Source organism: Scophthalmus maximus, chromosome 3 (assembly GCF_022379125.1).
Source record: "Scophthalmus maximus strain ysfricsl-2021 chromosome 3, ASM2237912v1, whole genome shotgun sequence".
Taxonomy (NCBI): Eukaryota; Metazoa; Chordata; class Actinopteri; order Pleuronectiformes; family Scophthalmidae; genus Scophthalmus; species Scophthalmus maximus.
In genome coordinates, this window is record NC_061517.1 from 27,588,473 (window position 1) to 27,655,000 (window position 66,528).

At 41.2% G+C, this 66,528-nt stretch overlaps 2 protein-coding genes across 5 annotated transcripts; both read left to right on the forward strand.

Moving 5' to 3' along the window:
• The first annotated feature begins 14,370 nt into the window (after window positions 1-14,370).
• On the forward strand, window positions 14,371-36,792 carry LOC118316788 (coiled-coil domain-containing protein 22). Of its 4 annotated transcripts, XM_035644975.2 has the most exons (17): window positions 14,371-14,794; window positions 15,366-15,510; window positions 15,603-15,675; window positions 18,907-19,084; window positions 20,758-20,890; window positions 22,915-23,021; window positions 24,943-25,027; window positions 25,575-25,741; window positions 29,209-29,679; window positions 31,333-31,452; window positions 31,549-31,665; window positions 31,749-31,850; window positions 32,008-32,115; window positions 32,320-32,415; window positions 32,962-33,021; window positions 33,125-33,199; window positions 35,768-36,792. In XM_035644975.2, exons 3-17 carry the CDS (start codon window positions 15,641-15,643, stop codon window positions 35,879-35,881), a joined length of 1,968 nt encoding a protein of 655 aa, XP_035500868.1. In that variant the 5' UTR covers window positions 14,371-14,794; window positions 15,366-15,510; window positions 15,603-15,640; the 3' UTR covers window positions 35,882-36,792. The 4 variants fall into 4 exon arrangements, with proteins under 4 accessions (XP_035500868.1, XP_035500867.1, XP_035500866.1 ...); XM_035644974.2 differs by having other exon boundaries at window positions 15,366-15,675; XM_035644976.2 differs by lacking the exons at window positions 15,366-15,510; window positions 15,603-15,675 and having other exon boundaries at window positions 14,379-14,794; window positions 29,209-29,424; window positions 29,509-29,679.
• A 4,283-nt stretch (window positions 36,793-41,075) lies between these two features.
• On the forward strand, window positions 41,076-55,466 carry LOC118317336 (troponin C, slow skeletal and cardiac muscles). Its single transcript, XM_035645944.2, has 7 exons — window positions 41,076-41,201; window positions 42,258-42,420; window positions 43,577-43,607; window positions 50,656-50,802; window positions 51,003-51,117; window positions 51,475-51,611; window positions 55,252-55,466. Exons 2-7 carry the CDS (start codon window positions 42,397-42,399, stop codon window positions 55,281-55,283), a joined length of 486 nt encoding a protein of 161 aa, XP_035501837.1. The 5' UTR covers window positions 41,076-41,201; window positions 42,258-42,396; the 3' UTR covers window positions 55,284-55,466.
• Window positions 55,467-66,528: the final 11,062 nt, after the last annotated feature.

The following is a 66,528-nucleotide window of genomic DNA, read 5'->3' on the forward strand; positions in this document are numbered from 1 at the left end:
GCCCAAACTTAGGGTCAAGATCAGGGTAGGGAATGTGGTTAGGGTTAGGGCCCAAAATGAGGGTTAGGTCTGTGGATTGGGGACCGAAGTGACGGGGTCTCTGGGTGGAGGACCTGGCCGGGTTAGGTGAGAGGGACTGAGTCCATCTCCCGGAGGAGACGGAAATGGCACTCTCCACCCCTAACCACATTCCCTACCCTGATCTTGACCCTAAGTTTGGGCTGGGCTACTGCATCCATTGGGTATTGGGGATTATGGGGGTTAACAGGCTTTACGAAAGAAGACTAAATAGAGTTAAGAGGAGGAGCTTCTCAGAGAGTGTATATAAGGAGGAGAGCCCCAGGAAGGGAGCCCATTTCATACACGCACATCGAGCAGACAGGATCGCTCAAGCTGTACCTGAGTCCTATGAATTGACTCTAATATATGATTGTTAATGTGTCCCGCTGGCCTGATGAAAGACCAAGTAGGTCGAAACGTTGCCAAAGAGAGCCGGACACCAATTTTTAAAAAGATTTTTTCGATTAAGGCACAGTTTTGCCTAACTTATTTATACTTACCTCAATTTCAATGCACTTTGCTCCGTCCTGGGATCGAGGTGATGGGACTGGGTGGGTGGAGAGTGCCTTTCCGTCTCCTCCGGGAGACGGACTCACTCCCTACTCACCTAACCCTAACCCTTCAACCCTAACCCTAAACCCTAATTTAGGGACCCTAACCCTAACCATGATCCCAACCCTATCTGACCCTAAGTATGGCTGTTTAATGGACTTGAGGATCATGGGGTTAATGGAAAAAAACAAGTAGAGTTGAGGGAGGAGCTTAATTGAGAGTATAAAAGGAGGAGCCCCAGTTAGGGAGCCCATTTCACACACGCACATCGAGCTGACAGGATCGCTCAAGCTGTACCTGAGTCCTATGAATTGACTCTAATTATATGATATTAATGTGTCCCGCTGGCCTGATGAAGACCAAGTCGGTCGAAACGTTGCCAAGAGAGCCGGCACCATCTTTTGAAAAAGATCTTTTTATTCACAGTGATGATTTTTCGTAAGGCACAGTCTTGCCTATTTTTCATATGGTACATTTATTCCTTTATACTTACCTCAATTTCAATGCACTTTGCTCCGTCTTGGTCGAGGTATAATCAACATTCAATCATTCTATTTTTTGGTTCAGTAATTGGATTTGTTCTTATTTTTAAAATTTTTGTATGAGTAACACCTCTCTTATTTACTTTTGGTTTTAATAGTTGAAGTAGTCGGGGGGAGGCACAGTTTCTATTGGATGTTGTGGGGGTGACTGCTATAATAGGTCCCAACTCTGGACTATCACTGGTTTGAACGTCTAGGTAACTGAGTCGGGTTTCTAAAAAGAGAGAGACAAACATGAGCAGTGGATAAAAACAAGTTTCACCAGCAACCAGAAATGAAACAATACGTTATCTCAGCACGTTTGAACCCTTCCCTCTACCTGAGAGGTCAGAGACGCCTCCATCACAGAGAGAAACAAACGTAACACAATGGCTCCACAAAAACTGCATGCCCAACTCACCCATCAGCATGCTCTAACTGTCGTAATTAAACTCTGGTTTCATTACAGGTGAGACTCCCTTGGGTTTTCTGCATCCTCCTGAGCCTTCGTGTCACCCTGTCCCTGGATATGGTCGAGCCCGGCCCACCGACAGGTATTGTCCTACAAGTAATACATGGACTCTTAATCACGCATTGCGACTTGTACACCCAGAAAATCCATGTACGCCTGGATCTCTGAGTATTGTATCGCAAACATATCTGCCAATCCCCACTGTTAACCGAGGGCAGGCTAAGCAGAACTCAAATACAGGACACCAAGGAATATGCCAGGCAAATGAACATCCACACTCTGGGGCAGTTGCAGTTTCTGGTCTTTGAGGAAAACCTCAGCCGAAAGAGACGACCAAAACAATTCCTGGGTAGACTGCTTGTTGCAGCATCTGCCTTCGGTCCCTGTTCTCTATTGGGCTCTCAGCCAGCAACTCCGTTAGTATCGAATTGCTCCAAAGACACGGGTGGACTTGATGAGGAAATTACGGAAATCCAACAGAGACTTCTCCAACAAGAATATTTACAGGGCATGAGTAAAACCTTTCAGGGTACCATAGCCACTGTTAACTTTCATCCTGCTCAACCTTAATAACACTTTGCATGCTCTCGGGAACCCGCCAGATGTTGTTCAGGAAGATATAACATACTTGCAAATAATTAGAGATCTGATGAAGGAACTTCTCAGGGAATTCAGCTCCTCAATTAACTGCCTGAGCAGTGGACAGATCCCTGCATACCTGGTGTGCTACTACCACAGTACAACCTGGCGTTGGCAGTGCCAATGCTTCACACACAAGTCTGTCTATCCCAGTGGCTAGCTCCAAACCTTGCAAGAGCAAAGCCGCAAACCTTAACACCCATATCTTTTGTTTGCCTCCTTTCTCTTTTTTTTAATACGTGTTGTCAGGAACGATCAAATAAGTTAAGGTGAAAGATAATGTTGAACATGATTTGAGGTATCATGTCTTTGATGTGTGACGTTTTGATTGTGACTAGGTAGTTAGAAATCATCTGCCCAGATGTTGCCTCAGGTAAATGTGCTAGACTGTGTACAGACTATAACCAGAGAAAGCCTAGTCTCTGATGATGCACACACCAACACCTGAAACCAGAGAGAGGACTCCATTACCCATAACACCCTGCTTTAGCCCACCTGCAGTGTTACCGCAAAACCTCAACTCCCATTGGGCAGGATCTTTCAAATGCGGGTGTAAGAAAAAATCGATTCACTAGAGTATCGCAATATCATGTTTTGTGATACTGTATCGATTCTCAAAAACACTATCGATTTTGAATTTTTTATTCATGTGCAAAGATTCGTGGCAAGCAGTGGTTCATTTTGTGTTGTTTATCTCCGATCGTTAGATGGCAGTGTGCAGCCATTTCACTCCAACGCAACAATGTGAACTGGGACCGGAAGTAACAAAAAAAAACACTGCGGCCATTTGACCATGGCTACTTTCGTTAGACCTGCGTACAGAACTGAAGAGCCATGCCGTTTGCAAAATGTGCCTTGCCAAAGTAAAACACTCGGGGAACACAACTAATCGGAGGGCACACTTAGCAAGACACTACCACTAGCGGAACAGCAAACGGCCAACGTTAAACGAGGCTATCCGTCTCAACCTGACTCACTCTAGACCAAATTCATTCACCGAAGTTACCACCAAACTCAACTCGAGCAACCAAAATAACTCGGTCAATACTATTTAATTTGTGCCCTCTCAGAGTTTTGGAGAACGAAGGCTTCCGTATTATGATGCATGCACTTTACCCTCCCGGCAACATATCACTGACTTGGTAGGAGCGAGGAGTGGGGCACGCGCACACACACACACACACACACACACACACCGGAATTTCCCAGCTTAGGAACAATAAAGAACCTATCTATCTACATAACGGATGAGTGGAGTGGACCTTTATTATCACGAGTGTTGTTGATTGTTAACTAATGTTTTTGATTCTCCTTTTCCTAGCCTATTTGCCAATCCAGCCGTAAGATTGCTACAAAAGGAATTTTCCAAATGCTTCCCTTCCATGCCTTATAACAGACACTCCATTGTCTCTTCTCTATTCCAGTGTCCCACCCTAACTACTAAAATATATTCCTTAAACATTCTAAAGCAAAGGCTTCTTGTTCCATTATCACTGCCTGCATCAATTTCCCCTTTGTCCTCTTAAAGCCATGGTAAAATACATTTGCCTTTTGAAACCAGGCAATAATCCTACATCGAAGATCAGGTTTAACCATCACCAAAAGTGCTACTCAGGCCACTGGTCTTCTTCTGCTTAATCCTCCTAAATACAGTATACATCCAGACCCTCTTCAGCACAAAGCTGCTCATAAACCATGATTGTTATGCATATAACAAATTGTTGTGACTTTCGTTTCATCCTTATCCTTTACTCCTGCATCATTTCAGAGACTCTCATTAACTTTCATTCCCCTTTTTGTATGATTGTGGTTCCTGCAACCTTCATGGCAATTCCCCTACATCTGTTAGCCATTTCCCCAGCATCATTACTAGCAAAATCCCCCTGCATTTTAATATCAATTTCTCCTCCACCATTATTAGCATTTCCCCTCCATCATTACTTCTGTCTTCTCTTTTATCAATTGGCTGCTGTCAGCAGCATCATGTAGAAAGTATCCTGCATATTTCCTCTGCATCATTTGGCAATTTTACCCTTCATCATGTCGGCCATTCTCCCAGCATTGTTTGGCATTTCCCTTGTATTGTTTGGTAAGTTTCCATTGCATTGTTTGGCAATTTTCCCTTCCATCAAAATGTCTCTCCCTACATCTTTGCTTCATTTCCCCTGCATTGTATTAGCAATTACTCCTGCATCATGATGGATTTCCCTACATAATAGCTAATAAATAATTAGCAGTTGCATTATAATGGTTTTCCTTACATAATTGCTGATCATTTCCCCTTGCATTTTCCTCGCTAGATGTCCTATATTATCACCAGCTTTTCCCCTTCCATATTTAGCCTTAATTACTGCATTTACTACTCTCCTTATTTCAATGTTTTATACTATGTCGAAGCTCTTCATTATGTTGTCCTCATTTTCTGCTCTTTCCTTCCCTCTGTTGGTTCAGAGCTGCAGGGCCAGGTATGGTATAAGTCTGTTCCTCCTGTTCTCAATAAAGGTAATTTTATATTTGTATAATTTTTCATCTGTTTCTCTGTAAGTCTCTCCTGATGGAAATATAGATTAGACTGAAAGTAACCATAACAACATGATGATAATTCTATGTTTTTCTATCTTGTAGCACTATAATCAACTATAACAGCATAAGCATTATTATTCATAATAAAATATCTAAGAACACCTTTACACTATGCATCATATTAATCTTCACTACTGTCATTTTGTCACATTGGATCATCATTATTTTGGTTTTGTTTACCAATCAAGCAACAATGCCACTTGGTATGGCAACGTTCTGGTGGGGAAGTGATGGTCCCACTGGCACTTAAGTACTGAGGCAGGTGAGTAGAGGATTGTAGTGATGAGAAATCGGTTTGTGGAATGACTAGCAGAAAGCATCAGGAAACGGAGGGCATACCCAGCCAGCAGCACACACTGTCAGGGAAGAGAGCAGAGGGGAACACACACAAGCCATCTGAGCAGCAACCAGTGAACCAGAACAAAGCCAAAATCCATAATCCCAACAATAAAATAATGACTTATCAAATCGTTCCTTCACAACAATCCAGTTATTTTGATTTGATTAATCATTAATTTATACCAGCTGTTGGAGTGGCAGAGCGTTGTGGCCCTTGCTAAGCAGGTGACTGCAGCAGTCAAGTTGTGTTCATCTGGAGCTGGGCGCTGATCCCAAACTGGGAAATTCATCAGCAGGTATCACGACCCCCCCCTACAGAATATAAAATATAAGTAATACCAATGCAAAAAAAGGTATATAAATATATAGAATGTACATACAATAGTGCAAGTATGTGCAATTTGTTACCAGTAATGTGCAGAGGAACATGGCAACATGAAGGTGCAAATGTGCTGGGATTTGTTTGATTTTGTTACGGCCGGCGCCGACCTCTGCCCCCATTTTGTATGCATAACCTTTTTGGCCTGTTAAGCAGGGTGCCCCTCCCACTTCTGGCCGGCGTCCTGGAGGATCCGGATTGGAGCGGCACCTGAAACAGTCCACCAATCACCAAGGAGCAATTTGTGGAGGACGCTACAAATCTCCCCACAGCTTGTCAGTCGGGGCGGCTGTGATTTCACTTGACCAGCACGCCACTGTGTCTCTCGAATTGATGAAACTGTGAAACGAGGCACATGAAACTTGTCTGAGGACTGGCCCAGGTTTTAGATCAGACCACTCACACCTTCAGAATCCCTTTGTTATCCTTCATTAGGTGAAGGAGTGCTGCTCTTGACTGTGTTTTGTTTGATAGTAATAAAGGGGTTTTAGTTTCATTTTGGTTTTCTGTTAGTGGTAACAGGGACTCACTGTTATGAGTCCTCCTTTTGTTGAAGTTGTTTGTTTGATTTGAGCAGCACTCACAGGCCCATTTTCAGTTCCAGTTTGTCTCTTTTGTTCTGGTTTTGATAAGAATCCCGTTTTCATACAAATAAATAACAAATTTACCAAATACACCTGGTTTTATGTTGCTTCCCTTTCCCCTACCTAGCCGGGTCATAACAGATTTGTTAATATTAAAAATATTAATATTAAATAATAACCTTAACAAATATCAGCTACCACAGGGCACCACCCTTCAAAGGAATGGAAATAATGGCAAATTTACTGATTCGGTCTCAGTTAATACTAACTGTCAGTTTGGAGTTCAGATTAATAATGAAATGAATTATTACAACCACCTTGGTAGTTGACAGAGGATAGAGTCCTACCGGTCAGCGGTTGGCAATAATTTCTCCTATGCAATATTAAATAGACCAGGCTGTATATTTAATAAATATTTATCTCAAAGATAACACGTTGAAAACAACAATATCTAATCTAACAAATGAAAATATATAGAAGTATGTGTGTGTGTGTGTGTGTGTGTGTGCGTGTGCGGCACCAACTAGAAGTTCTCCAACAAGAAACTCCAACAAAATCAAAGGTGTGGGCTCGACCACATGCTGTGCTTCTTTGATAAGGTCACGTGTTGTAGGACAAAGGTGCCAATTTAAAAAGAGGGTTAGCTATAGGATACTAACATTAAATAAACACATTAACATCAAGTGAAGACATTGAAACGTTTCAACACAGCGCACTACCATAATTAAACATTCCTATGTTTAGCTGTGCTGCTTCATGCTATGCCTAGGTTACATTACCGAGTCCATGGAAACAGAAGAAGGGTCCTTTGATTTGGTGTTTGTGTGTCCAGGAGGTGCAGTTGTGCTGCCTTTTGGAAGTGACGCAATGTGATTCCACACACTTTTGGGATAGTCATTGACTGGAATACTTGGTATCAATAATCTGAGCAGTACTATACATCTTGACTGTTTTGAGGTGTTATTATTATCATTATTTTTCTTCATTTATCCTTTTTTCTGTCAAATTATATGTAGTTCTTGGTACTCATGTATTTCTGTTTTGTAGTGTACTCATATAGCACTTAATCTTCTTTTCATTTTTACAATATGATTTTGTTTTAGTTTGAATTGGCAAGTGGAGAAGTGGGGAGTGTAGCAGGGATAATGATTTATGTGGCATTATCTACGTTTACTTTACTCATATTGTTCATAATGTATTGTTAGGACAGTAAGTGTAACAGGAGCTTGTGACTAAAAGGATTTATTGTAGAGTGAATTGTTGAGTAAACCACATCACATTTGCTTTGATTATAATTTTGTGAGAAATCTCCATGCTGTAACCTGCTGACCAACATAAGCTCAAATTTTTTCTCTCTATGTTTAAGCAAGTTTCTGAAGTTTATTATTTATTATTATTATTATTATTATTATTATTAGAAGTTGGATGTTAAAGACCACATAAGCATTTCTCATTAACCCCGCTCATTTTTTATTTTATTTACTCTGTAACGAGCCTGCTGTATTCTGTCCCTGTGCGAATTCTGAGGCTTATTACTGTGAAGTTGGCTGTGAAAGACCTCATATTATCCATTTCTCACTAACCAGAAATACACAGCAAGTTGAAGCCAACAGTTCTGGTTTGAGCCTGTTTCATCACACAACACGAGAGATTACACGCCTGAGACTTCTGCAAGGTCATGACTATACTTGATAGGAGGGTTTCAATTCATGCTGTCTGTCTGTCTTTCTACGTCACACATCAACGTACCGGCGCCTGTGTTTTGATACAAGCGTGTGATTGGCATGCATGTTAACGTCCGAGCTACAGAGTAAAACATAGGCCGCGGTGAACGGTCAAAAGTCTTGCTGTGCATTAACCGAGGAAGCGAGGACAAGGGAAACTGTCCCCGCTGCTGAAAACACTCCCAGAGGAAACACTGATCACTGTGCCCACACAACAAAATACTCACATTCTGAGGAGCATTGATTACACCGGTGTTGTAGCCAAACTGGAGCGAACCAATCACAGCTGTCCCTACGGCCATCATCAGCTGAGGGGTCACCTGTTTTTATACCAGAGACACAGAGAAAGGTCTGCATCGGCCAAGACAATCTACCATGCATGTGACAAAGTTCTCCAAGTTGAAATAAATGGTTTAGTATTTCACTAATGCTCGATAAGATATGTCGAAATACAGTGTGTGAATTGTGTCACCACTCTTTAAAGGAGTGGGTTCTACAATTCAAATACTGATAAACACTGGAACAAAAGGACGAATCAGGTCTTCATTTTTGGCACAAGATTGTGTTTGGGTGACAAGTGGACGACCATCTCTACCTCCTGAGCCACAGCCGTCCTTGCTTTACATATTAAAACATATTAGCTGTGTAGCTTTAGTGAGCAATGTGCTGTCCAGTGCTCTGGCAAATGGGCATGTAGGGAAAAATGATAAGCAGAGATGATGGAAGTCAGTCAGAGATGGGGCTGCAGAGAAAGTATTAATAATAAATGCAGAGCAAACCTCCGGCATTTTGTATTAATTTGAATGGAAAACTTCCTTCTACACGAGTTTGACACAGCATGTCACCATATTTAGCTATTGTTCATCAAAAGTCCAGCCTAACTTTGTCTACTTCACAAACTACATTTTTGTATCAGATAAGCTACACAGCAAATGCAAGTACATTTACCAGAGTACTTATGTACAATCTTAAATTTTAATTAACTTTACTTCTAATTCACCACATTTCAGGGGAAATATTGTACTTTTTTTACTCCATTTCATTTATCTCTTGTATCTACCAGTTGCTTTGCAGATTACAATTTCACATTCAAAATATATTTGCGAATTTATGAATTATGATGTTGATAATTCATCATGGTGTTGTCATAGGTTAAAAATGTACTTCAAATTAGCTAAAAGGATTAAATCTCTCACAATCCACAAAGCAAAGAAAAAGATACTCGCACGAGCCAAAGAAAAGAAAAGAAAAGTGAGGAGAAGAAAATGCTGCTGCTGAAGTGACACACTAAGGACCTATGTTGGAAAACAATGACATACGTCATCACTAAATCTTTAGAAACAAATTCAAATACTTTTCTTGTAATTGACAGTGGTGGTCTAAGGTCAATTTAGGATGTCTGATGGCGAATGTATCATCTTGTATTAAACAGAGAACTTGATTCATTTCACAGAGCTCGCCTACAAAACACGATTATATGAATTACAATAAGAATTGTCTCTTAGAGATGTCTCTTTTCATTACTAGTCACGTTATAAAATACGATATTGATCAGTTACCTTGCCGCTGCACTCCATGTCGGCTGCTAGGACTACTCCCAAACGTAAGATTTCACTTCTTCACAGTCAGTAATCCGTCAATGTACGTCTACTTTCTACGAAAACATGCAGTCGTGATTCTGTATGTCTGTAGTAATTGAGTCCAACATCCGTGTAAACAAATCTTATCTTTGTGTTTCTCCCTGGCCTCACCTGCGGCAGTAAGCAGCTTATGACGTCTGCACTAAGTTGATCTTAATGGGCTTCCGTGCCTCAAGAGGAGGAGGACGGTCACTGCCAGATTGGCTGAGAGGAAAACATGTATGAGTAACTTTAACAGTGTTAGATCTTCTCACTTCCGTGAATTTCATATCCAACTTTTGGCCCACAGTAGCACTTGACTTGTGGTTTTGTCACGATCCACATGTGTGCTGTCATTGTAGTTCTCTTGTTTTCTTTTTATAGTCATATTGTTTTGCTGCTATAACATGATGATGCTGTCAAGACATGACTTACTAAGGACGATTTTATGAATTACATCTAAATAATTGTAACTTTAATGCTGTTAGTTTGGTAAATGGACTATTTATATAGCACTTTTCCAGTCTTATCGACCACTCAAAGAGCTTTACAGCACAAGTCACATCCACCCATCCACCCACGCTTCAGGTTCACCTCTGCCTGTTTGCCTGTGTTACTTGTCTTGTTTTTTGTACGACATCCAGTCTAAGACCCTGTACCCAGCCAGCCTGAGTCTGACATCAAGTTATCCCTGTACCTGTATATGGTGTTCTCTCCAGGAATGCCAACCCAGTCCTGACCAAACCCCCGCTCAGCTTTACGCACCACTCTGCAAGAACCCCACCCTCAAACCATTGTCTTTAAATGTTACAATAAACTGCTTTTTTTACACTGGTCATCTTTCTCTGAGTTGACGTCTTTATTTCTTCAAGTAGAATTCAATATTTATGGTTGTTGTGTCTCACAAAATGGAGGGCATGAACATGTGTCCTTGGAAAACTCTGACTCCTAGTGTCCTTCACCTTACCGCACCTTGGGTGGGAAATCTGCCCCCAAACTCTGGCTACTATTGGTTACTTTGTGTCCCAGACACCAGGGGATCACTAGGCCAATAAATCCCAGTCCGAAAAGAATCTCCACCTTAAAGTTTTAAAATATATAAAAAGAATCTGCTATGCCTAATATTTTGTTTAACATTGTTTACCCCCCATAAATTTTTAAAAAACCCTCTTAAATGGGACTGGAAACAATCCACTCTCTCTCCCTCACTGAGGAATTCTGAAGACTATTAATATTCCTGAGAACACAGGCTGACAGCACATTAATAATAATAATAATATTAATAATAATAGCAAGAACCCTAAAATATCAATTTTTTCACCGCTTCTGATGCTTGTGCAAATTTTTCGGGCAGGTTTGGCCACGTTTAGTGCCTCAAATTAGCAACTTATTTGCATAAGAATAAATAATTCCTTCGATTCCAATAGGTCCTCGCTCTGACTTTGTCAGTGGAGCTCTGGCCCTGATAATAATAATGACGGATTTGGATCCTGCAGCTAATCCTAATCATTTATCTTCGAATCTGGAAAAGATCAACTTAAAATCAAATGACACCAAGAGGAAATAAAGAAGTCAGTTATTTTAAATTCCTGGGTGTCATTTTTGGACTCCAAACTCAAATTTGATACGTTAAAAAGTTATGGAAGACAGTAAAGACGAATCTGAACTGCTTTAGACTGATAATACATCACATACTGTACAGGTTGAGGCAGCTCAGCTCAACTGTTCATGCATACTATGATATTTTCACATTAAACTTATTGTGCTCACTTATCACAACCCCATCAGGCCTCTCAGGTCATCAGGCAGAGTTCTATTCGCTGTACCCAGGATAAGATCCAGGTCAGGTGAGGGTCCTTCAGTTACTGTGGTCCTTCTCTCTGGAACAACCTGAGGACCATCACAACTGTACCCACATTCAAAAGCAAACTCTGAACGTTCTTATTTCTCAGGCACTTGTTTAATTACAGTGTGTGTGTGTGTGTGTGTGTGTGTGTGTGTGTGTGTGCGGTCGCACTTTTGTGTTTTTGTTTGTTTTTGTTGATTGTCTTGTTGTGTTGATGCTTGTACTGTATAATTATTTCTATTCATGATTTTTTTTTAAAGTGTATGGTGTTTTTAATGTAAAGCACTTTGGGTTTAGTTGTAATGAAAGGTGCTACATAAATAAAATTGACATTGACATTGACGTATTGTGTCATTGTATGGAGCCAGGCTTCGCAGTCACCTGTCAAACCAGATCACTTGGGCGGCTCTCCCTGTGTTTCTGTCTCTCTTTCCTCGGCTTTGTGATACAAATTAGCCCAGGCTAGAAACCCTATATCCAACACATCTGTATCATTTTATTATAACCTGCTACAATGCTTTTTGCATTGTCCCTGACAAATAAATGAATAAATAAAAATAAATATTTACTTTCTAAAGCAGTGTGTAAGTAGGAGTCCCTCATGTTGGTGTCAGTGAGAGGCGGTTGCTCTCTATCACTAATCCTCTTGAGTACACCAACTATTTATATATCCACTGAGACTGTCTCACTGAAGTCAATATGCTTGGCATGCGATCTGATGTTGCTTGTCAACAAAGGTTATACAAGAAGGTTGTCCTTGATTTCACCGCAATGTTGCAACATATCTTGAGCTTAGTCTTTCTCTTCCAATCTTTCCAATCCAATCCCCGGAAATAATGAATCGAAGGAAGAAAAAGAGTAAAGAGAAAATAAATTAATTTAAATAAATAAATTTAAAATTGTAATAAATATTTTAGTTTAAAAAAACCTCCTGAGCCACAGCCGCCCTAGTACATCAGATTAGTACTAGATGTGTTAGATTATGGTGACAGGATTGAGGATGATGGTCTCATTTTTTTTTTTTAAAGACTTTGACAAACTTGAACACCCTTTTTATTTTGGATACATTGGAACACTTTGGTTTTGGGAAATGTTTCCGTGAGGTGATTGGGATGTTTTATAGTGATCTGTGCTACTAACCTCAGGTACCTGTAGAAGATTTGAGGTGAAGAGGGGTATCTGCTTTGGTGGACATCTGAAATAAAGATTGTAGATGCAATTCTTTGTCTTTAAGTATTTTACTATAAGTGAACAAACCTTTGCAAAGGGATCAGATCATTGAGAGAGACTCTGCAAGTGTGATGGAGAAGCTCTGTCCGATTCCATTCTCATAGTGATGAACAGTGTTAAAGCAAAACAAAAGCACAAAGATTGACAGTTAAGGGCATTGGTTAAGAGTATAGGAAGGATAGGTACTGGTGAGATCTCATCCCAAGGTCGCATAGGCCACAAAGGTCAGGTCACACATTCGCAGAGAAATACATTTTACAATGAACAGAGTATATCGTACAAGTGTCAGAATAATCTGCATAGTGAAATTAATATTGAACTGCCAAGGTTGTCTGGCTTCACCTCTGCTTTTTATCATGGTTGGGGAGAAGTTGGCAATGATGATTTAGAATAGTGATGATATTATTCTTATTCCACAAAAATGAGGCACAAATTCCAAAAGTTCGAAAAATCGTCTCCCTCTTTTCAAAAGCCTCAGGACTTTACTTGAACTTAAATAAATGTGAATTGATGGCAATCCACGATCAACCTCTAACTACTATTCAAGGTACAGTATACCAATTAAATATGAAGTCAAATACCTTGGGATTACTATATTCAAGCATTTAGAAAAAAGAGAGAAAACTAACTTTGAAAATTTCTTGAAGAAGAGTAAAACAATTTTTAACATTTTGTTACAAAAGGATATTCAGAAGAATTCTTCTCTCAAAAGTGGAAAGCCTGTCAAGACTCATTTACCCGTCTTACTCTCTAGATATCCCCTCATAATATAATTAAAACGATCAACCAAAATAATTGTTATTTTGTTTGGAAAAACAGAATCAGATTGAGTTTGATTCCATGAATGATTCCCTAAAGTTAAAATTGTTACAAAACTTAAAAATGAACATGAAAGCTTTTGGTTCAGTCTTCCTTCAAAACAAGTCCTTTTCTCAGCTAAGAAATGTAATAATATGTTTTAAGATTTGTTCTTTCAAAGGAATGTTTTCCGTCATACTTATTGGTGGATAACTCTACTATGGCCTCTAAAATAATTAGATGTAGATATATTAAATTCCCTCTACCACCCAAAGCCAAAGAAGTGCACTTTATATTTAGGAATGATATTCATCCATGCAAGGAGTTTTTGCGATTGAGGTTTAACATTGACCTTAATGAATGCACATTCTGTAATTCAGGAACATCTATTCTTTTCTTGTAATACATCTCATTCATTCTGGGAGGATTTCTACAATTGGATTTTGGTTAAAATCTGGATATGCCAGCACTGATTTATAGAAATATTAAATGTGGTTTGATTATGGAGGACAAAAAAATGAATTTCTGTATAATAATTTGATAATACTTGCCAAATATTTTATACACAAATGCAAATTCCATCACGTTATCCCACATTTCACAACTTTTATGAAAGAGCTGTCTTTTCTTAGATACCTTCAAAAGTATTCGATCTAAAAGTACTCTTCATCTTTATTAGTGCTTATCAGGCCTTTCATTTAATCTGACCATCATTTGATTTGATTTGATTGTATTTCATTTATTTATTCCTGTTTCGTTATGGCTTTCATTGTGTCTTCTGCTCTTTTGTTTGTGTTGCACTCAACTACTGACTTTTCTGCTCAGTTTTCAAATGGTACTTCTGGGAGAAATGTTTTATGTTTAGAAGATTTGTATTTGTGAAATCGCACCGAACACCGGCCGGCGTAATTGTACGTCACAATCCTGCGACAATGACGCAATTACAGAATCGACCACGTTTCCGGTCACGAGACGGGCTTTTCCGGTTCATGCCGGGAAGTGTAGTTCTTAACCACTCGTGTGCCGTGGTTCGCCACGACAGGAGGGCGTGAGGAAACTCCACTTCCCAGAACCGTTGGTGTCCACACCGACCAGGACCCACAAGACCGTTTGTTCACTGGGCAGCAGACGGTCCGTCCCGGGTGCAGCTGTGCGGGGACAGGCAACAAGTGTCTGATCGAATCAAACGATTTCATGTCGCACAGGGCTTCCAACGCGTCGGACAGTTTGAGCGCAGTGTCTGGGGAGTGAGCAGAGCTGCCCTGCTAACTGACCGGGAGCTAGTTCCTGGCTAACAACAGATGCCACCGTCGCTGGGATATCCACGCTCTGTCGGACAACTTAGTCTCCCCGAATCACCGCGTGTGTCGCCCAGTGGCGTCCAGAGAAGCGCCTGCGATGGAGGAAGTGGACACGATTCTGATTCACGCTCTCAAACAAGTCGGCACGTAAGTATGAGTCGCTTCGCGTGAGTGTAACGGAACCACCGGTGGAACGACAGGCCAGCTGACGGGCAGCCGCCTCTGTCAGGAACCATTCGTGTCATGATCTCCAGCCCGTCATGGGACCCGAGAGGCGTGTGGCTGTTCGTCAGCTGGTGTGTTTAAGATCAAAAGGTGAACCCACATGAGACGAGAGCTCAGGGTTTCCGCTTTTACTTCCTGGTATTTGCATCTACACGTTTCAGACCCTTGTAGGTAAACCTGCAGCTTAAAGGAAACAACAATTCATATCTGATTGCAATAACTGTGTCAGGCCTACGATCCGCTGGCATCACACAACTGTTACATTCTTAATTTGAGAAACGATTCCATCTTTCCGTTCTCGTCTGGTCCTGGGGGTGTCTCCCGTCAGTCTCCCGTTGAAGAGATGGAATACTCTTCTGTTGGCCACTATTGTCTGCACTGTTAGGGTTGTCATAGATACGGTGCTAATTGATCTAGCCTAATTTTTACGGCGGGTATCTTGATAATGGTAAATGGACCACATTTATATCAGTCATTTCATTTGCTCTGCCAGAATCGGTCTGGATCTACTCCATAGGGAAGTGATGTCCCTCGGCAGAAAACCTGCCAGCTCCAATCACGAGCGATTATCTGACAATGGGCGGGGCTTATACCACGACGCGGACGGAAGCCACTTTTGTAAACAACCGAGGCTGCAGGTGATGAACGAGCATTTGACTAAAAGTACCCGATACTGTTGTAAATTCCCCTTTATTTTGATTAACGTTGTCATCATTTACCTTTTTGGCAGCCGGTGTAGGTCCTGACCTTGGTTTACATTTTACAGGCATGTTTAAACATGTTACAGGGCGTTCGCGAAGAGAGTGAGTATTGTTGTATTTCTGTGATATATAACACACACATATATATATATATATAGTGTTTAACCTCTGTTATGCCCCGTCATCATCACATCATCTCCTCTCCACTCTAGTCTGTTGACATTTTCGCGTCGCTCGACAGACGTCACATGATTCGTTGCAATCCAATTACGGCCGGAGGCATTTTGCTCTGCATCCGTTGATAACACCTCTTGGAAATCGAAAAGGAAGCGAGCGGTCCCAGACTTATAAGCATTTGAGTATTAGTCTGACTACGCCAGGCTACATTTATATAGTGCTTGTCTTGATGACCAGTGAAAGTGCTTTACTCTACTAGTCCCATTCACACGCATTCATACAGAACTTCACTTTTTTCATTCACACTATTGACTGAGCTGCAGGGGCAATCTAGGGTTCAGTGTCTTGCCTGTGGAAACTTTGACATGTGGACTGAAGGAGCTGGATGACCCTCTCCATCTTAAACGCCAATTAATTGATTATAATTGGACCAAAATAGTCACATTATGCATTCAGTTGTGAGACAATAAAATAGGTGTAATGTTTATTATTCCCAAAGCTTGATTTAGTGTGATTCAATCTGCCAGTAAACAATTTGCTCAATCCTTTCCACACCTCTGACAGTGTGATGTGTCTGTCTGCAAAAGGGGTTCTGGTAAATTATATTCACATGTAAGTTTACGATTAAGCGAATATTAAGCCATTATGTGATGTCATTTGTTTTGCGTTAGCACAGTGGATAAATGAACTGCGGCCTGCATGTCATCTCAGAACCCTGAGTGAACGCATGGACAAAGAAGCTGAACAAAGAAAAGAGCTCCAAGACTTTTGGACTCCCACAGGGACCCGCATCTCCCATCTCGGGGTGTGATTTGGACACAGCCCAACTCTCGTCCCTATTGGCAGAGACCCGCAACGCACCGCACCGCGAGTGGTCCCGTGACGCCAAAGACACTAAATAGAACGCGACGCTAACCGCTCGTCGCTTCCGGGAACAAGACTCGCCCTGATCAGGTGGGTTCTCTGCCCTACCAAGGAAGGTAACCACTTCCACCGTGATTATTACTCTAGAAACCAGAAGAAGTGACCGTGCACGCAGCTGAACCAGGCCTCAGGATTTCCAACTTTGCCGGATGAACCAAAAAACGCCCCCTTTTTTCTTTTTCTTTGTGTGTGTGGAAGCACTGGTACTGAGACAGAGCTTTTAATTGATCCCTGCAGAAGGAAAACCTGAACCACCAGACTTTTACCCGAGTTGACCGCCGTCCATCCGAACCAGGAGGACCGCGCACCGCCTCACACATCACCGCATCCCAGGACGGACTGCACAGGCCTGTTCCCCCGCCAAGGAGTACAGTCAGAGGCTTTAGCTCTGGGTAGAACGTAGGCTATTTTTGTGTTTACTTACTGTGTATTGTTGTGCAGTTGTACCATCGTGTCTGAGCCCAGTACGCTGTCGTCGGTTTAGAGACCAGAGATGTCCCTGCGTCACACAGACCAGGTGCTGGATCTCAGTCATCATCCATGAGCCTTACTGCTGCTTTGATTACTTTCCCTTTGCTTTCTTACTAACAAACATTTACACACACTCGTGGGTGCTTGAGAGATTCTGGTTGGAAGTTAACTTCGTCCCCGATCTTTCCTTTGTTAGAGCCACATGTTTAAAAGTAGCCGCCGTTTAACTTGAGGTCTCATGCCCCACCTTTTGCCACTTCCCAGGTCATGTCCGCCATCTTGTTCCACACACACACACACACACACACACACACACTCTCACACTCTCTCTAATGCTTGTTGCTGTCTTTTCATATGATATAGGGTTATATGATAGACATTTATTAATAAAAGTTGTATTGATTGTTCATTGATGTTGCTAAAGTTAATAAATGCTGTTATCTTTTAAAGAGAAGTTTTTTTGTGTTATTTGCATGTAGATTGTGATAAAGGCTGGTTGACAGTCAGCGATCAGATTCAGACCTTCAGCTCACTCCATATGCTCATATCTACCAGATATGAAACATTTTGAGTGAACACCTTTAATTTTAGAGACTGAATTGACTATTTGGTTACTGGTCCCGGTTTCCGGGTGGTGCCCCGTTGCTATTAACATTGATTAATAAGCTCTATTGATTTTAATTAGCTGATAACCAATTTAGCCCCAACCTATTCACAACATATTCAAACTAAATTGTTAATTTATGAAAAATATTGATCAGTGTGTGGATCATACGTTCTAATAATGATCCTATTTATTGTCACAGTCTACTCATGTTTTTTTGAGCTGCTGTGATAGAAAAACAAAAGATAAAACTTTTAGGAATTCTGTCGGGAATCAAATAATCCTCATTGATTTCAAATGAAGCTCTAATATTAATGAGTCTACGTATTTAATTTAGCGTGATAAACACTCCCTCTGTTTATTAGAAACTCTAAAAAACAGCGACATGATTCCACTCATCTATAAATAACAGCAGCGCTTTATATTTGTCATGTTACTGTAAACCAGGGGTCACTAATAGGCGGACTGTGGTCCGCATCCGAAAAAGTTTCACTTTCTCCAGGGCTGAAGTTCCGTCTCGCTCTTGGACCAACTCCCTTACTGGGAGATAGACAAATGCTGCGTTCCAGTTTACCTCGGAGCTCCGAAGTCAGGTTTATCGTTCCAGTATGATCTCGGAACTTGGAATTACGACCTCCGAGTCGGAAATTGCAAATGGAACGCCCCTGCGACTAACTTGAGGTGCTGCGACATTTAGTATATTAAGACAGACCGTAGAGACCGCGTGCGTCGTGTTTATGTTGTAAGCTACATGTGAGCATGGCTGAACAACTTGTTTCCTCCAGTTTTCAAGTTGGCCAAGCGCCACAGGGGGCTAAAGGGGGCTTTGGCTTCTGAGGATGCTGGTTCCTTGTCCATCAGCTTGTCAACAAATTCACATGTGCACCCTGATCCAATGGGGAAGCTCAAACTGCGACTTGTATTTACTACAATGATGAATTACGTCTCCCACCTGAAGGGAGACCCTGAGTATACCTAAAAGCAATTCTTACATTATGTTAATTCAATACCAGTAAATAAAATCTGAAATCCTGAATGTGTTCTTGATCTTAATCCCAAATATCTTTGGTGTAGAACAACAACAACGGAATGTAATTCTTGATGCTGATTGTGAAATGATTATGTGATAACCTTAAAATTTGATTTGTGACCCACAGGGAGGTGAGTGAGGAGATTGACAGTGTCAAACAGTTCAGCAGTGAGCTGATAGTGAAGGCGGTGGTCAGATGTATCCAGGTGATCGATCCAGGGCTGGGCAGCGGGCTGCCCACATCCCTTCCTCCGGGCATGTCTGCTCGTTTCAGAGTGGGCATGAGCCTGGCACAAGCCTGTCAGGTAACATCTCTCTGACTTATTTAGGAGCATATTTGCTGCAGATTAAAATGACCAACAAAATACATCATATTTGTCAACAGTTGAAAGTTTAGTGTACAATTTTTAAAATGTTTTTTCTAAGTCTGCTTCAACAAATTGTGACAATATGTAATCAACTGGCCTACAGGAAACTTTGACTACAGGGTGGTTGTAGTCTGAGCCAGCCAGTAAGATTCTGGCTTCATAGACTGAAGGCCTGATGCTGAAGCGCTTGCTGGCATACAGTAGATCAGGATGTGATTATAGAAGGACTCCAGCTCTGCAGTTGACCTGCAAATTCAGAGGAAACTCTTATAACACTTTTTATTAAAAATAATGGGGCACGAGGTCAGAAGTTTTTTGATAATCTGTAGTCCCTGAGCAACTTTGTTCCATAAATGAACATTGAAAATTGCCACGTCAGCAGAGAAATGCCATTCAATTAAAAACTTTAGATCACCCCTAGCCTTTCAGAAATGCTTGAGTTTATTAGGAGGCTCTTTTGAGCACAGTACATATTAGTTTTATCATTGGTTCAAATGTTGGGCATTCTCAAAACCTTAAGAAATAAGGTGGAAAAATATATAGTTTGTTGTGAATGATGTGAGTAATGATCCAACTGAATTTCATTAACATCCTAATAAATGATGACATCCTGAAACCCCTTACCATGCCCAAGCCCAATTACTGCAGAACTTTTTGCCAGGTCTGGTGTGTGTGCCTGTTTTGGTGAAGCATCCCAAAGTCTCCAAAAATGCATTTTCGTTCCAAAATATAATAACATTATGAATAATAATGTTGGGGGCTGCACGGTGGTGTAGTGGTTAGCACTGTCGCTTCACAGCAAGACGGTTGTTGGTTCAAATCCTAGTTCGAACCAACCAGGACCTTTCTGTGTGGAGTTTGCATGTTCTCCCCATGTGTGCGTGGGTTCTCTGCGGGTATCCAGCTTCCTCCCACAGTCCAAACACTTGCAGATTGGGGTTAGTGTAACTGAAGACTCTAAATTGACCGTATATGTGAGTGTGATGAATGGTTGTCTGTCTCTGTATGTGGCCCTGCGATAGGCTGGCAACCTGTCCAGGGTGTACCCGGCTTCTCGCCCTATGTCAGCTGGGATTGGCCCCAGCCCCCCAGCGACCCTTAGAAGGATAAAGCGGAAGATGATGGATGGATGGATGGACAATAGGTCATGCACGTCGGACCCACTTTTTAAGACCGATAATATCGAACCAAACCACTTTTACCGTCTCTTATTCAGCGCATCTGTCTCTTCACTCAGTGGTACTTTGAGAGCTTTTAAAGGCATCGTGTTAATATCAAATGCTGTCATGTTAATTTTTGGGAAACCATATCAGGAATGTGGTAATTGTTTTGTGCTATAAAATAAATTTCTTTTGTAATGAGGGTGAGTCGAAATCACGACCTCCGGCATGAGAGACGGCTGCTTTATCAAAAGAGTTAAAGTCCTGGGAGTTTCAGTGACGGGGAGTGAGTTTTACACACACTGCACAGCATTCGACTGGCTGGCCTCTGTTACACTTAATTAAAACGTACAAGAATACAGGAAATGGCATCTATTTTAGCAAAAATCCATGCAGCGCTTTGTCCCCCGTTTGAACTCAAACTATTTCTTATGTCATTTTGGTTCACAGGACATTGGTTATAAAGGAGAGATAGGCTATCAGACCTTTCTGTACAGCAACGAGCCTGAGATCCGATCCCTGCTCATGTGCCTTGTGGAGAAACTGCCAAGAGAGAGTGCTGAAACCTCAGACCAGCCAACAGGTACAGAGAACACCAGTCTCTTTTCCTTTCATATCGTCTCTCCTCAGAGAGAAAGCATTATTTGTGCCATAACTCAAGTTACTGTAATAGTGGTTTGATGCTATCATCTAATCATCATAGAATTTATGGTCAAAAGGCACTGATTCCTGTCGGTGCAGTAACTTTAGAAGCTGCTAGTGGATTCCGGTATGGAGGGAAGCTGTCATGCGAATGAAGAAAGGCCTTTTAGCAGTGTCTGAAGACCCAAGAGGTGGCAGTGGTCACTGAGGTATTTAGGAAGCTAATCAGCAACAAGGGGGCAGAAGTTTCCTCATTAGTGTTGCAAGGTTTTTTTTAAACAAGCATTCCCCTAAATTTTTTACTTTTTCTTCTACTGATGTTTTTTCTTTTCAAACCTTTTTTTTTTATATTTCTTTTATCTTGTTTTTACTCTTTAGCAATTTGAGATTGCTTTTAGCAATGAAAGGTGCTCTATAAATGAAATTTATTATCATTTTTATTATTATTATTATTAAGGTATATCATCACCCTAGCAGGTATAAATACGGTTGGATGAGGTTGAGTACAGGGCTGTAGTGGGCAAAAAATAGACAGTGAACAAGATAATAACTTTTGTCTTAATGTTGTATATGTAAATTCTGTGACTGACTGTATTCAGTGACATGGCTCCAGCAAACGGCAGCTGAATTGCTCTTTATTGTCCACCATCAACAACTGCTTTCAAATATAACTATAACACTGCCCGCCTCACATCTGTGAGATACCACTGTCTATAACACTACACCCAATTTCCCCCATGGATCAATAAAGTGTTTCTGATTCTAAGAGCCTTGTTTTGCACCGTTCTTTCATGTTAGAACTGTGTGTTACAATATAGAGTCATAGAAAAGTCACGCTCAACAGTGAGTATATGTAATCAACCAGGCCACCCCCAAATGTGGTGTGCTTGATCGGCTCTCAAATGCATCCTCCATGGGTGCATTTACACATGAACTTAGAGCTGTCCACTAGTGATCAGACCTCTCAGAACAGATGTTAAAGGAGCAGTAAGCGATTCTAAACAGAAACACGTTTTGTAAAAATCAGCGAATATTCCTCACGGTCCGCTAGCTGTCGGTTCTGTATGTGCGCTGAAATAAAACCTGTTTTTTTTGGTTCAGCCCAGGCTCTGTAAATCGAAATAAAAAAATGGTGCATACCACACCATACAACACTGTGTGCAGTTTGTAAAAGTCACTCGTCGACACCTTAAGGGTCTTAATGGCAGGTGGCGCTGCAAATTGTTTGTGACCCGGCCAGAGCAGTAAGATCCCAACAACAACAAATAGAAACGCAAGCTTTCTCCAAAATGTTTACTGCCCCTTTAATACCAGGTCTGAACAGAGACAGGTCAGCGATCTAGTGAAGGCCAAAAACTTCTTGAGTTATGGCCAAATATGTGTTTTGTCAGCGACCCTGAGTTTTGACCATGAAAATCAAATCAATTCCTGAAATATTGCGTTCATGAGAATGGGATGGATGGATGGATCGAAAGACAGTCAACCCGAAAATGTAATGCATTTAGCCATGGCTGTCAGTGGCATGGAACAAAAAAAATGATTAATAGCCTAAACCTGATCATCTACTGCAGTTGCTTACTTGGTTGCAGAAAATAGGAAACAGGAAATGGCAATGGTAAGACATAAGAGCAGGGAGTTCTTTTTTTGAACTGCTGGTTGAGATGTTACTGATAAGAACAAATCATGAAGAAAATGTGGGTGCCTGCCTCATTATTTCCAAATGTCTCCTTTTCTGCCCATCCATACTAAAACAGAACCCGGGTGTTTTCATACTAAATGTTTCCAAAGCTATCTATTTTAGGACTGAAACTCCAGAGTAGTGTGGAAGCCAGGTTAACAGGCACAGTTACCTATGCCTATTTTTCAGTTTTGCAATCTTTTATGATATTTTGGCATGATATGGCATTTTGATATCAGGTATTTCTTATTTGATGAGTCGTCCAAAGTTGTGTTCTCTTCCTGCAGGTAAATCGCTGGTCCTCCAGAGAGCCATTGCTGCTGCAGTCCAAGCCCAGCTTGCTGTCCCCTGGCTGCCCACAAACTGCAGACTGCCACTGCACGTTGAAACACAAGTAAACTCTTTAAAGATACATTTCAGCCCCCCCTCCAAAAAAAAGCTTTTATACATGAAGATCCATAAATCGTATTTCGATGAATCAGACTGAGCCATTATACAAACTTCTACTTGGTAAAGCCCTTCTACTTGGTAAAGCCCCCCTCAAAATGACCCATTGTGTTCTGCACACAAACTGTGTTCAGTGAGGGTTGGGTGATGTGAAAGTGATGGGCATTGAGCCAGGGCCCACACATGGTATATTTCATGTTTTTAAACTGAATTATTACAAAGGATTAAATAACTATTACAATTCTTTCTTTAAAAAATGACTGCCTCAAGGTTATGTCTCTGCCAACCAGCTGCAGGAAATATGGTCACAGTCTTTCCCTCTGTTTCTGATTATGGTAATTAATAAAAGACAAAAAAAATAATAATTCACAGTGAAGTTGACGATATGGATATAAAATGTTAAATTCAATTCAATTTTATTTGTATAGAATTTTAAAATCACAACATACATCCTCTCAAGGCACGTATAGTGAGGTAGAAACAATATTACCGAGAAAACCCAACAGTTCTCTCAATGAGCAGCACTTGGCGACTGTAGACAATTTTTTTTATCCCAGTTGCAGTGTCTTTGCCTTGTTTTTCCTTCCTTCTACTCCTCTGACACCAACACTCCTGCTGTCTTCCTCTGATTTCAGCCTGTAATGTTACAGACTGACCGTAATATCTTAGCGACAGTATGTGAAACCGAAACCAAAGCCGTTCACGCAGGGCAGGTGGATGCAGGCATGAGGAAATGAGAGTTTAGCGGGCAACACAAGCTAAACATATAGCCATTTCTATTTTAATTGTTTATTTCTATGTATTGTATATTTGCGTCTCGATGGTCGCAAAAAAACAGGTTGCAAAATACAAAAGTTAGTCGCATCCCATCTGGAGCCCTGGTAGGATCTAAAAGACAGGTTGATGGCTTGGATGAAGTGACCAGTGAAGTCAGCCCAGACAGATCTATAGGGGAGAAGCAGTCTAGATATAAATTAGGCAATACTGTTGGTTCCGAGGCTACTGTACTGGACAGTGTGCCTGTGCTATTAGTGGGAAGAAGCTAATGTTGTTTGTTTTCTCTGATGGTAATAATCTTATTAGTAAAGAAACTCATGAAATCATTACTACTAAGAGTTGGAGGAATAGACTGTTAAGTAGAACTTTTACTCTCTGTCAGCCTGGCTACAGTGCGTAAGAGGAACCTGGGGTTGTTTACATTTTCCTCTATTAGTGAAGAATAATATGTGGTTCTGGCATTTCAAAGGGCTTTCTTATATGTTATTAAACTATTTTTGTTAGGTTTGGGTTTTTGTGTTTTGACCCCGAAATGCAGAGATGGAGGCAGAGATGGTTTCCATGGTGTTTATTGCGAGAAACAAAAAAAAAACTAAAAGTCCCTGGAGAACTGGCTGGAGGCAGGTGGAGGAATCACAGGAGCTGAGAGCTGGAGGACACTGGAGGCACCTTGAGTCTGGACAAACATTTAAGGCAGCATGACACTGATTTGGAGGAGTGTAGCAACAGTGTTGGTTTGTTGTGCTGTGGTCTGAGTGAGACTGTCTGCTCAGAGCACGTTTTATGACCTCTTGTCTAGTAGATGCAACAATGATGAAGCTCTTTGCAAGCGACCATCATCACCATCTGCTCCAGGCAAATATGTAACTAAACAGAGGAAAACTGTAATGCCAAATATCTAAATATAATGTTGTCAGCAGATTATCTGTTGGGGAAGGACATACATTGGTGTTGGAATTTTGACAATTAAACATCTTGATTGTGACTTTAATCTCATACTCTGAATGCATGATATTGAATTTCTTATTACATGTAACTGCTGAGAAAGAAAGTTAGATAGACTTCTGACAAGTTCCTTTTTTTCTGTTTAGAGTCCAGAAGCATTGCACAGCTTCCACGTTCTGCCCCTCAGTTTATCACACTTCACTAAAGGCCCAGGGAAGAAACAGCTGAAAGGTAGGCCTCCTTTGACACATACAGTATATACTGCACATGCTGTGGGATTTCAGTTGATCTGGAGAGTTTCACTGTGGTCTCTGTGGTGGAAATCTTGATTTCCTCGAGAAATGAACAAATAAATCATTCAAACATAACAAGTTTGTCTACAAGTATGATGTTGTGCAATTTGTGATTATAAATTCATAATTCACGAGGGATACACAATATATTGGTTGCCAATATATTATTGGCTGGTTAGTAAGAAAACTAATGAAAAGGTCTCATGTCTGTCAGTCTACTCTATCCATTGGGTTGGATTAAACCAACTCAAAGGGTGGTCCAAAGATAACTATATTACTTTGTTTTTGTCAGTTCCTAAATATTGTAAAATGATCAATGATATAGGTTGATCTAATTTAATCACCTGGTCGAGGAACCTGTATGATGATATATATCATAAACAAGTCAACTGTTTTTGAGCACCTGCAAATATGGTTATTACATAGTAGAAAATGGGCTAAATTATTGGAATAAAGTATGCATGTTTGTGCTGTGATTTTACTAGAGACGGACTACCAGCGAGACACTCTTCCTCCTGTGACTGCTCAGCTTTCCCATCATGCCTCTTTGATGGTATCCATACTAGAGCAGCACACCGCTGAGCTGAGTGCTGCTCAGGAGTGGGACAACGAGTGGAACAGTCAGGGACTCCTGTCTTGCCTCACTCCACAGGCAAATAATCCCATTTACTACACTTATATATACATTTCTGCTTATCTTCGTGTGTGTGTTTGTGTGTGTGTGTGTGTGTGTGTGTATGTGTGTGTGTGTGTGTGTGTGTGTGTGTACTAATTAAGTGATCACTTAATCATCAAAATAAGGGAGTTGTATATATAGAGTGAAAAGTACCAACCTTTTGCTGTTCCTTTAATCCCAATAATATGTTCTCGTCTCTGTAATAGAATATTGTGATTGTTGTTCAAATGCAGCACTGAGATCAAACACAAAAAGAATAGAGACATGTTCACTGTCTGAGGCCATGAGAAGGTCATAGTAACCTTCAGCAGTGCCGTTTCTGTACGATGATGAACCGCAAGTAATCCTGTTAAAGTTAGAGAGCATATGTAGGTGATATGTTGGATATGTATGGAGTTTGATCATGTAGGGCTTTGTATGAATTTTACAGGGAGCCAATGCAGAAAAGCTAATTTTCTAATTCCTGTCAGGACTCGTACTGCAGCATTTTGGATTAACTGGAGGCTTTTCACCCACTTATTGGCACACATTGAAGCTAAATCGGGACCAAATGTTTTGTTAATATTAACAAAATATATAAAAACTGACTGTTTTGTTCACAAACTTATATATATAAACAGTGTTCCAGCAAAGGTTTTTTCAAATTGAATATTTTGGAATTCTTTCTAAATTAATTGTTTTTCATTTATCACTTTCATAAATATTTAGCTATTCCTGTGTTTAGGTTCCACCTTCGGCAAATCCCTAAACATGTCTTTTACCTTTAAGCATGTTCCTGTGTTACAAAATGTACCCATCATTTTAATCTTGACAACAGTTTCCAAGATTATATTAAAAAATAGCGAACGTTTCTTACCTGAGAGCTGGCACCAGCAAGTTGTCATGGTGGAGCGGACGCCACTGTGCTGCGTTAACAGTCATGCCGAGAATTTGGAAACAGGAAAACTTAATGTAAGGCTGTTGAACTGCACAATATGGCATTGTTTATTGCTTTCACACTGCTGATTAGTGTAAAGCCTAGTCTAAAACAGCTTGCGCACCATTGTCACTGGCATCAGATGTTTTTCCTGCCAATCATGTATATATGGTGTATATAAATGCTCCAGTTATACTTCTCGCAGTACCTTTGTTTCCTGAAGGCAACGTGATCGAGGAAGGTCCCAAGCCTTCTTTGTTATGCTGTCCCCCATGCTGCCCCTCTCAGTTGATTCCACGCCCCCCACGCCAGATCAGTGCCATGATTCTGAACAGAACAAAATTTGATCTGAAATTTTTAAAAAAAGATCTGAATCTGAAAACATAAAATCCTCAAATATCAAAATATTTATGTAAGTGAAAAATGAAAACCAAAAATTATTTTAGAAGAATTCCAGAACTGAATAAAAATAATATTTAATATGAGTTCATCCTTAACACATGATCCATCTCTTTTTAGTGAATTATTGTTCAGGTTGATTGTCACATTTCATTTAGTGCCTTTGTTATGTCAGTACGTGGTGGTAGTAAGCTGTGGATTCAATAGGGATCGAAGTTAGTGAGTGTGTAAGTTTTATGTTGTTTAAGAAATGTTTTATATTATTACGAATTTGGAAAAAAACTATAGAGTTGTAAAACAGAAATGTTTTACAACTCTATAGTTTGTTTTATGGTCCCTCCATTCTCAGAGGCCCAGAAGTAATTGGACTGACGAGTAGTCCCCTCATTACTCCACTACAAATTAAGAAGATAAAAGGTCTGTAGTTATAGTGTTGAACATTTGGTAGCTGTTTAATGAACTCTCAATATGAGGTCCAAAGAGGTGTTGATGCAAGTGAAGGAGACCATCATAAGACTGGAAAAAAAAAATACATAGACACACAAAAAAATCTGATAGTTAGGGGAAAAGTGGCCAAATCAACAATTTGGTACATTCTTACAAAGAAGGAATCAACCGGCTCACCAACACCAAGAGGCCTGGAAGACCACATGGTTATTTTGCAGAATGCTTTCCTTGGTGAAGAAAGACCCTGTCACAACATCCAGCCAAGTGTAGAACACGCTTGAGGACGTAGGTGTATCATTGTTGAAGCTTACAATCAAGACATTCCTTCATGAATGTAAATACAGGGGATTTACAACAAAGTGCAAGTCTATCGATTATGTGACTACTGATGGAAGTAGCAGGATGAATTCCGAGGTGTGTTGGGCTATACTTTCTGCTAAGATTCAGCCAAATGCTGCAAAACTGATCACAGTATAAATGTATAATGACCCAAAATAAACTTTTATTTCAAATTCTCACATAACAGACACAAAGTTAGACAGAGAAAACAAAAAAAAACAATCAAAAAACAACAAAAAAACTTAATGGACAGTGCCAGAATAAGTGTGACAGTGCACCTTCTGCAGTTCCACATCTGTCACACGGGGAGACTGATTCAAAAATCTTGTGACGTTTGGTTCTGGAGTAATGCCATCTGTCTAAGACTTTAAATGGAATCAATCTGTATCTACAACTAATGGAGCAGCTCTGTATTCCGAACAAATCTTCCTCCCACGGTTCCTCTGACACCGGAGCAGCCAATTCTGCGGCCCAGGCCTCCCTGAGATGACCGACCTCTACTGGTGTCGTAAAAGCGGTGACAAAGCGACAGATGAATTGTTAAGAGTCAGGCTGTGAGACAAGTCTCTACAAGTGCAAGTCTTTAGTTTGACTGAGCATTCTGGGATACACTCCCGTACAAAATGCCTGACTTGAAGGTAGCGATAAAAATGTTGTTGAGGAAGGCGAATTTTAGTTTGGATCTGAAGAAATTAAGCAAATTTATTATCTATGTAAAGATCTTCATTACAACACAGCCCCCTGCCCCTCCAGTCCAGAAACACTCTATCCATCAGTGCCGGCTTGAACGAATGATTGTGCTATAGGGGTGTGTACTGAGACTGTGTACTTAACCAATCCAAATCCCTTTTTTATTTGATTTAATCTGAGGGAGTTTCTGAGAATGACGTTATGACAAACTCATTTGTAAGAAAGCTGTGCTCTGGAAAAGAGCAAATGGGAGGGAAACTAACATCCAACCATGTGGTTCACCTCGTGATCTAACAGAGGGCCCAATTGATTGAGTACAGGAAGCTGGATGTTTTTGTGCTACGAAAGTGGAGGACACTAACCAGAAAACCTGCCCTGAGTGGAAAATCACGACACCAAAGCTTGTGAGAAGCGGTGTTTGGAAGTATTTTGGGTTCTACACTGTAGATGGCAGAGTAACAAACTGTTGACTTTGGACAAAGCAGCTGGTTACTCTTCAAAGACAACAAATGTGTGGGCTCACCTCTTAGCTAAGGGGTGGGGGCGTTCTAATACATTTGAACGAATTACGTGTCATGTCAAATTTTAGACACACATTAAATGTTTATTAAAAAAATTCTAACATTCCCTGTCAAAATTGTTTGTTTAACAGAAGTATCGATCAAGAAAACTGACTCGACTGCGGAAACGTATAAAGGAGCAGCTGTGTTCCGCTGAACTCCCCTCTCCTGAAAGTGCCTTTGGTGGTCCTCACTCGTCCTCTGACCTGTGTGAGCTACTGCAGGTCTTCAAAGGCTCCGCCCCCTCTGACCATATCCTAACCAAGAGCACCCACTTCAGCCACACTCAGAAGTTCACCTTTGAACAGGTGAAAACCACTCCACCAGCACAATGCTATAAAATACTTTTTGCAGTGAGTAACTTCTGTGCTTGTGGGCTTGTGTTTCTCCAGGAGTCGGCATCAGTAACCAGCTCCATCCCCTCTGTGCATCAGTCAGAGAGTGATATCCAGCACCGTCAGCAGGAGGAGCTGGCTTCACTCCAGCAGCAATTCCAGCAGCTCTGCAGTAATGTCGACCAACTAACAGCAGACATGAAGCACATGAGTGTCACTAATGCACAGGTAAAACACAGACACAACCAAATGTTCGAATGACGCAGCCTACACATGCTTTTCGTACTTTGAGTTGTAAGCCAACTGTAAGCCTGTGTGTGTGTGTGTGTGTGTGTGTGTGTGTGTGTGTGTGTGTGTGTGTGTGTGTGTGTGTGTGTGTGTGTGTGTGTGTGTGTGTGTGTGTGTGTGTGTGTGTGTGTGTGTGTGTGTGTGTGTGTGTGTGTGTGTGTGTGTGTATATATATGTGTGTGTGTATATGTGTGTGTGAGAATTAAACTTAAAGACTCAGTGTTGTGGGGCTGCACGGTGGTGTAGTGGTTAGCACTTTCGCCTCACAGCAAGAAGGTTCTGGGTTCGAATCCCGGTTCAAACCAACCAGGGCCTTTCTGTGTGGAGTTTGCATGTTCTCCCCGTGTGCGTGGGTTCTCTCCGGGCTCTCCGGCTTCCTCCCACAGTCCAAAGACATGCAGAATGGGGTTAGGTAAATTGGACACTCTAAATTGACCGTAGGTGTGAATGTGAAAGTGAATGGTTGTCCGTCTCTGTATGTGGCCCTGCGATAGGCTGGCGACCTGTCCAGGGTGAACCACGCCTCTTGCCCAATGTTAGCCCCCTGTGACCCTTCAATTGATAAAGCGGTAGACGATGGATGGCTGAAAGAGCTTGAACCGGGCCTTACAATTGGCTGTCATTTCACAAGCGATTTTCTCTACACTTCTGCCGTAGCAGATCTGCAATTTCGTGTGGCGATTTGTGTCCACATTTTTTTTTACCCTGATTTGTGATTCCTGTATGCATTCGCAAACTCAGCATGAATTTGCAGGTTCTTTGACACGCACACACACACAGACACACACACACGCAAATATGATTACGCACAAATAATATAGCTAGAATATTAGCCCCATAGGTTTCCAACTGTGAATCTGCACTTGGACTCAAATATACACCTGTTTGTCAACACTTGTTGTCCACTATCTAAGTGTGTCTATTTTAACAATGGAAAAGAAAAGGCTCTGGTTTTAATAATGTAAGTGCATGGTCTAAAGGACATGGTGCTGGAGGGAGCACGTCCGCCTGGGAGGAGACCTAGAGGTAGACCCAGAACTCGCTGGAGGGACTACATATCCCATCTGAAGTTGGAAAGGGTGGCCGGGGAGAGGGATGTCTGGAACACCCTGCTTGGCTGGCTGCCTCTGCGACCCGATCCCAGATAAGCGGAAGAAAATGGATAGATGGATGTATGGACCCTGTGGATAACAGTGACATACTGTTGCATTGACTTTAGGCCAGGTTTTTGTTGAACAATTGCACAATCTTTTTTCTACTGCGTTAAGATTACATTGTGCCAGCAATGCGCCTGGCCACACCAAATTTTTAGACCAACAAAACCATGGGTGCTAAGATGGGCATAAGTGCATTTGCTTATTTAAACATGTGCAGTGCTGGATGGGAAAATTCAACTGTGTTTGCCTAAAACCTGCATTACACTTGCAAGTGTCAACCCGACTGTAGATTTACACTTCTAAGCTAATGGAGTGATTTATTTTGGAGTTATATGGAATAAATATTGGCCTCCAAAACAGCAGTCACAATGTCCAAAAATTGCTAAATTAACACAAATGAATGACTTTTTAAAATGTGTGATGTTTTGTGATGTAGGTGTTGAATGAGCTAAAGCATAAAGAACTGGGGAACTCTGAAAAAGAAGACAAAATGCAGGTGAAGAAGAAAACAATTGACCTTTTGCCAGATGCAGATAACAACCTGTTGAAGCTTCAGGTAGGGCTGAGTGAGATCACCTATAATTGCTGAGTGAAGACATTTCATCAAACCCAGGAGGGCTCAATTTTGGATAACTGTGTGTTCTTCCCACAGGCTTTGGTAGAGGCCAGCACCAAGCGGTTGGTGAACCTGGCCTCTCAGTGGGAGAAACGCCGTGCACCTCTAATGGACGAGCACCGCCGACTCAAAGAAATCTGCAGCAACCGTGATGTGAGTGGTGCCTTATAACATATTTATAACATATCTCAAGTAAATGCATTCAGATTCTGTTCACATGTCTCCTTTTTTCTCAGCTGGAGTCTTCCAGAAAGCTGTCTGAAATCAAGTCTCTGCATGACAAAATTTGTGTCTCGACGGTGGACGCCAGGAAAAAAGAAGACATCTACAAACAACTGGTAATAGACTAAATTACATCTCTTTTGAAAGTGAAAAATTACCACAGATGAAGGTTAAATAAATTATGTTGACACAGGTTAGTTTGAGTTAGAAGGTAATTTCTCTGCACAATTAGTTGTTGGACCTCCTAAATGTGCCTTTTCTCTTCCAATGTAGGTTACAGAGTTAGAGAATCTTCCCCGGGATGTGTCTCGGTCAGCATACACTCAGAGGATTCTAGAGATTGTCAGCAACATCAAGAAACAAAAAGAGGAAATTACAAAGGTAAGTTTAAAAAATCTATACATTTTTAGAATTTATTTCTTGTCCACACTTAATGTAATTAATAGTGAAAACACTGCATACATCTTCAAATGTACCAAAACACAGCGAAATGTGGAAGGGGTTCAGTAATGTCAGTGACATCACTTCAGTCGGAGAGATAGCACTTTAATTATGGGCTAAAACTGTGTTGACTTTCCTTGGCAGATTTTGGCAGATACTAAGGAGCTCCAAAAAGAAATCAACCACCTGACAGGAAAGCTGGACAGGACCTTTGCTGTGACTGATGAGCTGGTCTTCAAGGTTTCAGAACTTTTTTAAAACTAGAACAACAAAAACTTTGTGAAGACCTATGTTGTTGTATAGCCAGCACCACTCTAAAACAGATCCACAAGATTTCTTCTTTAGTTGTTAAAAGCGACCCCCATGTTAAATCTAGAGTCGCTTTCAGACATGCGCTGAAGTCTAGACATTGTCCTGAACTTCTCTGGAACCGCTGTATGTAAGAACGCAGATGTTAGTCCGGACATTCTCTGGAGTTTCATCTTCATTGACTAATTTGAAGTTCAATTCATTAGGGAAAGAAAGTGAACAGGTTGGAATTCTTCTGAAAATAAGTAAATGTGCTCTTAAATCTTGTGGGTTCTGTAAATTGTTGTTTTCAATATATATATCAGGTTCTCAAACCCTTTGGCTCTACAGCCATAATACATAGTACCTGTCCCTCCATTTTCAGAGGTTCAAAGTAACTGGACAAACTAAAATATTTATAAATATAACTTTAATATACTTTGCATTCAAATATGACAGATTTTCATGTATGTACTAATTTAGTTTTGTCATTTTTAGGATGCCAAAAAAGATGAATCTGTCCGCAAATCCTACAAGTACCTGGCGGCCCTGCATGAAGTATGTCATCATGTTTTTCTAGATTCCTTAAAGTTCCTCTTACCTCTCGTTCTTATTAGACAATGTGCTTTATGTCATCATTCTGTGTTCCATTGTTCCATAGAACTGTAATCAATTGATCCAAACCATCGAGGAGACGGGTACGATTTTGAGAGAGATTCGAGATCTAGAGGAACAGGTAAGATTTATTCAGTTATGATGGTTCAATTATTACATCATACATTTTCATAATATTTTATGAAATATTTATTTGCTGTGTTACACAGTCAGATGAGACGATGAATATCAATGTCATCTCTGTATTTAGTATTTAGTACAAAGATAGCTGTGTGATTTTGTTTGTCTAGGTAAGTGTAAAGACTAGAAGTAGGTGGAAACTGTTAGACATTACATTATTTACATACTTTATACAATATGTATTATACGAAATACAAAAAACTACTGAAGACTTGTCATGGGGAAGCAAAGAAAATGTGCCATTGACCTTATTATATAATTTCTCTCTACCACTTTTTGCAATACTAGTTTTGTAACTGGGACCACAATTTGATTTTAACCTTGATTGACAGGCAGACTCAATTCATTATCTCAGGGTGAATCTGCCTCAACAAGGTCCGTGGCAGGTGTTGGAGAACCAGGGCAACCTGATTAGAAGTGGGCTACTGAAACAACGATTCATGTGACGTCTTTTGAGCGACGCAGATATTTCAACAGACTAGAGCAGAGAGGAGATTCCTGTGATGAAGATTCCACAATGTCTGTGAACCAGTGTGCTCATTTTTGTTGGAGAAATTTGAACAAAGCGAGAAAACCTCGGCATCACCGAGTACAATGCAACGCAACATCACTAGCCGACATGAAGTTTCCGGGTGTAGTAACGTTTTTCGTAGTAACAGTGAGCTCCACCAATCAGAGACGTGGATGTTAACACTATTGGGATTGTGGGTAGTGTAGTGTTTTTTAATGACATCACGAGTAAAACATGTTTTTCTTAAAACAAGGTTGATTTCATACAGACTTGTGGCTCCTACATGTGTATATACCTCGTTTCACAACCTCGTAGCTCGTGGTGAGTCTACCTTGGATAGTTTTGACATTATGGCTAATAATGACAATGTCGATGGAGAATATGAATGGGATTTTCACTTCCTGAACCTCACTGTTGCGCTCTATTGAGGGGATCCAATTAAATGAGCTCAAGTCCAGTGTGAAGTTTCCGCAGTCTATAAAGATTTTGTGTGCCATGTCATCTGCTAGTGTTGGTCCACTGTGTTTAATTGAGTCCTAAGTCAACGCAGCCTTCTACCAGGAGATTTTAGAGCACTTCATATATATATATATATATATATATATATATATATATATATATATATATATATATATATATATATATATATATATATATATTATCTTAGACAATTGCTCTCTCCTTATCCTCCTTGACTGTTCTTGATTCTTCTCTAGTATTGTTTTCTGCTACTTATCACTACTGATAGCATGAGGCGGTACCTGCAGCCTAATCAGGTTGCAAAGGTATTCCAGCCCCTCCAGGATGGCACATCCATATGTGTGGTTGCAAGCAGGTTTGTCGTGTCTCCCAGCAAGCCTGTACTCACAGCCCAGCACTGTGGAGCTTGATTGGCAGGTCTGCCATTGGCCCCCCATTCTCTACACAGATGAGAGCAGGTTCACACTAAGCACATGTCACAGGGTGGTGAACGTTATGCTGCCTGTAACATCATCCAGCATGACTGGTTTGGCAGTGGATCATTGATGGTCTGGGGAGGCATATCCTTGGAGGGTCACACAGACCTCCATGTCCTAACAAATGTTACTAGGTACCGGGATGAAATCCTCAGAGCGGTTGTCAGACCTAGTGCTGGTGCAATGGGCCCTGGGTTCCTCCTGGTGCAGGACAATGACCGGGCCCATGTGGACAGTGTGTGTATGCAGTTCCTGGATGACGAAGGCACTGATGCCATTGACTGGCCCTCACGTTGCCCTGACCTAAATCCAGTTGAGCGCCCATGGTGAGCGCCTCGGTGAATCCAATGCCGCCAAGGACTGTCCAGGATCTCACTGATGCCCTGATTCAGGTCTGGGAGGTGATTCCCCGGGACACCATCCACCGACTTATCAAGACGTTGTCAAAAGAGCATTCAGGCACACAGGGGCCATACAGAGTCAAATTATGAGTAAATATATAAAATAATGATAAAATTGACACAAGTTGGATCAGCCTGTACTTTAACTTCTTTACCTTGATTTTCTGTATGATTTTGAGTCCAGCCCTCAATGGTTTGAAGATTTTACTTTTACATTACATTCAATTAGCAGACGCTTTTGTCCAAAGCGACTTACAATTAGTATATATTTTTATATATAGATACAGCGTGATTGACAGCTGATATCGTCCAATTGGTGCATGGTTGCAGGTGCAGGTGGGTGCGCAGTGGACAAGCTCTCAGTTTGACCACCCCCGCTTCTATGTCTGTTTGCACAAAAAACAAGATGGCGCTGGACAAAATGCGATGGGTTGCCACTGAGTATTGAACAAAACACCAAATATTCAAGTCAATCAGACATTATTTAGGGTGTATTTAGTAGTAAATAGTATTTTATATGTAATTAAGTGTAACAGCCAACATGTGTATATCCCAAAATGTCTAATATTATTTTTGAAATGCAGCTTCACCTTCAGTTTTTTACAGGACAATTAACTACATTTTCTTAAAATTTTCCACAGATTGAGACAGAAAATGGTAACAAAACTGTGGCAAACCTGGAGAGGATTCTGGATGATTACAAGTCTATTCGACAGGAAAACTCTGCACTCGCTGCAAAAGTCCGAGAAGGCTGAGGGTTGTCCGGGTTGCTCTGCTCTGCCTGCTGAGGCTAAAGTTGGAAAAAAAATCTGGAGCTATAGATTTACCTTGATGGGTCAAAGCAGCACTTCAGGTTTCTGGTGAAGAGACTGCCATTGGTGACATGCTTTTCTTTTAAAAGGCAAGTAGTTTTTTTTACTGTGGAAATAATCGATATGGAGGGATGAAGAAGACAGTTAGTTTTTCTGTTTCAAACTGATTTCTGTGGCTAGTTTGATTTTGTACCCAAATGAAACATGACACTGGACAGCAGATGGTGCTGTCAGCCCTCTTCTGTTTAAATGTATAGTTATTCATATTGTTGTATGCAAAGTTTTCATATCTTGATTAAAATGAAATCTTTAAATTGGATTTTTTTAATGCAGTAATACTCTAATCAAACATACATTGGTAGTTTATTTCTACCATGATTATATTTGACCTGAATATGTTTAGTGGTATTTGAATGTAGTCCAATAATGTAGGCCAGCCCCATCAGCAATGTGTATATTTGGCACCAGCTTGAATAATGATGCCTTAAAACTCGAATGGGGGTACCATCAACTATTTAATTTAACACCCGAATAGATTGTCTTAGATTATAAAAAAATGTTTTGCGGAAATAGTTGCTGAATTACACTTTTAATATTTGACAGGACTTTAAATGTGCTTGTTGTTGATCAGTTGGTACAGATGCCAATTTCACAAAATTTAGTAGAGTAATGGATTAAAGAATGTCTTGTTTTGAGTTTTACCTTCTGATTTAGTAGTATTCAACACTGTTGCTGCGTGGAAACTTAAGTTTGAAAAGAATGACATCTATGGGCATATTGCGAAGGTACCAGGCCCACAACATAGAGATGACCCTAAAAATCATATATATAAATAAACTGGTACTGCAATTTGACTGGATTTGTCTTTTATCTAAAAGAAAAAAACATTAAAACATGGCAATGGTTACATCTCCTTTGAAAAATCCACTTGCTTTAGTCCACAGTTTGGTGGAAAAGTAGTGTAATTATTAGTGTAAAAGTAAAATCGGGCCAAGAAAAAGGAAAGAAAACAATGTGCCTAATGCAAGAACTGTGGAAAACTAGATGAAACCAGGCGAAAGAGAGGCCTGCATTGAGGAAGATGGTGGAAAACCAAAGCTAGTGAGCGATTAGCAGTGGAGCTGATGGAGATTGCGGGAAATACAGAGTTAGCGAATCCAGCCGGAGATCGGGCCAAACAGATGGGAGTATTGGTGAGGCTAGTGGCAAAGCCGTTCGAGCTAGTCGACGTGCTGTCATAGTCGGCCGAGAACCAGCGGAGCTAACGACTCAACTAAAACAATTTTACAGGAGATAAGATTCTTTCGCTGAGAAAATTCAGAAAGGCTGAAGGAAATTAGAGAGGCAAACAGTAGAATTGACAGTGCTGAAAAACGAATACAAAACACAGAGAATGCTACAATGGAGCTCCTGGAAATACAAAAACAACTGGAAAGCAGATTGATGGACCAAGAGGGCCGCTTGAGGAGGGGAAATATAAGGATCCATGCAGTGGATCCACATGGAAGGGGCAGAGGAAAACTCCCGATCGATGGCAGTCTTTGTGGAGACTCCCTTCAGGGAGAAACTATATCTACCTCCATCCAGGAGATTGAGAGAGCCCATCGAGCTGTGGTCTCACGACCCCCTAATGATGCCCCGTCAAGATCCATAGTGGTGAAATTGTTGAGTTTCAGAAATAAAGAGGAGTTTGTGTATGAGGAGAGGAGAGTGTTCCTTAATATATCTAGTGGAAATCAGAAATAAATCAATTCTGGAGTATACTTTATGAGCATTGGAGAAGGAAGTGTGGTCTCTGCCTGTGGTATTTACATTCTCCAAACATCTGCAAGTCCCAGTCTACCTTCACCAGAAGAACTGAGTTAGTTGGTTTTATAGAGAGCTACTCCGATCTAAAGTCTGTCCAGAGTGATATTAAAATCTCCACCAAGAACAATGGGAAAGACACCACTCAAGTAATTTACTCTCAAGGTCTACAAAAAAGGCGGGGTTATCGCCATTTGGATCATAAATATTAGCCAGTATCAGTGACTCTCCCTGGATTTCTGCTAGCAAAATAATAATCCTGCCCTTATCAGAAATTTAAATTGTACATGCTTGCCGATCAAAATAGCAACCCCTTTACCTTGACTGGAACCCGCACTGAAGAACACATGTCCCATCCAATCCATACACAGCTTTTTGGACTCATGGGGGGGTAAATGAGTCTCTTGTAAAAGGACCGCGTTGAAAATATGTTTCGTTCAAAGATGGATAAGGGAGTAACCATTGATGTTTGTTTGGTAGAAGGAAGGATGGGAGACGTTTGTTGGACAAATTATCCATACAATTTATTAATAAAACAGAAACAGCATGGGTCATTGCTCTGCAGAACCTTGAACAAAAAGCTAGCGAATAGGCAGAGGCCGATCTATAATGACAAGACAAACAAAAGGTTAAATAATTAAACAACAATGTCAATAAAACCTGCAAAACTAAATCACCCTCTTTGTTAGACAAAAAGGAGTAAAAACGGAAAGTACACAAACCACACAGGTTTTCACGCAGCACCATCCGCTGCCAGCCTGCACACCATGCAGGACAAGAGAGAGGTGAGAGATCTCAGGATCATATTTCTTATTACTTTCTTGGGGCCACCCAGACCTATTTACATTCCACGTAGTAAAGCGCAGTTTATTATGACTAGCCGTTACAGGCAATGACAATATGGAAAAATATTGACCTAACCACCTTGTTCATATTCCAAATGGCACGGCATGAAAATAAAAATGACATAAAATAAAAAAATGTCACCAAATCCTTTTCAGTTTTATCAACCGCCAAAACACTAACACGGCGAATAAACAGAACACTTAACACTGAATTCTTATGGTCCATGACCTGCTGCTCGATTGGTGCACTTCAGTCTGCATCCAATTCTGTCTTTCCCGTCCCCCTCTTTCTGCCCACCTCTCCTCTCTCCCCCATTTTTCTCCTCACCCCAACCGGTCGAGACAGATGCTCCGCCCACAACTGAGTCCGGTTCTGCCAGAGATGTCTTCCTTAAAAGGGAGTTTTTTCTCAAGTGCTTGCTCATTGTGGGACTTGTTTTTTTGGGTTTTCTCTGTAATATTGTAATCCTTACTATGTAAAGTGCCTTGAGATAATGCGTGTTGTGATTTGGCGCTATGCAAATAAAATTGAATTGAATTGAATCCAAGTGACATGGCATACAGTTTAAAAAATGAAAAAAGTCCTATGTGTGAAGAACACAGATCCACAACCATGACAAAATCACCACTCTCTTATTTTAGTTATTATAAAATGATGAGAGAAAAAGAAAAAAAAATTGTTGAGAGTGGATAACCAAACTCATTCTCACATAATCCCTCAGAAAAAGAGAAAAATGTGGTGGGCGCCAGTAGACAACAAGAAGTTCTCAGTGTCTTTGAATGATGTCCATTGCCTTCTCCCGATAATCGGAAGTGCGCAGCCCATCAGCTGAATCAATCCTCAGCACTGCAGGGTAGAACATTGGTGAACTTCATCATGCGCTTGTGGAGAGCCCTCTTGCAGTCTCTGAAGATTTTGCGTCTGGCCTGTGTCTGTCTGGAATAGTGGGAAGATCAACACTTGTTTACCTTTCCCTGGCCGCTTGAAAGATACGTTCCCTGTCCTGGAACCGAAGGAATCTCGCGACGATGGTCCTGGGTCTGTCTTACTAGCTCTGTGCCCGGTCTATCTCAAAGCCACACGGCGCAGGATTAAGTAAGGCAATGGTGTTACTCTTCTCCATCCCTTCAGGTATTCCCACCAACCTCAGATTGTACCGCAGTGCTCTGTCCTCTGCCCTCCAGCACCGCCATGTCAGATTTTGTGGTGGGGGGAATCTTCTTTATTTAGGCCTGAGCTTCCTGATAAGCATCCTCCAGCATCCTCACTCTCCTCTCCACCTCTGTCATTCGTGTCAGTACTGAGGTAAGCTTCTGATCTGTCGATGAATTTCAAATAGAGTTGTGTTGGATATCACAGGAGAGGAAGCAACGTTCGCACCTTTCCTTGACTTTTGCTGCCACTTTCTTTTGTGAATCTGCCATTGTTCACTTTATAAAAGTAAAAAAGCCACAGAGAGTGTACTTGACTCACTTGAAAACAAATATAAAGAAGGATATTTATGCCTGGAGCGAGAGATTCAGGCATCAATCTTGATCCCCGTGTCACGGGACTCCCCCGGACTTTGTTGACAGGATTGTTTATAAAGCCAAGGACTCAATGGTGGGCAAAGGAAGGGACGTTGGCCTGAGCAGACAACCTAGAGGCAGAGTGGATGAGAGGCTGCCAAGGAAAAGTGATAACAAGAGGGACTTATCCACTGCCGCAACTATCGTCAGTGAGTCCCAGATCAAAGCCAGAAACAAAGGTAATGGGCAGTCAGCACTATGTAGTCTCCAAACCCTGTCTTTTTTGCAACGGTGGAGGACATGCTCTGTAACAGTCTGACAAGTTAAAGGGGTCCCTTCATTAGATCAAGATTGACTTCCTACGAGCAGAAGGCTTATGCTGCCTAAAACAGCGCCATATAAGCATGTCATCTAAAGATAAATTGACCTGTCGAGTCTGCACGAAGCCACACCCCACAGTGTTACACAGGAACATGGTGATGAATCAAGGGGTTAAGTCTTGAGATTCCTTTTAAAATGGTAACACTGTGCTGCTCTCAGGTCTCAGGAAAGCTGTTCCACAGACGAGGGCCATAAATCATAAATTGGCGGACCGAGTTAGAAACTGTTGATGAATTTATCGATCAAGACATACGAAAAATACAAAATTGGAGCACTTTAATTTTATTGGCTGAAGATCTTATGAGATACACTTGATTTATACTTCAAAGCGTCTCCCGGACTCAGGGGTTGGTTGTGTGTTGGCAGAGTTGACACGTGACAAATATATCAATCGCTTCTACCAATTGATTGGCCAAGCCGCACTGCCTACTGCGCGGGGGATCTGCACGATCATCATTGGGTTTCAGAACTTTTAATCGTCAAGATGGTAAGTGTCAGATCCCTTGGGAAACATTGTCTTTTTTAGAAACCAGTCTTTTTTAATTGCATGTGAACCAACATTGCTATTTCACCTTTCTTTTCAGCATCAACAAAGCATATTTACAGAGGTGCGTTCAGGACACCATCCCTCACCTCGTAATGGGAGCAGTGCGGTGGGAAACGTTACCATGCATCTAACCCTGGGACAGGCACGTAGGCTGGGGAATGTTGAGGGAGAAGTGGTAAGTTAAGCTGTGTTTAAGTAGTTGGTGTTAGTGTGAAAACTTCAAAGTCTAGATATGCTAAGAATGCTAGCTAACATTCTGTCGCTCAAGTTAACGCAGAGCTCCCTCCACAATATTTCCAAAGTGGCCCTTTTCCACGCGCAGAGCCAAACCGCGCCATGCTGATTTTCTTTTCCATTACCACTTTTACTGCGCCGACGCACCGCACCCGGGCTGGACCTTCTCTGGAGTGGGGCGGAAGCGAGCCAGCCCCTCCTCTAAGCGGGCTGCGCTTCGGTCATCTTATCTATGGCAAGCCAAAACAATCTGAGAGCAGCTGAAGTATCTCTCGTGGTGTCATAGTCGCGGGGAGATGACGACATTACTCCAAGTTTAATACAATACAGAGACTGGAGAAAGGCAGACTATCTTGGATATTAAGTAGTTGATAGTCAGTTTAGAACATGCAACTACAACCTACAGATAGTTAGTTGAATATCGGTTGATAACCTGTTGGCAAAAACATATTGCCACACTTTTTGTAAACTCTGTAGATGAAAACTTGAAATGCACCTTATAGTCTACTGGCAGTTAGTTGAATGCATGTTACCCGTCTGTTGAAGCAGTGTTGTTGAATGTCAGCTGATAAACTGTTGACATGCTACTGAATAGCTTCTGATAACTTGCAGATTGTCAACAGATGGACTCAATATCAAAATAAAGTGTTACCTATTTTGAAAATAACAATCTCACATTCACATCAAATTTCACACAATGAGGGTTCAGCTATGTGAAGGTGAGGAAGGAGCCAAGATTTGAACTACTGTCTTTTTCATTGTTGACACAAGCATTTCTGTTGATGTCAACAGATATACCTTTTTGCCTGTCGCAAAAAGGTATATCTACCACCATTCAAATTATCTATCTAGTTTTATATAAAAAGGACAATATTATCAAAATCTGTATGATGTCATGTCTAAGAATAGGCTGAGTGTCCACTATTGTTGGGTAGCTTCTGTTGTTTCCTATTTATAGTTCTCTCTCTCTCTCTCTTTATCTCCACTTGGATTTGAGGGATGAGTCAAGAGCCTTTTTAGTGCCACACTTGCCCAACACTACAGACTAAGGCAGTTATTCCTGCAAGCATTTGCATTGTATATGCGTGCAGCAGTACATTCATTGGTGTGTCAGAGGCAAGGACGGACCAGCAGCCATGGATGATGTATATAAAGCAGCGGTGAGTACGGAGTATTTCAATTATAACATGTTATTTTATTTTATTTATGTGAGGCAATTTGCTTCGATGGTATGATTTCTAAAGCATGTAATCATCATAAAATCCTGGGACTGATCTAATCCTTGAATGTTCAAACCAAAAAAACATGTACGTGAATCTAGATCTCTGCTTGAATGCATGTGTTTAAGGCCAGTGGGATGATGGATGTGCTCTTGTAATTCCTAACTCTAGAACATAACAACCCCAACACTAGTAAAATCATATAAAACAGACCTACAATAACTAATACCTTTCTGAAGCTGGAACCTAAAACTTTTGTTGAGACTGAGTCAGAGAGGTTTTGAGGCCATAGTTTAACCACATTTAAGACATACTGTATGAATTGCATATATATTCTAGAATGGAAGCCATAAAGAACTGGTGATGGAGATTGTAAAATAGAGGCCATCACTTTTTCATGATTTTGACTTTAGTCCTCGTTTTTGTTGTACTATTGGTGAGGACACTGAGGTCACCTTGTTGGTATCTATTTATTGCTTTAACAACCTTAGGGGGTTTACATTCTACATTAAGTTTGGAAAAACCTATTGATAAATTATAATTATTATATGTACTTCTCTGTTGTTATTGACATAAAGAAACCGGGTTGCAGAATATTTATTTATTATTAGAGGCTGTAAATGTATAAATTTAGTCCTTTTGCCCCTCTGACTGCAGTCATGCTTGTTTTTTGCAACGATCACTAACTGGATCCTCATATATATCTTCTTATTTTTTGTAAAGATATAATCAGTATGTTTGATACACAAACAAGACTCTACAATTTCAAGGACTTGTATGACACTGACACAATAGGCGTGCTAAGCCCAGTGAGCACAGTGACTGTCACATTTCTGTTCCTGACAATAGAACAACGAACAGCTGAACAGTTCAGGGAGCAAAGAGAAGGGACAGCTGATGGCTATTAAAACAAATCGGTGACACCAGATACCCCCCCAACCCCATAGCTGTGTAACATTACAGTCCTACTACACTGAAAATAGCGCAGACTTGTGATCAATATAGTTGCTGACCTGATGCCCTACTCCAAACATAAGGTGGTTAAAGGACTTGAGCACAGATATTCAATTTTCATCCTGATTCTATTTCCTTTCAGGTTGAAAACTTGACAGAGGAACAGAAAAATGGTGAGGAAACTACTATTGCTATTACCTACTGTTTTTATTACTGCCATTATATATATTTACCCTTTTTTGCCTGCTAGTACAACTGATGACATCATATACTAGTAAGAGTATTGCTACTAACAAATATGTAAAGGTTTGATACATTTTCTCTTTAATTTGAGAGTCTGTCTCTATAGAAATAATGTAAAAATATAAAAACACCATCCTTCCTACATTATCGAGTTTCCAAAAAAACTTTTTAAGATAAAGGGAACTATAAATGGTTCTTGAGGGAACTGCAAGGAAGCTGGGCACAATATGGTGCCTTGGCCATAAAATGTCTCTGCTCTGCACTTTACACTGATTGCTACAAGGACTAATATTTGAAAAGAGAGGCAGACATTCCCCACACATTATACATTGACATATTGACATTAAAATATTGTGTGTGAATAGAGAGATACATATAAACAGTCTGCAGTTGTGAGTTATAAGTGACACAGAATGAAATAAATAAATAACCCTATAATCCACACAGACTATAGAGTTGGCTGAACCTACTCTACTATTGCTTAGTTTACTGTGTATTGCAGATTGTATTGTTAGATTGTAACCCAAATGAAGCCTTTCATAATCTTTGTAAAGTCTTTCTGTCTACTTATGACAGACAGAACACGAGTGTGAGTGCATCCTAATCCCCCTACCCGGAATGCAATACAATATCATGCCACATAAACTGCCTGTAAGCTGTGTAGTTTTGCTAAGGCTTGGAAGAGAGCCTGTTCTTGTGGGGAGAGAGGGATTTTAGTTGGAATTGGGGGTGGAAATGAGGCATTAAATAAAAAAAAAAAATTAGAAAAAGAAAAGATCGATGGGATAGTAATTTTTTTAACAAACATAGGACAAAATAGCATAAACATATCTTTTCTTGCCATAATCTAAAAACTGATAATATGTCTCCAACATATGTAAAACGTAGGGGTAATAATGAAAGTAGGGTTCAGTCTCATTAATTATGTACCAACTATAAATTTGGATTAATTATTAAATTAAATTAATAACAACAATCAAAGTAGTTATGATTTGGAGATCTACTGGTTCTAGCGGTTGGCAATACCCACTCTCAAAATGTTCAAACTCCTAACCTTATCTCTAAGGCTGCAGCCATCTTGGCCTCCTGTCAGACGGTGGTGTCCACAAGCGGGTTCTTGGGTTGCCATATCAAAAGGCACCAAAGACCCCCTGATCGCAGCTCCTACTCGCGGCATCCGCAATGGAGACCCTGAACATGGTCAACTCTGCCTCCATGTTCCACTCTGCCTCCATGTCCCCAGCCTCCCTCGGGATGTGCAAAAAATTCTTCCGGAGGTGTAGTTAAAGACCACACGGACAGGGTCCTATGACAGACGTTCCCAATTCACCCTCACTACTCATGTGGGTGCACCAGGTCTGACCAGTAGCCTTCACCACCATCTGATCAAGCTCACCACCAGCTGGTGATCAGTTGACAGCTCTGCACCTCTCTTCACTGCCTAAGGTGATCTGATACACCCCCAGGGACTCCAAGAAGGCATTCGGTGCATATGTACACACAGCAGCCAGAACCTTCCCTCCCACAACCCAGAGCTGCAGAGAGGTGATCCACTCAGGAAAACTCCTACATAGTTACGCTCAACTTGGGGACTTGTGACTATCTCCATTCCTGCCCGGCGCCTTTCTCCCTGGGCAACTACAGAAAGTGACACAGTCTAGCCCCTATTCAGGAGTTTGGTTCCAGACCCCTTGCTGTGCGTTGAGGTGAGGCCAAACCATATTGAATTTGTACCATTAAACCTCCCGCGTCAGCAAGGTGACGTTCCACGTCCCTACAGGTAGTCTACGCAGCAGGGCGGTGGTGGCAGCTTAATTTATTCTATTCTGACTTTGCTCGACCGGGACACATGGTTGAAGTCCCAGCCACCAGACGCTTGCTGGCCAGCTCCCCTCCCAGGTCTGGCTCAAGGAGAGGGCCCCGGTTACCCTTTTCTGTGTGCGGTTCCAGCTCTCCAACATGGATGTATCATCAGGGATTTTGTGAACCGCTCTTAGTCTGATCCCTCCCCTGGGACCAGTTTGCCTTGGGAGACCCTAGTGCCCCCAACAACATAGCTCCCAGGACCACCCGAACGCACAAATCCCTCCCCCTGCATGATTTAAAATTGAACTCTGGGTTGCTGAGTAGTCAGTCACTACTAAATAATCAGCCTAGTGGACCAAATATCTTCGTACAGTAGACTTTTATTCTTTCTTATTGTCCCTTATTCTTGATGTTGCTGTTGCCTGGACCCCAGTCTCTATTGATTTTGTGATAAACGCCTGTTCTTGTGCTGCCATGATTAGCACCTCTGTGCTATCTTGGAGACCAGCTTTTTCCAGCCATTGTTAGTACTTCTCGACATCAGCCACTTCTTCTATCTGTCAGTGGTACTATGACACTCACTAGTCCTCAGCCTTCCTCCTTCCGCTTAGTGAATAGTCACCGGGTGCTGGACTTGGGGCGAAACTCTCCCTACATCGTAAGGAGCTTCCTTGACTATCAGTGGATTCTGTCACCTCCTTTGGCCATTATTGGCCGTTATTATTCTAACCAGCAGGGAATCTGATGATGAATGTGTTAATGGGTTGTATCCTGTTGTTTCTGTTCAGCTGACTTTTCAGGACTTGCCTTACTCTGTGTAGGAACTTGGCTGTGGCCTGTGGCTGACTTCCTTGCACCTCTTCATGGTTTCCATTTGCCTATGGGATCCCAACATATCTGTAACTGTCACAAACATCTGCAATGCTGCCTTCTGTTAGTTCTAACCCTTCAGTTGTGATCATCTTGCCTCTCTTTGATACCATCAAACCGCAATCTCGTCCGAATGACATTCTGGTGTTGTTGCTTTAGATCCTGGTGATGTGGATCAGAGAGTCTTTGTCTTGCTCATTCCTGGCATACAGCTTGATGTCACCTATAGAGAGAAGGTGGCTTATGGTTGCTCCGCTGCGGAACTGGTATCCGTAGCCGATCTGTGATGATCTGGCTGAGGGGGTTCAGGCCAAGGCAGAACGGCAGCGGGGACAGTGCATCTCCTTGGTATACTGTATGCCGCATTTGATGGTAACTTGTGCAATTGACTTTGAGTTGGTATATAGAATAATTTCCCACAGCCCAATCAGATTCTTGATGAAGGCCCTTAGCTGTGGATTTTGTATAGTACACCAGAAGGGTGTAAAAGAAAGAACATGGGGCAAGCTTGGGTTATATTGGCCTGATCCCCTGGGTTCTGGGACACAGAGTGACCAATGGTAGCTGGAGTTTAGAGCAGATGTCACACCCAAGGTGTGATAAAGTGAAGAACCATGGGAATTCCTTCTTTCCTTTGTCTTTTGAACAAAGGACCATATGTTCAAGTCCTCCATTTTGTGAGTCACAACATCCCTCTTTGGTTTCAGCAGAGGTGCCCAAATTCTTTCCAATGAAGGGGCCAAAAATTCATCTGGATGTAAGGCCAATGTTGCTGTTATGTGAAATTACATTACATTAAAATGTATTATATTTTTTAGAAAATGTACATTCTAAATCTAAAATACAATTTCAAAACCATAAAAACACTACTCTTTAATCTGCTTTACAGTAATCTTATTAATTTGCAAAGATGATCCATATGCTTCTTTTGGGGAGCATAAACCTCTTTTAAAGGAAAGACACCTTTCCGACAGAAATTGCATACAAGTCAACTCAAAATTAAGTTGAAACAGCTGTATTGTCCACCTGTGTAATAAATACTGGAAATTTGACTTCAGCTTGAAAAAAAGATTATCTACTTTTTTCAGCAGCGGAGCGGAAATCTTTCCTGTCATTACACTCACCTCTGTCTGACAAAGACACTCTGGACTCTATGTCCCAGCACATTTTCACATTCATACTTTGTATTTCTCGTATTTAAAAATATATATTTTATAAGGTATGTTGTGTGAAGGATACCTGCTGCTCAATAAAGTTTATCCATATATCTACAAGTCAAATTCAATAACAAATGCATTTAGGATTTTACAGCACTGTCAAAATAAGTCACTACAGTGAATAGCGAACTCTTGAGCTCTTCTGCTTTACGTTCTTAACTCTCGGCTCTGGGCTTTAACGCTTTGCATAGCTGAAGTCAGAGGCCCTGTTTTCACCTCGCAGTAACAATATGAGATCCGATCTCAATGCGTCCTGAGAGTGTTTTCACCTGTACTTAGAGCTGTCCACTTGTGATTGGATCACTCAGAACGGATGTTACTGCCGGGTGAAAACAGGGTCCGAGACTGGTCAGAGATGCTGAAGTCATCATCTAGACGGTTATTCGGGTGGTGATGGTTTGGTGCCAAGATTTCTGCATATGGCCCTCTACTGCTTCTGTTTTGGGAATGTCTATCCTTTTGTCAAACCTTTTAATCTGATGTTAGGGTGATCCTTTGAAGCAGTAGGCATCCCTGACACTTTGATGTGAGAACTGGTTGGTTCCCCCCTTCACTTTGAAAGTGACAGCAGTTTCCAAAGCCATCTGTGTCACCTTCTTTAACTCCTGCATGGAATGTTTACTGTGATGAGTCCTGAGTACAATGTGAGTGCGTTTACATGAGTACACAAAAACATGAAGGTGGAGTTTTCCTCTAAGCCTGGTGCATTCTGTTCCTGAAAGTAAACTTCTCAAATGTTTATTATAGTCTCTAGGATGCTCAAGTCAGGGGTGTTTGATTTTGGAGGCTGGAACAATTGCTGTCATCATATCAGCAGTATTAGAGAATTATCCTACTAGTGCCTGACTAGACTACAAGTTTTAATTTATCCGATTGGGTTGCATGGGGCACGTCAGTTCAAGTTCCTTAAAGTAATTGTCAATGTTTTGATCAGAGTTGTCTGGACCAAAATGTTCATTGTCATTTTACTAGCAATTCAAGACGGGTTCTCAAAAAAAAAAAATGTATATGTACACTGAACAAAATTATAAACGCAACACTTTTGTTTTTGCCCCCATGTTTCATGAGCTGAACTCAAAGATCTAAAACTTTTTTTACAGCTTATTTCTCTCAAATATTGTTCACAAATCTGTCTAAATCTGTGTTAGTGAGCACGAGATAATCCATCCACCTCACAGGTGTGGCATATCAAGATGCTGATTAGACAGCATGATTATTGCACAGGTGTGCCTCAGGCTGGCCACAATAAAAGGCCACTCTGAAATGTAGAGTTTTATCACAGCACAATGCCACAGATGTCGCAAGTTTTGAGGGAGCGTGCAATTGGCATGCTGACTGCAGGAATGTCCACCAGAGCTGTTGCCCGTGAATTGAATGTTCACTTCTCTACCATAAGCCGTCTCCAAAGGCATTTCAGAGAATTTGGCAGTACATCCAACCAGCCTCACAACCGCAGACCACGTGTAACCACACCAACCCAGGACCTCCATATCCAGCATCTTCACCTCCAACATCGTCTGAGACCAGCCAACCAGACAGCTGCTGCAACAATCGGTTTGCATAACCAAAGAATTTCTGCACAAACTGTCAGAAACCATCTCAGGGAGGCTCATCTGCATGCTCGTCGTCCTCATTGGGGTCTCGACCTGACTGCATTTGTCGTCGTAACCGACTTGAGTGGGCAAATGCTCACATTTGATGACGTCTGGCACTTTGGAGAGGTGTTCTCTTCACGGATGAATCACGTTTTTCACTGTACAGGGCAGATGGCAGACCGTGTATTGCGTCGTGTGGGTGAGTGGTTTGCTGATGTGGATCGAGTGGCCCATGGTGGCGGTGGGGTTATGGTATGGGCAGGCGTATGTTATGGACAATGAACACAGGTGCATTTTATTGATGGCATTTTGAATGCACAGAGATACTGTGACGAGATCCTGAGGTCCATTGTTGTGCCATTCATCCACGACCATCACCTCATGTTGCAGCATGATAATGCACGGCTCCCTGTTGCAAGGTTCTGTACACAATTCCTGGAAGCTGAAAACATCCCAGTTCTTGCATGGCCAGCACACTCACCGGACACGTCACCCATTGAGCATGTATGGGAGGCTCTGGATCGGCGTATACGACCAGGTCCTGCCACTATCCAGCAACTTCGCACAGCCATTGAAGAAGAGTGGACCAACATTCCACAGGCCACAATCAACAACCTGATCAACTCTATGCGAGGAGATGTTGCACTGCGTGAGGCAAATGGTGGTCACACCCGATACTGACTGGTTTTCGGACCCGCCCCCCCGGACCCCACCAATACAGTAAAAGTGCACATTTTACAGTGGCCTTTCATTGTGGCCAGCTTAAGGCACCGATGCATAATCATGCTGTCTAATCAGCATCTTGATATGCTAGACCTGTGAGCCGGATGGATTATCTTGTGCTCACTAACAGATTTAGACAGATTTGTGAACAATATTTGAGAGAAATAAGCCTTTTGTGTACATAGAAAAAGTCTTAGATCTTTGAGTTCAGCTCATGAAAAATGGGGGCAAAAACAAAAGTGTTGCGTTTATAATTTTGTTCAGTGTGTATATATATGTATATATATATGTATATATATGTATATATATATATATCAGCCACTTTCCTTTTGTCAAGACTGAGGACTTCTGTTTGCTGCTGCCTTTCAGTAAATAAACTATCTATGCATTTCTTTTACTGCACTGTAACTTTTATCACCTGTTTTTATTTTCTCTTTTTAATTTCTCTTTTTAATAATTGCAATTTAATACAATTGTATTTTAATGTGATTTTATGTGTTTCCTCCCAATGCTTTTAATGTTTTATGCAAAGCACATTGAATTGCCTTGCCTTTTGTTACATCAAGTCAAATTTGTCCTCTTTTTTTTAACTCACTTTTTAAAAAATGTGTCCTTTTTGAGCTAGACTTTTAGCTCCCTTACAAATATTCAATGATTCACTGGGGTTGTCAACATGCCAGTTGTAATTTAATTTTGTGTTTGTTTAGATTAGTAGATAAAACAATCATCTCCATGTCAGAGATTAACAGATGCTGTGTCTCTTTTAGAGTTCAAGGCTGCATTTGACATCTTCATCCAGGATGCAGAGGATGGCTGCATTAGTACAAAAGAGTTGGGGAAGGTGATGAGGATGTTGGGACAGAACCCTACCCCTGAAGAGTTACAAGAGATGATTGATGAGGTGGATGAGGATGGTATGTCATCTTCATTACGTGTCTCACATCACCACACTATAGACATTATAAGCATGGTTGTTTCATGGAATGGAATGAAATGATTAATCACAACAAGGCAAATTAGAGGGGAAAACTAATGGGGATCTTGAGAGGTTAAATAATTACAAATATGATACTAAGATATTCAGCCTTAATAATATTATGATGCATATTCACAGGCAGTGGCACCGTAGATTTTGATGAGTTCTTGGTAATGATGGTCCGCTGCATGAAGGAGGAGAGCAAAGGAAAATCAGAGGAGGAGTTGGCTGAACTCTTCCGCATGTTTGACAAGTAAGTTTCACTATCTGTTTCTGTTCACATACTGCTGAGCCTCTATAAAATTCAGGAATTTTCCAGCTTGGGATAAATAAAGTATCTATCTATCTATTTGTCTAGAATTCAAAGAAACTCCCATGTTATAAGATAAATCATTGACTTCCTTTAGTAGATAGACAGATGGTGTTTTAAATGTTATTAAAGTCAAATAGAATTGTCTTGGTAACTTCAAGCAATAACTAAAACTTCACTAGAACAGAATGTTACAATGTTAGAAATTTACTATGTGGTTCAGCACTGTGCACTCAGTGCTAACAGGGTTAAACTCAGCTGACATCCCAGATAAGCCTGATTCTTTTTTCTTGTGTTGAGAAATGGAGACGGCTACATAGACTTAGAAGAACTGAAGGCCATGTTGGAGTCTACTGGAGAAGCCATCACGGAAGATGATATTGAGGAGCTGATGAAGGATGGAGACAAAAACAATGATGGCAAAATTGATTACGACGGTAGGTTAGCCAGTACATTTGTAGCACAACTGTAAACAACAGACATCAACTGTCTTAAAATTCTAATTAATACTAGGTTTAGGGTTAGGGGTGGAGTCTCTCTATATACAAATCCTAATGAATTTGCAGATTTATTATTCACCAATTGCGTTCAGCTTTTTAACACTGTTTTGTATTCTTACCAGCATCCATAGAGATCTTTTCTTCAGTGATCAGAGGGATTAATAGGATTTTGTAAGTTCAGAATTAGGATGACCTATGAGCTCTTTGACTGAGAGGGCAGGTGTGGGAAAGAAAGCTTAAATTAATATTTTTACTGGTGTATTCAGTGATATGATGCGTCGCGAATGTTCAGTCAGTCACATCTCATGTTTTAAGTCACAGGCAAAATTGTCCCTTACCGGCTCATTCAACTGTTCTTCCAATCACAACCTGAGATGTGCATGAGACAAGACAATAACTTAAATATAAAAGTTTATGTATTGCTGCCTGACCTTGTCAAAGCCTATTGGTTTATGAATCTGATCCTCTGGGAGATTTCAACTCATATTGCAAGTCAATCAATTTAGTTTGTACATCCCATATTCACAAATCATAATTTGTGTCATAAGGTTTAACAATATGTACAAGGTGCAACATCCTCTGTACTTAAACCTCAACTCAACTAGAGGGAGGGAAAAATACCCCAAAAAGGTTTTAGTGGGAAAAAATACAGAAACCTTAGAGAGAGACACAAGTGAAGGATGGGGACAATTGTAATAATAGAGGTATGGCCAATAATAATTGTAGTATATGGAGTTAAGCACATTGAATATCTAAACAAGTTGTTGTCATAATCCAAGATGAGCTGCAACCACGATCCATTGTCCACAGTTTGTCTTGGATCTGCAACAATAAAGCACAATGACATTGGGGAAGAAGTCAATGAGTGTCAGTAACACTGGTTCACAGACATTATGTAATTCATCATCACAGACATCTCCTCTCTACTGTAGTCTGTTGACATTTTCAACAGACGTCACATGATTTGTTGATCTCACTGGTTGTAGGTCTATCCAATTGCGTCCGGAGGCATTTTGTTCTCCGTATGTAGGTAACGCCTCATGGAAATCGAAAATTAACTGAGAGGTACCAGACTAATATGCATTTAAGTATTAGCCTGCCTATGCTAGGGTTAGCAACAGTCATATAGGTTGTTCATTAAAATGCTTTAGCTGCACTTCACTGTAAATTTATCTAACCTGGCACGTTTTAGATCAATGGTTGTGATTCAGGATGGAGAAAATCTGTCTCAAAAGGATAAGATAAATCTTCCAAAGCAAACAAACTTGAGCTTGCTGATTCCATCCATCCATCGTCTACCACTTTATCCATTTAAGGGTCACAGGAACCCACGCATACATGGGGAGAACATGCAAACTCCACACAGAAAGGCCCTGGTTGATTTGAACTGGGATTCGAACCCAGAACCTTCTTGCTGTGAGGCAGCCCAGCTTGCTGAATGACCTGGTTTATTTCAAAAAAATCGACTCATCTACATGTACAGTGCATACAGAAAGTATTCACAGCGCTTCACTTTTTCCACATTTTGTTATGTAACAGCCTAATTTCAAAATGGATTCAATTCATTTTTGTCCTCAAAATTCTACACACAATACCCCATAATGACAACATGAAAAAACTTTTTTTAAATGTTTGCCAATTTATCAAAATAAAGAACAAAAATACAATATGTACATAAGTATTCACAGCCTTTGCTCAATACTTTGTTGTGGCACCTTTGGCAGCAATTACAGCCTCAAATCTTTTGGAATATGAAACCATGGCACACCTATCTTTGGCCAGTTTCACCCATTCCTCTTTACAGAACCTCTCAAGCTCCATCAGGTTGGATTGGGCTTCGGTGCACAGCACCATTTCACATCTCTCCAGAGATGTTCAATGGGATTCAAGTCTGGGCTCTGGCTGGGCCACTCTAGGACATTCACAGAGTTGTCCTGAAGTCACTCCTTCGATATCTTGGCTGTGTGCTTAGGATCGTTGTCCTGTTGAAAGATGAACCGTCGCCCAAGTCTGAGGACCAGAGCGCTCTGGAGCACTTTTTGTCTTCCAGGATGTCTCTGTACATTGCTTCATTGATCTTTCCCTCAATCCTGACTAGTCTCCCAGTTCCGCTGAAAAACAGCCCCATGGCATGATGCTGCCACCACCTACTTCACTGTAGGGATGGTATTGGCCAGGTGATGAGTGGTGCCATGGTTTCCTCCAAACGCTTGGCATTCACGCCAAAGACTTCGATCTTTTTCTCATCAGACCAGAGAATTTTGTTTCTCATGGTCTGAGAGTCTTTCAGGTGCCTTTTGGCAAATGCCAGGCGGGCTGCCATGTGCCTTTTACTAAGGAGTGCCTTCCATCTGGCCACTCTACCATACAGGCCTGATTGGTGGAGTGCTGCAGCGATGGTCGCCCTTCTGGAAGGTTCTCCGCTCTCCACAGAGGAACCCTGGAGCTCTGTCAGAGTGACCATTGGGTTATTGGTCACCTCCCTAACTAAAGCCCTTCTCCCCCGATCACTCATTTTAGAGGGATGGCCAGCTCTAGGAAGAGTCCTGGTGGTTCCAAACTTCTTCCATTTACGGATGATGGAGACCACTGTGCTCATTGGGACCTTTAAAGCAGCAGAAATTTGTCTGTACCCTTCCCCAGATCTGTGCCTCGAGACAATCCTGTCTCGGAGGTCTACAGACAATTCCTCTGACTTCATGCTTGTTTTGTGGGCTGACATGCACTGCTAACTGTGGGACCTTATATAAACAGGTGTGTCTTTCCAAATCATGTCCAATCAACTGAACTTACCACAGGTGGACTCCAATTAAGCTGTAGAATCATCTCAAGGATGATCAATGGAAACAGAATTCACCTGAGCTCAATTTTGAGCTTGATCGCAAAGGCTGTGAATACTTATGTACAAGTGATTTATTCGTTTTTTATTTTTAATAAATTTGCAAACATTTAGTTTACCCATGCAGGATGAACGCAGTGCAATCAAGTAAAATTTAATTTCTCTATTGTGTGCATGGCAGCAGACATGATGCATTTTATAATTTGTTGCACTTCCTGTGTCATATGCGATGCTAGAGAACATTCACCATACATGAATTGTGTTGCTGTGTAGAACAGACCATTAAAATGTCATGTAAATGGAATGGTGATTGTTACATTATGCATAATTCCTCTAACCCTAACCCTAACCCTCCTCTGGTGGTGCTGATGCTGTGACAAAATATTGGCATGTAGATGTCTTCAGGTTGGGGCTCTTATAAAACATGTGAAATTTGTGGTAGATTGGAAAATGTATACCTCCCCATATCTGACACATGCAAAGTTTCATACGTTTTTTTGCAAGTTTAGCAACTCAAATAAGGAATTTACTTTTAGGAAGGATAATAATTATTGTGGATGCTATGGAGCCATTTTTCCACACCCAAACCTCAGATCCATAAAAAGTGTACATTTTGTGGGTCAGTGCGAGTTTTTAAACATGATTAGCTCTTCAAATCAGTTATTTATTCTCGGGGAGAATAATAATAATAATAATTGACAATAACTTGGCCTATCTATTCACTTTTTTCTCTGACAGAATTTCTGGAGTTCATGAAAGGTGTGGAATAAAGGATTAATCTGGACGCCTGACACTGCAGCATCTATGTTCACTTTTGACATCACCATCAAAGGCCATTTCTCAAGATAAGCGTCCAGTTTTATCTGCTTTTAACAATACAAACAACACCTCCAAGGCCCTAAAAGGTTTTGTTGTACTGACTGCAAAAAAAATAAAGGCTATTTTCAATTAAACGATTTTTAAAGTTGTGTATTTTGTCTGTCATAATGTTCCTCACTTTTTGGAGTTTGAAAAAGAAAACTGCAACCAGAAACACCACGGGGCCAAGCAAACAGCCCGCTACAAACATGTTGAAAACGGCCACTAGAGAAGGGGGTACAGATGGGGACTGTAGGGTGAGGAAAAGAAGAGATAATAAGTGTTGTAGCTATAGATGTTTGTTTGTTTTGAACCAACCATAAGGAACATAAAAATAAACTCAACATAGTCCATGACAGTCAGGGACATGTTTAGGCTTAACAAAGTGTGTCCTGAAGACCAAATTCAATAGCAGTGACACTGCCAACTCTAACAGTTACAGGTCCCCTTCACAAGGTGCTGGAGGTGAGTCTGCTGCAGGTCATCTTCATGTTGACCAGCCTGATGCTACTGATCTCCCTCAGGTTGTCATCCCCACAGTGGATGATGAGGACGTCAGCTGCTGCTCTTCCTCACAGGGAGAAGGCGTTACCACCACAGTCAAACCAACCAGACATGAACAGCATACTACGGTCTCTGCACACCTCGACGTAAAAAGTCATGACCACGTCCACACTGTGACTAATAATAATAAATGTGGAGTCCACTATAAAGTGTAGCTAACTTTTTTATGTTGACAACACTGTTATGTCGCATCTGTAGGATGAAATGGAACCAAAGATCTACACCTCGTCGTTGATCGGTCGCGACTCTCTTGTAGGATAGCTTGCGAATTGGCGCACAGAAGTGTAGGCAGGTTAAAGCAGCTTAAATAAAGCGCAAAATCTGAGCTTTGCCAATTGAATGCGATTGAAGAGGATCAGCTGAGCAGTTTGCTGGTGTGGGCTGGCGTAGAGATCTATGCTGTCAGCTGATGTGCTGCATAGAGGCAGGGCTTGACTTCATGGCCTGCCTGAACTGATGCCATGTTTAATTTTGTTTTGATTATGTTATGCTGAAACTTGGCATGTAGCATCTCCAGAAGGAGCTGACAAAAAGTTATCAAAAAAAATTGCACGCTTCGAAAATGTAAAAATTACTTAGAAACAAATTTGTGTAGCAATCTGCCAAAACCAACTATTGCATATCCCGGCCAAATTAATTGCTATCAACGCAAAACTTTAGATTCTTGTTTTGCATGACACTCAGGTTCGACAAGAGCCCAAGAGGGAGAGAGAGAGAGTAGTGACATCTCCATTCACTCCAATGGACCAGTTCTTTTGGATCATGGAGCCTCTAAATAGTTCCTGGCGATTTTCACTATGGTACGTATTGAGACCAGCTCCGTGATTCATTATAAATGTGCCGTTACTAAATTAACCTCATTGCAATCTAAGTGGATAATAAGTGACTTGAATAGTCTTGCTGCGTTCTGTGACTGATGGAAAGTTTTCATTTTGTAGTTCTGTTTGTTTTTCAAGTGAAGATAGCTTGTTAGTCGGTTAGCAATGCTGTTAGCTGCAGTTCATCACGCGGAGTCAGCCCTATGTTCCCACAGCCCAATGGTCCCACAGCCCTATGTTCCCACATTTCTAGGACATTTTCAAAAATTAGGTCTTGTGTTCCTACATTTCCCTTCAATTTAAGCCCTATCCTCCCACAAGATTTTTTGGAAGCACTTTATAGTAAATGAATGAATGAGTAATTTTATTTCGATCATCAGCAGCAGAAATCGGCACAATCACAATCATTGCAAGAAAAAATAAAATAGGCTAAAAGAAAAGGGTTTCGGCTGAAGCAGAGCTTATAGATGCCGAACCCTTGTTTTCATTTCCTTAAGTCAGACAAACAAAACCGGATAAGTACAAATACGCATACGGTATATACATGTAATACAATCACATGCTACATATATGCATATACACATACATACATATATATATACATACATATGTATTTACCCACAAACATAAATATGTACATTCATAATGTACCTACATAACTTATGTGTCTACGCACAAACAAATATCAAACAAAATAGAAAAAAAGAAATCTTATAATATTCTATATTTTTCAAATAAGTTATTTTTAAATTTTGTTTTTAAATGGACAACACTTTTACTCTCTTTAATATCCACTGGCAAACTTTTCCACAGTTTCACTTCATAGACTGATATGCACACACTTTTCAATGTGGTATGAAAACTTGGTTGTTTTAAGTTCCTTCTCCCTCTTAGGTTGTACCCTCCATCTCTATCCCCAAACATTTTTCGAATATTTCCTGGAAGTAAATTCTGCCTTGCTTTATACAAAATGTGTACAATTTTGCAGTCAACCAGGTCTTTGAACTTCAATGCCCTTGATTTTAGAAACAATGCATTGGTGTGGTCGTAGTACCCCACATTGTGCACTATTCTTATAGCTCGCTTTTGCGAGGGCTTATAAATTCCCAAATACTTATTATGGATGGTTACTATAAAGTACTTCAGAGTTTTCTCAAAATGTTCCTACATTTCTGAGATTTTTTCTCTGTGCGTATGTTATTATTGAGTTTCCTCAAATGGCTGCTATTCATGGAAGCTTGATCCCTGGAAACCGTGGAGGAAAGGTTTTAGTTGTTCAGAACTTCCGTTTCCACCGACATGAAACAAAAGGTGAAAAGATGGGTTACCTACCGCTTACTCTGGTTCAGATGAACTTTAACACACTTGTCAATGGCAGACGTTGTAGACGTCTTGTGAGACACTACGCTGCAAAGGAAGAGTTTATCACCTACATGAGAAACACATACATCTGCCCTGGATCCACCTTTCCACCAGTTATGTGGAATGTCTTCGAGAGGGACATGGACCAAAGAACGAACAACCATGTCGAATGTGAGTAATTGCAAAATGACCATGTTGAATGTGTGCTGTTGCAAAATGTCTGTGTACAAGTCATTTTAATGTTTGGTCTTTCTATTATTGTTTAATTCTACCACCGGACGATGAATGATACAGTGCAAGTGCGCCAGCCCACCTGAAACACCACCAGGCGCTGACTGAAGAAAGCATAATGCTGGCAGAGAGAGGCGATGCACCCCCACGACGGCGACGGAAGTGGAGGATCTTAGAGGCCCCACTGGTCCAACTGAAGGGACAGTATAAAGATGGCAGTCAAAATATTGAGTCCTACTGGAGCGCTGTCAGCCACTGCGTTATGGAAGCTGTTTAGAGTTGCTAATGGTCACAGTTTTACAGGCAAGGGGTACGGCTATTCTGTTTAATTATAATAATGATAGTGTTTTCTTACTTGTGAATGCGCCCCGAAAAGTCAGTGAGCAATGTGCTCCACTCGTGGATTCCTCCATGTAGTCAGGCAGTGCGCAATCACTTGTTATGGGAGAGTGGCTTTGGACAGAGGCCTGAAGGGAGGGGCTGGGACCTACCCTATCTTTAATGAATGGACAGTTTTGAAAGAAGATAAACCTGAAAGACAATGGTCTTAGATGCCTGCCCAAATCTGTTGACAACAAAAATATTCTAGTATGTGTGGTAGAAATCTGAGGTAAAGATTGTAGATGCAATTCTTTGTCATTAAGTATTTCATCATAAGTGAACAAACCTTTGCAAAGGGATCAGATCATCGAGACAGTCTGCAAGTCTGATGGAGTTTTATGATTCTGCCCCCACGAACAATTTAAAATATTTTGGTTGTGGTCTATTTTGTTTCCCTTCATAATAATGTTCTGTGGTTTTCATTGTGTCTAGGTGTTAGTTAAGTTACCTTTTTTATCCTTGTTTGTGTATTTCGAGTTTCGAGTTGAAGTCATGTTCTTCGTGTCTCTGCACTTCTTGTTTCCCTGACTCTTGCCTGTCCCTTTACATTTTCTTGTGTTTCCCTGTGATAGTTCACACCTGTTCCTAATGTGTCTCACCTGTGTTCAATATTCCCTTGTTTAGTCTTCGTGCTCCCAGTCCTCTGTCGGTTCGTCTGTGATAATGGCTCCTTTTCTGTTCCACTCTGTGATTCCTGTTTTCTACACCCGTGGACACACGTGTTTATTTTTGTTTTACTTTGGACAGTAAGTCTGTTTTCTTTTGATTTGCACTCTGCTTCTGAACCGCAACCTTAACATGGAGAAGCTCTGTTCGAGTACGTACTTATAGTGATAACATTGTTAAAAGCAAAGCCAAGCACAAAGATTAACGGTGGGAAAGGGGCATTGGTTAGGAGCATAGGAAGTATAGCTACTGGTGAGATACGACTGCACCAGTCCCCCTAATCCCAAGGTCGCATAGGCCACAAGGTCAGGGCACGCATTTGCAGAATAAGTATAGTGTGGGAACATTTAGAAGTCAGAACATTGCATAGTAACATTACCATTACATGTGAAACCAGTGTGAGATATGGAAACATGTTTAAAGTATGTATGTATAATTAAGTAGCGTGGGTTATTTTAAATTGCAGTCACATTCATAGATGCAAGGTTATATTATAAAATGTTAGTGGGTAACATGGTTTGTAGGGTCCAGCTGCTAGCTCCAGTTCTAAGAACCAAATAACAAAAGTTTAGTGGTGTTTAAATGTTGCGTGTATTAAGAGTTTTCTTTTTGGGGAATTCAGGTTTTAGGTCCTACAGCTTTGTTTTCATCATCATTGTGTTTTTCTTCTTCTCCTTCCTTCAATAAGACACTTTGTTACCCTTCCATATTGATACTTAAATTTGATTAGGCTTAATATAATGGAGGAGCATGTCTTAAATGTGTCTTGTGAAATGTTAAATTAATGGATAAATGGCCCAGTTAAGAGAGGTAGAATACTCTCCCACCTAAAGCATCTTAAAACTAAAATTGCCTTCTTACAAAAGACTCATCTGACCACCACCAAGGATCATCCTGGGTTTAAGGTGTCATGTGTTGGCCAAACCTTTCACTCTAATTTTAGCAGCTATTCTGATACATAAAAAAGCCCTATTAATATCATGGGTCACCCTCAAGGTTGTTTCGTAATAGTGTCAGGTTCCCTCACTAATGTTGCTGTTGTTCTTGTTAGCCTTTATGCACCCAACTGGGAAGACAAACCTGATCTAAAACCTCTTCTAAAATCAGACCATTTTGATTTTAAGTGGTGACCTTAAAGCTGCTGTCGGTCAGATTTTCAAAAATATATATTTTTTTCATATTTGCTGAAACTGTCGCTATGTCCTAGAAGTAATATGTGAGACAGAGGGTCTGTGACAGACTCTGGCTCACTCAGCTCCCCCTACTGCCTTTAATGCCATTTGCCAGAATCCACCGGGCCCGAGCAAAAATGTCCAATCACAGCCAGGGAGCGTGTCTCCGCTCTGTCAGTCATCCGGGTACGAGCGGCGCATCGCTGCGGTCCCGGTGCACAGACTCACTCGCTCGGTCACGACCAAGCTCACGTCTTCGAGCTCGCAGCAGAAGCAGAGTTAGTTTGAAAACACAGCGGCAGAGAAGCGCCAAGCATCCAAAAAACTGCATATACGACAAAGACCACGAGCAAAAACGAGCTGAAAAGAAGGAAACAGATCGAGCAGATGTGAACATTGGAGCGGCTCCACAGAAGCAACGACACCGACAGGGTTCACAAACGATAATTATCTCGGTTTCATTCATCTTTTATTTTATTATTGTCGCACTCTGTGACCGTGTGGTAGTGTACTGTTGTGATCAGGCTGCTAGTTGTAGATACACAGGGCTACGGCTACTGGTTAGCGGTGTTTGTAGCATAATAGCTGAAACTATGTTCGTGTCCAAGCGGTCTAATCTGTTTTTGACAGTTTTCCAGACGTGTGTGTTGATTTCCTTGTTGTTTGTGACGGGTTTGACCTTGGTAGAGGGGTGGTGGGTGTTTACAAAATACCTTAAATTGTTCCTCTGGGTAGGGCCAGATGTCTGAATGACTTTGGATCACCATGACACTGGGACTTGAAAACATTGTTGTTGCACTGATGCGCAACCAAACCTGGTGGTGAAAAAATCTGGGTCTAAGGTTATTAAGTGATTTAAGTTTGGCTGTCACTAAGTGCTCCTGTAGATTTGTATTCTTCCTGAACACTGCAACGATCCTAAGGTCCTGTAGAAGCTGAGTTCCCTGTATAAACGACTGAAATTTTGTATTTATTACCGTAACCAGTTTAGGGTTAGGGTACCAGAATCTAAGACAATGGGCTTGGTCAGATTATAAGACCTAAAGTACTTTCTAAGATAAGTCCTGCAGTGCCCCCTGGTGGTCAAAACCAAAAACAAAACTTGTAGCTTGTGAAAAATCAGAGCACTGAGTGCAAATTTTGTGGAATCCAAGCAACTGTGACTTTACCAAACCAGTATACGTGTGCCTGGATGATGGCTTGTCTTGCAGAGCAGAGTATGGATGTCAGTCTCTTTAAAGAAAACCTTAAATCTTAAGTCTGTGGGTCTCCTGGAAGTTACTGTGTTTAAAAGTTGTTCTCTTATCTCGAGTGCGTCCACACACCCCAAATGTCGTCCAAATATCTGTAATAATGGGAAGGTTTTTTACTTCATGATGCCAAGGCTGAGTTTTCCCACTAATCCATGAATATGTTGGCATATGCGGGGTCAGATTTCTTTCCCATGGCAGTGCCTTTAATTTGGAAGAAAAACCTCCCGTCAAATTCAAAATCATTACTGGTCAAGTTAGTTTTTTTTTTCAAGTAGTTGCAGCAGCTCTTTATCTGGTCTCTTTTTATCTGGGTATTTTTGAAAAAAGACTTTAATGGCTTGGGTGTCCTCTTTGAAGTCAATATTAGTGTACGAGCTATCAATGTCCATAGTAAAAAAAAGAGATTGATCAGGGATGTCGAGCTGTCTAATTTTGCGCACAAAATCATGTGTCTTTGACAAAGCTGGGATGTCTGGTCGCGAGAGGAGTAAGGTGAAAGTCGAGGAACTCAGCCGTGTTATATGTCTCACTGTCACAGTTGGACACAATGGGTCTTCCTGGTGGAATCAGGTGTGGTACACTCCACTAAGAGGGGTCCTTGTGTATTTTGGGGAGCATATAGAATTGTCTTGCTCTGGGAGTAGAGCTTCCTAAGAGATAGTTTTTTTGATTGAAACTAATGAATTTTTTGTCCAGTAGTGACTGTACAATTTTAGTCACTTGAGGGACTGTGTCCACATAATTGGCTTATCTAATTTTGTGTATTAGTTGTTGTCATTGAGCTGCCTGTATCCTTCCCAAAGATACTGTGTTCTGTCCATTCTGACCACCGAGCTGACCTTATCAGCTGGTTTAATCACAATGTGTTTGTTACTGCACAGCCGTTTAAGTGCCTCTACCTCACTGGGAAGCGACCCCGTCTTCCGTAACGGATAGGGTTAGGGTAAGCCTAACCCTAACCTTTTTTTTTTTTCCTTTTTTTTATTTTTCAATATTTATTTTTTTAAATAATAAAATCAAAGAGACCTTACCAAATAAGGTTTTAATAAATAAAAGGAAACTTAACCCCTTAATAAAGTACAAGAATAAAAATAAATAAATAAAAAAAACCCACAACTCACTGTTAATTTACGAAAAAAGTGCCCCTGTGCGACGTTTCAACACTTCCGTGTCTTCTTCAGGCTTGGCACTTCAACAAATGTTAGACAAAAGTCTAACCAAAAAAAACTAATTTAGCTCAAACAAAGTAATAATAGCTAACAAACAAGCTAGTAGCAAATAGCAAGAGTTCACCCTCAGTGTGCTGCCTCTGCGGTTGCTCAGCTCCAAATGAGCATGCGCTGCTATTTATACTCTCCCCTGTATGGAGTAAATTGGTGTCACCCAGTTTTAGTCTGACCAAATACCAAATGTAAGATGGAATCCCTTTAACCCCATAAATGCCAATAGGTTTTTAATAAAGTCAGCTAATTCAATGAATAAAATCAACTGTTTTTAGCCCTTAAATAAATCAAACTATTTAAACAATTTTAATTTAATTGTTAAACATATGAATTAGTACTTTGATAAATTGTAACCCTTAAGTAATTTATTTTTAATTGTCCAAATTTTACATTTTTTATTTTTAACAGATGTAATTTGCATAACAACAAAATTAATAAATTAGGGTTAGATTTAGATAAAATTAAATAGTTAGGGTTAGGGTTAGGGGAACTGGGTCCATCTCCCGGAGGAGAGGGTTAGGTAAAGAATACTGAACCTGTCTCCCGAAGGAAACAGGGAATGCACTTGCCACCCACCCATCCCCATCATCCCGGTCCCGGAACGGCTGGCAGGGTTAGGGTTAGGGTTAGGTAAGAGGAACTGAGTCCATCTCCCGAAGGATATGGAAATGGCACTCTCCACCCACCCAGTCCCATCACTTCGGTCCCAGGGTTAGGGTTAGGGTTAGGGGGTTAGGGGGTTAGGGGGTTAGGGTTAGGGTTAGGGGGTTAGGGTTAGGGTTAGGGGGGGTTAGGGGGTTAGGTAAACGATACTGAACCCGTCTCCCGAAGGAAACTGGGAATGCACTCTCCGCCCACCCATCCCCGTCATCCCGGTTAGGGTTAGGGTTAGGGTTAGGGTTAGGGTTAGGGGTTAGGTAAACGATACTGAACCCGTCTCCCGAAGGAAACGGGGAATGCACTCTCCGCCCACCCATCCCCGTCATCCCGGTCCCGGAATGGCTGGCGGTCCCGACGGCGGCGTCCGCCACGTCGGACCAGAGTCCACCCGTCATCAAAATGACCCATGACAGTGGGTAAGGTAAGTATAATCACCGGGTAAGGTAAGTATACTAGAAATGAAACTAATTTGTTTTCAAACGAAAAGCAATTTTTCTTACGAAATTCCCCTGTCAGTGGGTAAGGTAAAATAGAAATCAAATTTGTTTTAAATTGAAAAATAATTTTCTTAGGACAAATAACCAAACTAAGGAAGGTATGTCCTGACAGGTAAGTATAATCCCTGGGTTGGGTAAGTAAAATAACTGAAATTGTTTTTAACAAAATTGTTTTTAAGGAAAAATCGTTTACTTACGAAATATAACCAATATGATATATAAAGAAATCAAAAAACCATTCAAATCACCAGGAAAGGTGTGTCAGGTTCTCCCAAGTCAGTGGGTTTTAGATGAAATAAATGAAATTGTTTTTAACGAGAATTCGTTTTTTTACGAAATAAAACAAATATAAAATAAAAAGTTTTTAGATCAAAAAAACTCAAACAACTAAGGAAGGTGTGTCCTGGCAACGTTTCGACCCTCTCTGGGTCTTCTTCAGGCCTATGACACACGATAAAACTCTTTGTTCAATGTGGCTGGAGAGATGTTGTCTGCTCAATGTGCATCTGAGAAGTGAGCTCCCACTGAGGCTCCTCCTTTTATATCCTCAGTTGAGCTCCTCCTCTTTTGTTCTCTGTGTGGTTTGACTATTTGGTTTTTTGTAAGTTTGTATGTGATCTTGTTTGTCACTATTTAACACCACAGTCCCCAAACCAAATGAAATGGAATAAACTAAATGAAATGTTTTACTTTGCAATGCCCAAATGAATAAATTAAAATGAATGTTTCTTATTAATATATTTATAGTTCTAAGTCTTTTAAAATAAATAATAATAAAGCCCAATGAACTTATTTTTAATAGATTCCTTAATTATGATTTTTAAATTAGTTATAAATCCCAATGAACCTGTTTGGATTAATTAATTATTAAAATGTGATAAAGTGTTTAAGGGCTTGGGATAGGATTAAATTAAGGGCATAGGATGAGGGTAAAGATTAGGGTTAGGGTTAGGGCCTGAGATCAGGGTAAGGGTTAGGTTTAGGGTATTAAACCAAGGTTAGGGTTAGGGTTGGGATTATGGCTAGGATGAGGGTAAAGATTATGGTTAGGGTTAGGGCCTGAGATCAGGGTAAGGGTTAGGTTGAGGTTAGGAAGGGGTTTGGGATTCTGGATTGGTATTTACAAAGGCGGTGACGTGTCGGTTTGACTTCATGTCCTATACTTGTCTGGAGGTGAGGATCGGCTTTGTCCCTCTGCTGTCTCAGGCTAGGTCTTTTCTCCTCAGGAGACATCTGGTCTCTCTGAGGTGCTACAGTTGGGAAGCCAAGGAAATCCTCAAAGTCCTGCAGTGCGGACCTTTCAGCCGGAGGTTCAAAAGTATTTGCACTCAAAGGGCTTTCCTCCTCCTCCTCCTCACTCGATTCCAAAGAAAAGTTCCCTGGAAGAGCTGGATGTAATGTTACTCTTCCCCTAGGGCTGTTACCCCTGACCTGTCTCTGCTCTAGGGGCTCCAACTGTACGGGTTGCCAGTCATGGTCTTGTGAGGGTTGTGAGGACTGTGAGACCTGATTCGCCCTCTGGCTGGTCTCCTCAGTCACTGTGGTCACCGTCTCTATGGTCTCACCCAGTCCCCGAATGTGCTCTGTGGTGTCTGCCATGGGCGGATTTTCACCGTCGCTCCTGGCTGCAATGAGCGCCTCCGCATGCTCAATTACCTCCTGAGTCACGTGAGGTACATTTCGCCTGGCCCACCTAACAGCCACCTGAAAGGGTTCCCTCCAATCTCCAGTAAGGAGTCCGGAGAGTTCCCCCAACGTCGTCTCTAAACCTGCTTCATAATGCTCCTGCAGGATCAGTTGGGTAGTGTAGCCCCAATTCTCTGCATTTCCTATCACCATATCCCATGTTTTTTGGGATGGAAATGCAGGCCTAATCATGGTGGCCAAGATGTCCGTCATTTTTGCGATCATCCTGGGTGGCTGTCTCCCTGCTTTTGGGGCCACATTCTGCAGGTGATGCACCATTTTGATCACTGCGTGTATTTTCCGGGTCAGGTGCCTGAACTGTGGATCTGCCGACTGTCGTATGATCTGATGAGACTCTCCAACCCGCGGGGAAACAACCGTACGGGTGGGTCTCCGGAAGTTCTGGCGGACCACTTCCGCATAGGATCTGGATTGGGGACCGGAATGATGGGGGGTCTTGGGTGGAGGCCCTGGCCGGTTAGGTAAACGATACTGAACCCGTCTCCCGAAGGAAACGGGGAATGCACTCTCCGCCCACCCATCCCCGTCATCCCGGTCCCGGAATGGCTGGCGGTCCCGACGGCGGCGTCCGCCACGTCGGACCAGAGTCCACCCGTCATCAAAATGACCCATGACAGTGGGTA

Excerpts from the sequence above, each read along its gene's own strand:
- LOC118316788 (XM_035644973.2), top strand. The coding sequence starts at position 14,745 with ATGGAGGAAGTGGACACGATTCTGATTCACGCTCTCAAACAAGTCGGC. Across the intron at positions 14,795-18,906 it reads GCTCTCAAACAAGTCGGCAC|GGAGGTGAGTGAGGAGATTG; the intron begins GTAAGTATGAGT and ends TGTGACCCACAG. Across the intron at positions 31,666-31,748 it reads AAATCTGCAGCAACCGTGAT|CTGGAGTCTTCCAGAAAGCT; the intron begins GTGAGTGGTGCC and ends CTTTTTTCTCAG.
- LOC118317336 (XM_035645944.2), top strand. The coding sequence starts at position 42,397 with ATGGATGATGTATATAAAGCAGCG. Across the intron at positions 43,608-50,655 it reads GACAGAGGAACAGAAAAATG|AGTTCAAGGCTGCATTTGAC; the intron begins GTGAGGAAACTA and ends TGTCTCTTTTAG. Across the intron at positions 50,803-51,002 it reads TGATGAGGTGGATGAGGATG|GCAGTGGCACCGTAGATTTT; the intron begins GTATGTCATCTT and ends GCATATTCACAG.